Below are 72,089 nucleotides of genomic sequence, written 5' to 3'. Positions count from 1 at the left end.
GGAAATTTCAGAATTAAGGTGCCTTCATTTTCCAGGAATACTCACAGTTTACACATAAGATGTTAAAAAATGTCAACTAATTAATTTGTCTTTTATAAAATATTAGTAAAATGCTGTTTTATAGCAGTGGCTATTACAAAAATCAAAGATCAGAAATCCACCACAAAACTGTGTCATTTTACTTGTAATCAAGCATTAAAGACTCCATGAAATAAAACACCCAGACAATAATAAATCTCAAATTTTTCTTCACTAATTTATCTTTCTTTTTACCTGTTAGGTGATTAAGCTTGTTGCTGTTTGTGTTTTTCACAGTGTGTGTTGTATAGATCAGTTCACAGTTTCTTTTGTGGGTTATGTACCTAAATTTTGCAGAACCTAGGCCAATTAAATATAGATCATATCTAGGAAAATCTTCTTCCCTTTTTCTTTAATGCGTTCTTTATCCTTAAATTCAAGGAAACTGTCCTGGAAAAGTTGCAAGTATCAGTTAAATATTATTTGTATTGTGAGTAAATTTTAATTCTAAGTTCCACACTAAAGTAAAAAGAATGTCACTGCTAAACAGATAATCAACTACACCAGACTTAAGGAACAGAAAAAAAAATCCAAACTTGTCTTTTAATGCGAGATCCTTAGCAGCTTGTGTCGTAGCAACACAACAGTCAAAAAATAACCCAGTTCAGCAGAAAGCAGGCCCCAGCATGTCCGACTTCTGCTCCAGTCTGGGCCGATGAAACACTGGCTGGACATGAGGAAACACGATCAGCCATGAACGTGCATGCACGCACATGCACACCAACAGCAAACACGTGGTGATATGCACCAGGCTTTTGTGCTTTGGCATGCATGTATACAGACACACACAGCTCAGTGACAGACAATCTGGAAATTAAAACAGGAAGCAGCAATCTGAGCTGCACAAGGGCATCCATCAAAGCAACAGGATGACACACAAGATAATTAGAACAAATCCAAATAAACCAAACTGCACGCTGATCATATTAAGTCACTAAGCATAATTTTTAACTTTTCTTCACACTGACATTTATGTCTATTCCAAGCTGCAAAGGGTGTAGCTACCACCCAGCTTTGCATGTGAAATGCCACACTTTGCATGACAGTTGAGGCCAGCAGCATTTTTTGCATCTCTGGTCACGACAGGTAGAGACAAAACTCCAGTGGTTATTGTCCTTATGCTGCTCAAACTACTTTTTGCTTGCAGCTTAACTGTTTCTGTCTAACACTGTCCTTTTCAGTACTCACAACAGTATTGTATTTAATTATGAAACATCTTGAAGTTAAGACTGCTACAAAGACATGATATAAAGATAGGGCTTCTGTGTTTTTTTTTTAAACAATCAGCTCATCCAAACTCAGTTTAACATGTCCTAAATATACCAGATATACCACAAAGATCTGATAGGACTTCGCTAAATCTCTTACAGAAGATGAAATTAGAAATAGTAAGATAGTAAAATAATGCTGTATTATAATGTTAATGGTCACATCAGAGCAGTGGTGTCTCAGGTTGTGGTAGTGACAAAACTCGGGGTCTTGAAATAGTTTTCATAAATCACATTAAAACAAAAATGATTATGGTAAAGGATGTTTGTGATATGTTACAAGAGATAAAAACAGGACTTGCCCACTAAGCAGAGTGCAAGCTAGTGCTAGCTATGAGCAACATTTACAAGAGTCACCAAGTTTTTAGATAGGCAATAATTTCAAAAACATTTTTATATGCAGAATATGGACTTTCTTATCTAAACCTGTCCAGTCTAATTAGATATTATGAAAACTATCCATTTCTTCTCTAAACATGCAATGCAAAACTAAACAAAAAATAAAAATCATTCATGTCTGAAGGTGACACAGATTTCTGCCATGTGACCTCCCAACACAAAGGCCAGTGACTTTCTGTGTCACGTTTGAGTGTTCTCTAACTGCAAGGGTGGCTTTTCTCCAGATACTCTGGTTTGCTTCCACCATGCAAACCACATTAATACTGAGTTGATTGGCCACTCTAAACTCGCCATGTGCAACATGTTTGTCTGGGTTGTTTTTATCTTTGTTGCCCTTTGATAGGCTGATGATCTACCTGGGGTCTACCCCACCTTTCACCCCTTGGCTGCCGATGATAGGTTCCAGTCTTCGATCCAAACCCACCCTCAGGACCATAGAACAATATATCAGATATAAAAAAATTATTGGATATTTTGAAAACAAAAATCTGTTATCTTCATCCAGATATTGCAATTTAGGTTATTGTTTTCTTGCAACTTTATGGTAGCCTTAACATTAGACAATGACTTTGACCCTGGTTTTTAGAATCAACCCAAGACCAGATCAGTCCATATTGGACTCCAGTGACTTGGTTAGCAAAATATGTAATATATGTAATATTTATTATCTTTTATCTTGTAATATTATGTAATTGGTTTAACTTTTCACAAAATGCACCCTCATTTAAGCGAATAATACAAGTCACTATTTTCTGGAAGAGGTGACTTCACCTTGCATGAAAAGGAAGATGGAGCTAAGAGGTCACACATACTCCTCTAGAGGTCAACAACATTTCCTCATTTTTAACTCGACAGGACAATTTTGTGAAGCCGAACTGTATCTAAGCAGAAGCTAAATTTAAAGCAGCTTGTTAGCACAGCTTACTTCCTTTTTCCTGTACGACAAGAGGGAAAGCTCACTCAGCGGTGCAGCTGAAGCCTTGCTTGTCTGACTGAGATAAATGTAGGTCTTGATAGAAGCTGGAAGCCTCTCAGGGTCCTTCTGCTTGCCTTGCTTTTATTTTTATCTTTGCATTTCAACTGTTTTAGTCAAATGAAAACAGTTATCTCTCCATCCAAACAGTGTTTCAAGATATTAAGTGACAAAAATACATTCTTCCTATTACCCTTTCGGGTCTGCTCTTCAGTCCTCCATTGCTTGCTTCTGTCTTGTCAACTTCTTCACGCTTCAATTCCCACATGTGACCTTGTGACATGGATGGCTGACAGCAGCAGGTGAAAGATCATGACTCCCAAAGACAAAGACCTTCTGCCCTCCTCCCAAACTATGGTGCAATGCAGAGATTAGAAAACACATCTAATCACCAGAGATGATTTCAAAGGAATAACTTCAATACATCAGACAGTGGCAGCCTTACAACAAAAACTAAAGAAAATACTGGAGTCCTTTGACAGACATGTGTCACATGGAATTAGTAAACCTTTCATTTAATCCAGTGATGATTTTCGTATCAGTTCTGCATGTGGTTTTTTGCAGTCCCCAAAAAAGGATTGACCTGCTCCAAAATAGTCCACACATTTGCTAAACCTCCCATGGAAGCACAGTTGGGTTTCTTCTGCTTGCCGTATGTTTGAACTCCACATGCTTTCTGGAAATCCATCAGGCACAACAGAGATAAAAGACCTGGTGGAGTGAAAAAGGTATCTATACAATCATTGCACAAACATATAAAACGTCACTGTTTAAGGTAAGATCACTATGAACGCATTTGGCACACACATACACAACACCCGGTTGTTAACATAAATATCACCAGTTGTGGAGTGATTTCAGATCATCTTCAGGGGACAGAAACTTGATACAGTGTGGGACCAAATGCATCCTGTGGAGCCTTCCGTCTGAAAGCCGGCCAGTAAAAATATCCAACCGCAGACATGGGAGAAGTCTGCTGGACAGGTGCAACTCATCACAAAATGGGCCAACCCTTTGTTTTTTGTTTTTTTCAACCAGACAAAATAAAAATATCTACATAACCTATTTCAGGAAATACTCCTCATTATTCTGCTAGAAAAAAAAAATACATTCCTTGAGATGCATGTTTAATGTCTTTTAATAATATCTTTGCTACTTGTAACAGAATTCCAAATCTCAGAACCTAGACTGACATCATTAAAAAAAAAGTCCGTGAAGCCACCAGTATATAATCCTAAGGCCAAATGTAATCAGAAGATGGGTGAAGACAGTAAATCACTTAGGCCAAACTACTGACAGCACATAAGAATTGAGGTGGTCTGTTCTGGGATTATTTTACAGTGAGGGACATAAGGGGGTAAAGGTGGAAAGGTCGTCAAATCTCACATTGCATTCTTACACAATTTATAGTACAACAGCACTCATTAACAGCCGTGGCGAAGGCTTTGTTTTCAGGAAATTATAAATCCAGCCTCCATCTAGAGTTGATCACTCGGCATGGAGCTCTGCATCTGCAACCAGACTACCTTTTCTCCTTGTGTAGAGATTTTATCACAGTTGCACACATTTCCATGAGATATGAGGTGACCTCAGCATTTTATTTAAGAAGACTGAAGTTATTCAGCGTGGAAGTCCTCAGCCGGTGCTAAAACAAACTATGCTGTTCCTTCATCCATCTGCTGCTGCTTGATAATCAGGCAAAAGTCTGTCCAGAAGTAAAAAAAAAACTGGAACTCATTAGATCAACACCATTTTCAGAGAGACAGTACTCTTGAAAACGGATGTCTCGGTTATACAAGATAATTCTCAAAGAGGGTAAGTGTGACAGCTCAGCACTGTTCCTCATTAAAGCTGAACTCCTCGCTCTTTCCATTCATCCTACAGCACTTAACATTCACCCTCTCCTGAAGAGAAGCTGTCACCGCCCCACAGGTCACCCTACAACCTGTTCCACCATAAATCCCCCCATTATCTTTTATCAGCATTCATCTGGCAGCTTTTATCTGGGCTCTACCTGCCCTGCACACCTGTTTTAAAGATCAGATAACACGGGACTCATGTTCTCGCTTGTGCCCCAGGGTAATTCATTTAACACTCCACTCGAAAATGGTTTCTGCTCATTAAAGACAAGAACCGGTGTGTTATCACTCACAGGTTTTCTCTGAAAAAGTCTTTGGAGGAAGCTCATATCCTTGGCTCCCTGCAACCACGGGAAACCGGATGTCGTTCATTAACATTTAAAAAGGTGGTCCGAAGCCCGTCTTAAAACTCGCTGCTTCAGTTAGCGGCTTTTACGATGATACCTTGTTGCTTTTTTGATATAATTGTCGTAACGTTCTGCGCATGCGTAACAACTCTGTTAAAGTGAAGTTTTGCACTAAATTCATGGGTAGACGACTTCTGCTAATCGCATTGAGTGGGTTCCGAATAAATATATTTAATAAATTAATTTACAAAACTATGTAGGCCTACAATATAAATAGTTTATCTGGTCAGCTGAATTAGCTTGTTTGAAATAACATTGCAATAGCCTAAGATATTCACAAGCTCCATATAAAGACACAAAAATGATGTATATTAAGTAGGGAAAGCTACTGAAATAAGCAACTATTATAGTTGGTTTCGGTGCAGAGACTAAATATCCACCAAAAATTACACATTACATAAAAGCTAACTGATTTGCATATATTCAAAATATGTTAAAAAAAAACAACTAAATGATATAATTTACAGAGTGCCAAACTTAGGTCTACACACATCTCAGAAAGGTCTTTTGTCTCAACTTTCTAGTGGTTCTAAGAATCGACTGTCCTCCATATTTTAGATGTATCCCTGCTCCAACACAACAACGTAAAATGACTGTATTACCTGCTCAGGATTCAATCCAAGTTCTGCTAAAACCTTTTAATTACACATTTTTCAAAATCAGATGTGTGGCAACAGGGAAACACCCATGCTGATCAGCATCTGAAGGGTTTAGTTCTTTCCACAGATTTTCTTTATTGCAGAGGTCTGGTGAATGGATCAGAATCCGGAATCAGAATCAGAAAAGCTTTATTGCCAAGTACGTTTTTGGACATACAAGGAATTTGTTTTGGCGTAGTCGGTGCAATACAATACAAATTAAACAGTATAAACATATCTACAATATAATATAAATATATGTGCACAGTTTTAAGTGAGTGAGAGTAAATATAGAGCAGTATAAGATGCAAGAGCAATACAACAGTGCAGGTGATCATTGTGCAAGTAAAGCAGTGCAAGTAAAGCAGGAGTCCAAGCTGACTAGCCCAATGTCATGCTGGGAGACCTGTCCACTACTCATCTTCAGTGTTCTGGCTGGAGAAAGAAAGGTCTTGTCCAAGATTCTAGGTTATACAGCCCTTCAGTTCAGTGAGGTTGCCCCTCAGTTAATACTCCCAAAGCATAAAGTTTCCACCTCCATGCTTGAATGCAAAGATGTTGTTCTTTCGGTAATCATCATAATTTCTCTTTCCTGAAACATGTTTTAGTTAATGTTAAATACCTTGATTTTGTTTCTATCTGACCACAGCATCTTTTTTTAACCCTTCTCTAACTTATTTAGATTTTCACGAGCAAAGCTGAGAGGGACCTCTGCATCATGGACCCAACTGCCTTCAGATCAATAACCTCTTAAGCCCAAAGTGGTTTTGTGAAGTTTGAGCTCAAAATAACATGTGCAAATCTAACTAAATTTTTCTGAGAATTGACATACTCTATCTAAACAATCATTATGTTAATAATTGTGTTTTTCAAATGGGAGTGATAATTCCGGCCTTCCTTTGCTGCTGGTTGAGTAAAACCTGGGTGGATTGTGACAAAATCCATTTTTTGGAATCTGTGAGCTCTCTGCTTACAGCAGACATGCTGGTTGTGTGTTTAGAAGTCATGTGGTGAACAGCTGAGACTGAGTTTACATTATTTTGGGGAGTTTGTTTATTTTCTGACTCAACTGCCTTTAGTTTTAATTGTTTTTGGTGTTTGAAGAAATGGTTTATATCAGCTTTTAGCCACGATTCTACTATTTCTGTGGATACCACATATGTATATGTTTAACTAATGGAATTTGCAGTAAAGAAAGTAGAAGAAAACAAGAGTAAAATTCTGCCCCCAGTACTGGGGGCTAGGCTTAAACACCCTCCTCCTGTGTAGTTCTGGGTTTATCCCTTACCTTCCTAGGCCTTTGAGGAAGTGTCTTCAATTTAGCTCCAGACTGACACACTATGTTGGTTCTTATTTTAACCATTTCAAACATTATAATTTCTGTACAGTTTGTTTATAGTCTTCTTAAGATTCTTCAAACTTACTAAAAAGAGGATAAGAACTCATGTTAAACTTAAATTTTTTTCTTGCATATAAAACAAAATTACTGCTTACCATACCTTACTGGCCTAATAATTAGGATTTAAAGTTTTAACAGCTATTGACTTTAGTAAATATATGTATTTGCCTTCCCTCATTTTTATTAACGTTTATTTCTTTTAATCTACATGCACTGTATAAAACAAAATAGAAAATGTTTTTCTTATACGTCTGGCATTAAATCAGACTAAACATTTGCTTTTGGATTACTAAAGCAATTTATTTTCTCTAAATGCCTGAATAATGACAGAGATTTGTTAAGAACATTTTTCAAAAGCAACATAAAAAGCCAGATTACACTTTGTAAATTGTCTCAGGGAGAAATACCTTAATTTCTGGAGACATGTCCTTTGGTGTGATAAACTAAAAGTATTGTTTAGCCATAATAACCATTGATAAATTTAGACGAAAAGGGGCAAGTTTGCAAGTCTGAGAACACCATCTCAGCTATGAAACACATGGGTGGCAGCATCATGTTTTGTGGATGTTTTGCTCAAAGAGGGACTGGTGCACTTCACTACATAGATGGCATTATAAGGAAAGAACATTATGTGCAAATATTTGAGAAATATCACAATAAATCAGGCGGGAAATAAAATCTTGGACACAAATCAGTCTTCCAAATGGGCAATGACCCTAACCATACTGCCAAATTAGTTACAAAATGGCCTTAAGAATTAAACCTTCAATGATTTGTAGGCTGTTAAAATATACTTGCCTCAATTTTCATGGAAAATGTTTGTGTAGTTTGAGTTTGAAGAATAAGGAGAGAGAAATTAGGCATGCATCCTACTATGCTTCCATGAGTCTGAAGCATACGACTTGTCCTCTAAACTGAAAGTGTGTTAATTAATGCTGAGTATAGTGAATGCATATGTTATATGTAGCTAAACCACAAGAATAATATCTTCTGTATTTTTCTACCTGGGCCCTAGTTCCCTGTGTGTATGTGTTAGGTACAACTCTATAAAACCTGTTCATTATTGAGGGAGGTGGATGCAGGTGATATGAGGGCAATTAATGGAGGTATTTGCAATTACTTCCATAAAATGTGTGCATTAAAAGTGCTTTTATTTTGTCCTTTAGTCATGTTATCCACACATTTGTTCTATGTTAATTTCTTCAAACTACATTCATCTACTTAAAGTTGAAAATATTTAAATGAATATTTTTTGTGATATGTTTGACAGACATTGAAACATGGAAGTGACATTGAGAACTTTTTTTTTATCACAGCTCAAGGGTAAACATTGCTATTTTTCATTGTGATGTATTGGGTAGTTCTCATTTGGATTAGGACCAGTTAGTACATAGAACCCTATATATACACTTAAAACTGGGTTTTAAAAGTACAGAATCTTTCTTATTCTATGCATGATATATTGCAGTAAAAATTATTAGTGGAAATTGTAAGGGTTTCACTGTTCTTGCACTGAGCTTACCAGTTTTACATAACAGGCAGATGTTGCAAACAACGATGTATTTCATAAACAAATAAATGCACATCATAATTTTTATGTTTAATTTCCAAATTAAAATGGTCATATACATCATTCTTATTCCGTTAAAGAGCCAATAAAAACATGTAAAAATACTAGAGGTTGGCAACAGTTTTTATTCTTTCTTATAACTTGCCAAAAAGGAAGTGTATGCTGATTTGTGTATGTAAATATCTGCTTTCAACTGTGTGCGCTGAATGTTAATAAAACATAAAACTAACTTTAATTCCCCATTTAAAAAAAGTCAAGTGTCATTATATGTCTATAATGTGAAGGATATTGAGTCGGTGTAACCCAAGTTCAAGTTTCTTAAAATCTTAAAGTATTAAATAAGTGTCACATATTTCATCTGGTGAGTAATATCTTCGCTGCGGATGAGCTCACACCCTGAATCATTATGCCATGGAGAATTTGCTTTACATTGAAGTCCATGCCCTCAATAAAATATCACCTTTCTCACATCGAGATGACTTCACTGCCAACCGAAACCACTCAAATCCTCAGCGTTATAAAGGATTTTCCCCCTCGGGTAGCCGTTCGAAAGGCAAACAAAAGCAAAGCTGCCTGTTAGTCTTACTGTCCTCCCAACGTGTCAGTGTCTTGTTTTCAAGAAAAACAAAATCTGATAATAACTGTTTTTCTCAATACTTGTAGAAGCATGCCCAACCAGTTTCAGTCAAAAGGAAGAGCTGTAGTGCAGATACTCTACTGACACAGGAGTGTAATAAACTGTTTGGGTGGTAGGAAAAAATGCATTCAGTTAGTATATTCTGAAAAAAAAAAATACATGTTTTACTCTTCATTAATACCTGTCCAATTATGTTTGCTGTTTTTATTGTAGCCTCCAATGAAATGTTCAGTTTACATGTTTTGAAAGTGCAGGAGTATCATGTGACACTGAGCAGCACAAGGAAATGAAACATTGTTGTAAACAGCCATTTATCTCAAATGACTTGGACTGTGGGACTCAAAAGACTTCCTGCCCTCCAGATAGACATTTCCCACTTTTAACAGTGTCTGTTTAGTGCACACATTAGATTCAGACAGGGTTGTCAATCATTACCTGCAGCCTTGTGGGGATATGTTTTTATACCTGCACTATATGTTAAATATATATCTTTTTGTGGCAAACATCACCTAATTGAACAGGCTGTAAATGAAATACAATTTGCATTTAATTCTTTTTGTGTGGCCAAACCCTTGCTTCTGCTTTCATAATTAGAAACACAAATTATAAAACTGTATTTGTTTTACCAAAGATCCAACTAGAATATATGTATAATCTTTCAGATATGCTTAAGATATTTTATCTCTTACAACATCATGAGTTTGCCTTGGATTTTTAAATCTGATTGTGAAAAGTTTTGGGCTTGAATTGGACCTGTTTGCTTTTATTTAAAAAGTTCTCAAGACAGCCCTTGCAGTGAAATATTAATATATAAACAAAGTTAACAAAATTTAAGTGAATTTGTCCTTGTGCCATAACAGGCAATAAGTATGCCCTGCTAACATTTCTGATGAATTTTGATAAAAATCTGTTATCAATAGAACAAAAACAATGGAATTGAAAAAAACATAGATAGTCTTTATTTGAGACAAGTGTACAGAAAAAATGCTGTGATTATTGTTTGAATGTATTACAATTTCTTCGTATAGCGCCAAATCACAGCTGTTATACTAAGACACTTGGTCCAATTCACAGGTCCAATTCACATTTAGTTAAATATCTGATTCAGTTTAAATCCAATTCAAATCAGTCCAATTCATTACACTATTATGTAACTGTACAGTCAGATTCAGAATACAATTACATGCGGTTCAGTTTAATCCAAATTACACTGCCTGGCCAAAAAAAAAGCTGCCACCTGGATTTAACTAAGCAAATAGATACAAGAAAAAAACACCTAAGGAGATCGCAGAAACTACCAAAAATGGGTTAAGGACTGTTTAACGCATTATTAAACAGTCCTTTTAATAATGCGTTAGTGGGGACCCATCGTTTTCGAGGAAGAAATGTGGCTGGAAAAAAATCCTGAATGATTGTGATCGGTGATCACTTAAACGTTTGGTGAAATCAAATTGAAGAAAAACAACAGTAGAATTAGAGTGTTAGACTATTAGAGTGTGTGACCTTTTTATTTTTGTGGCAACTTTTTTTTGGCAAGACAGTGTATAATACAACACAATCAAGTAACTTTGTCTTGGATATAGACACGGCTAAGCATATATGCCCTGGGTCAAAAGTAGTTGCTATGAGAAAGAAACACAAAGAAGGTACACAAAACTAATGGCAGTAATAGCTTAGTCAATTGATTCATTCAAAAAAGAAACGCTGCTAAACATAGAAGCACCAGGTCAGGGTTTTTTTTAATGAAAAGATGTAATGGCAGGGTTAGTTCCACCATTGGGTTATTCCAGGAAAGAGAGACGTTCAAACAGAGAACCACTGTGCAAGAGTTGCGCTCAATGTGAAAGAAAAAAGCAAGTAAATAAAGTTAGTTGCAGCACTAGCCAATTCAGTCATCCAGGAAAAAGCTGCACAAGCTAGCAGTACTTTCTATGGAAAGAAAAACAAACTAGGTGCTCGATGTTAATGACAGCAGTAGATACAAATAATACATATATGGAGGAATCAGTACTTCCTCCACCAGCCTAAGTCTATAGCAGCATAACAACAGATGTAGGTCAGGATAATCTGCAGCATGTCAACTAGAGGGTTTATCAAAAAGAAAATCAAGTCCAAATTTAGTCTGATTTTGAAGTTTGCTTTGTGTGGTGACTCCGCTGACTTACGTAATGTTACATGCCGTGAGAGTGCTTTAGAGGGATCTTGTCAGTGGCAGACTCTGGGGAACACCGTTGATCTGTGTCATGCCATTTGAGATAAATTATACCTGGTGTTTATTGTGTTGAAGGCCAATGTGACAGATGAGATGTTAAAAATAGGCTCAGTGATTTAGTTCTCCTGCAGGCAATCTGTAACTTGAAAGAAAAATTATGGCATCCACAATAAAACGATTAGGGTTTTTGTGCCTGTTTTATGACACATGTCCACAATACAGGTTTAGTCAAATCTTGCAAACAAGATAAAACAGGAGAAAAAACAATACAGGTTTAAAACAGTTACTCTGTTCGTAGTACTTTGCTCTTATTAACCTTTGTCCTTCTCATTGAATGAGAAATTTGCAAATGGCTTTTATATTTGTTTAATTCACAGTTCCTTAACCTCATCATCTGTGAAGTACTAAAAGCTCCACATTGCTCTTTTCAGATCAGAGCGTCAACTTTAATAAAGAAAAGTGTAAGAGGGAGGCAAAAACTGTCAAGTCTGGTAGGATTAATAGACATGAGCAGATGAAGTTGTGGAGAAAGCAGGGCACGTCACAGGAAATGCCAAAGATGGTGTGTAATGCCATTTCAGATGACTACCCATTTACACCCACACTGTCAATGCTGATGTGGTGGGAGAATAGAGTGGCCTTTGGTGCTTATGGCACATGAGTGGGATGCTAAATATACAGAGAATGCTATAATGCTGCAGATAAATGTAATTATTTTGTCAATTCTCATAAAACAAAGGTTTTTAATGTCTTTTACATAGTTCCTTGGTAAAGCAAACCAGAAATATAAATCCTGTTTTCAGCAATGGAGATTTTGCTATTTGATATTGCGGAACTTTAATAATTATATATATTTTTGCATATGTTTTTATGCTGTACATGTCAGCAGGTATGTTTAGTTTTAATATACTGCCAAATAAAATAGAACAGGAATGATTATGTACAGTGGGGTTAATGAAAAAAAGCAAAAATAGAAAAACCACCAAGGGGGTAAATACTTTTTCACAATATAAGAGATTTCTGATCCTCCCGAATGCCTGCTCTCAGCCTCACCCTCATGGGTATTCACAGTCTGTGAAACATGAAGATAGACAGGGATTATCTGATCAGCACAGGAAGAATCCTATGTGAGTCTGTCATCATGCCCTCACGGAAGCTATTGGAAACATTTTTTGGTATCTGACCTTATCAAGAAAAACTCTATTCTTCCTAGCGCACCACTTGTGAAAAGCTTGGCATTATGAGAATGAGCAGGTGGTTGAAAGGTGCCAGCATATCAAGCAGATCTCACAGTACACATCAAAAATTAAATCAGATATTATTCAGAACAGCCTTTATCGGTATTTGATATACAGATTTCCTCCCTCAGGAAAGGAGCTGAGTGATTCCATTTGATGCAAAAGAGGTAATGAAAAAAAAAAGATTCCTGCCTTTTGGTGTGATGTAATAGGATCTTAGCGTGGGAGGAGCACGGACAAACCTGTAGGCACTTAATCCATTAGTGTCTGACCTTCAGGAGTGAATATTTTGACAAATCACTTTGTTCATAGAAGATAAAAGCACCAAGTATTAATGATTTTCTTCTGTTTTTTAATGGTTTGTGGGTTACACAAAAACTTAACGGTTGTCCAGACCTGATGAGGATGCACTGAAAGAACAATCCTGAAACGTTGTACCAGCTGTAAAGGAAATATAAAACAGAATCCACATTTCTTCTATTTATTCACTCACCTTGTGTCAATGACACCAGGAATGTTGTGAAATGCTACAGAAATTCAAAGTTTCGAGTTTTACAAATTACTATAACATTTTCAGGTGAAAAGTCTCTTTTTCTATATAACCTGATATCCAGTAGTTTTATTGTCCCATTGTTATAAATACAATATGAGACAGGGCTGGGAGTAACAGACATTAAAAAGGTAAAAACAAAAGAAAAACACAAATAACATACAGTCAGTCAGTCAGTATAAAAATTGTAGTTTACAAAAAAGCAACATTTTCAATTTGAATAACTCAATGTATAGCTAAACCTCAACAGGAGGAGCTGACAGCACCAGTTGCATACAGGTTTTGTAAATTTCGTTGCCATATTTTTTCAGATTTTGTAATTTAGTATAAAATCTTGTTTAATGGCATATTACAAGAAGTTGTCATGAAATATACAGGTAGGCATCTTCATTTGAAACCTGAACTTTGGACAGAATTTCAGAAAATCAATTGTGTGTTAGTTTAAACAAATGCATGGCAATTTCTTTTACTGATCTCAAATTACCCTCAAAACACTCAGTCTAGCACCTATCAAGGTTATATTTAGGACAGAAGCTACTCATACATCTGTACAGATAGTATAGAAGTAACGTAGAGGCCTACTGTGCTCCGTGTTTTCTCCACTTGTCAATCTTGTGTGCTCTGCAAGTCAGTTTCTCAGAAGCCTGATCCAAAGCTTCCTCTCGTCAGTTCTCGTCGTTATTCATTCTTCATCCTCTTTCCTGACAAGCACATAAGTCAGTGGAGGTAACAGCCCCATTCCCCTACCTAAACTCAGCACTCATACAATACATAATAGCAGTCGAGACCTTCTAAGCAGCACAAAGACAAGATAGGGGTGGTGGTGGTGGGTCATCTGCAGATAGGAAACTGCTTTGTTTTTCAATCTTAACCTAACAGTGTGATCCGTTGTTGTCTCGCTCACTTTTGACAAACACCATTTACAGTAATAATAATGCAAAAGGACTGTACGTCTCAAGCAACCATGGTTAAGAGGATTTCTTCATTTTTATTCACCAGGAGAAAACCTTTACCAACAAAATTTGAATAAAAAAGACGCCTGCTTTTAACTCTGGATCTTCATACAGGCTTCCCAGATAAAAGTTCATGCTGAAAAATTGTGGAATGAACTCAGACATCACCAGCAGGCTCCTGTCCATCCGCCCGCCATACTTTGCAGATAGCGGATGGATGGAACTAGGCTGTCCCTTTGCTAAAGTTAGCCACCCAATTAGTTCACACTCTAATTAGCTGTGAGAGCAGCAGAGGCATACCAGATTTCCCCGGTGTCCAAAATCCATTTCCCAGCCTGATTTGGGTAAATGAGGTCCTGACAGAGACATTGCAGCATATCCAAAAAGAAAAGAAAAAAAGATAGACATTTCTTATCACACAAAAATGTTTGCAGAATAACCCATCAGAGTTTTTTTTCACGGCTTTACCTTGGAAGCAGCGAATGGAAATGTTTTCTTTGTGGTAAGAACAAATGTTTTATGGATCTCTTTCATCATGCTTGAAGCATGAAAAATGAGACTTTATAATACTTTACAACAATGTGGTCAACAGAAAAAAAAAATCCCTTTCTTAAGCTTTAAGTCTTTACTCATAAGAAACACTGAAATGCAGCTTCCTGGCATGTGAAACCTTGATTTATTGAGCAAATATAGCATAGTGTCTATATTATACATGGATTATGTTCTCTGAGTTGAAGAAGGGCACAGTAGGTTTTTAAGGTAATAAACATTCAATCTTCTCCTTATTTTTCTGGGATGAAATGTCTTTTCACTTCTGGGTGGCCAGTTCCTCAGGAATCCATTTTTCTACATGTCTTTCTTTGCTTAAAGTCCTGATACCACTTTTCTGAAAAAGAATAAAGTTGTGTTGTGAGTTTCACTGCAATATGCGACTGCATATGTGCTGAAGTGTATACAAAGGTGAAGTTGCAAGATCAAGAATGTGGAAGGAGTACGAAACAATCAAGGCTCAGTGAAGGGAGTTCAGTTCTGGCAAAAGGTTTGGATCAGGTGCAGGAGGGACCCAAACAATGAAGAGCTCTGGGCTGGTGAGCAGATCAGTGTCAGATGTATCACTTATCAGGAACAGGCCCAAATGCCTCACTCGACAGACACTCTGGACACATTAGACGTTTATAAAAGGCACGAGTCATGAGAGGGTCAGCTTAATGCATTCCACTCTGCAATGGTACAAGGAAACTTCTGATATCATCCAAGGTTTTCGATCTGGATCAGCACTCCTGTCTCTGATTTCCTCTCTCATAGCCCACTGACCAGGTCACATTGTAAGAGAAAGTTTAAAAGACTGCATTCATACCCAAAGAATCCAACTAGCACGATACCATACCGGTAAAATGAGTCAACTTATTTTGTTTTCAGCAGCTGCTAAAATTGCATGCCATAAGTCACAATTTTTTCCACAATCTGGCCTGTTCTGGAAGTAAATATTTAAATTTCTCCACCTCAGACAACATTTTGTAAGAATCTGGTTTCAGAGAAAAGCACAGAGGAGACTTCACATTGTTATTTCTCTCTCAACAGTGAGGAGGTTCGCTGGCTTTAAATCAAAGCATGGGAGGTCTGACTGAGACATTAGAAATTCATGTACTCCTACTCCCCTGAAGGGACGAGATCGGGAATCCCACCCATTTACTGGAAAAAACAATGTCCCAAGGAAACTGATCCAGATATAAAGGGTGAAACTTTACATCTTTTTTTTAACAATTGGCTGATCTTAAAAAGCATGAGGTCAAGGAATTTATTAACTTCTGGATATTAGAAAATACCTATAGATACATAGATCAATAGAAAATAGCACAAGCAGAATGTGGCAGCATTTACTTCAACACATTGTTAGTTTTGTATTTGTATGGTTACTTTTAGCTGTAAAGTAAAAAAATGCAAGAACTGCCAGATTTTCAGTCAGATGAAAGTAATATATTTCCATCTGCTCTATTTTCTAAATTTCTTTCATTCACCTAATTATTGTTGCACATTTACTTCATTTGCAGCTACGATACAAATGTTGGATGGTAGGTGAAATTTTCATTGACTTCTAGTAGCATTTTTAAAGTAAAAGTAAGGGTGACCGCAAGATTCCACCACATTGAAAGCAAACATTTAGTCTCCTTCAAAAAGGAACAAAACAGAAAGTTCAAAATGATCCAGAACTTTCCCTGAGAGAAGGAAAAATAACACATCTTACAAATGGTTAGTTTTAAGAAAGAGTGACTTGAGTGGGACATGCAGACAAATTTAAGTGCCTTTAATTCCTTAATGGAAAACTCTGAATTGCAACATGTTAACCATTATGATGTAAACTACATCAAAATTTAAAAAGAAAAAGAAATTCAGAATTTCAAATTTTCTTTTGACTCTGCAATGCTAAAGCGCTTTATAAATTAACATAGCGTATCCGTCATAGTGCCTTGATAGACTAATTCATAATTAAAGTGCAAATTATTGTCACACAAGTGACTGTAGTTATTGATGCTGCTGTATTAGTGTTGTAACTCAGAAGCATAGCTGATAAAAATACAGATATAAATCTAAGTGAAACACAGTCTGAAGTGGAATGTATGACTTTGTCAGGCTAAAATGTGCAACCTTGGTACATTTGACATGCTCTTGAAGTTTAGCCCTCCTCTACTAAAGAATAAATGTAACACTACTTTTGGAACACCCACTTATGCTCAAGTTTTAACTGTCTTACTGTTGGATTAACGATATGTTGAGGCATTTGATGCTACTATCACTTCTACAATATTCCATCCACATTGTGCCAGTACCAGTACCTCTGATAGAAAAACAACTTTGCAGCATGATGCTGCCATCACAACATTTGACAGTTGGTACAGCGTTCTTTGGTTTGGAAGCCCCCTCTTGGATCCTCCAAAAATACTTTTCAACACTGTGGGGAGATAGTTAAGTCTTTATCTCATGTAACCATTTAAATGCTTTTTCTGGAAGCTTTTAAATCGTTCATGTTGGACCCTGCAAATTGCAAATCAGCCTTTAATGATTTATGCCAGGCTTCAGCCATGGTGATTCACCGTTTTGTTGTGTAAACTTGCCGCCCCTAGCCCTCATTAGGGCGACCAGATGTCCCAATTTGTGCAGGACTGTGCCACATTTTTCACTCCCGCATTTGACTGGGCCAAATTCTAATAAGTCAAAAAACTATTTGACCGGAGCTTTTCTGAAATTGTAAAGAAAGCAGAGCAGCAGTCATCATCCCAGAGTCACGTCAGTTGTCAATCAAAATACGCAGCAGCCCATGTCACAGAAAAGAAAATGCAGCTACAACAAAGACTGAAACGGTTATAACTGGGTGAGACCAGTGAAAGGTGATCTCTGAGGGATTTTTATGAAGTTTGCCAAAATTATTTTTTAATTTGACATGGAAAAACTCTAATAATGTCAAGCGACAAGGTAAAAGTGAGTCGCACAAGAAACGCACAGATGAGAAAGCCGCTTATTGATCTATGGGCTCATTTTTACTCAAACCCAGAGATGACTGCCAGACAGACAAGGTAACAGCAGCCGAGATACCAGTGTTAAACTTTAAAAGCTTGTAAAGTTTTTTTTTTAACTTGTGCTAATTCATTGTTTTGCAATAGCAGGCAAAGCAGAGATTGATGAATGTAATGTGAGATTTCTGTTAAATTAAAATTTATGACATCATCATAGTGTTGGAAATGTGTCCCACAATGTCCCTCATAAGCATCCTTGTTGTCCCACATTCGGTTTTCTGACTCAAGTATCAACCACAATTCCCCAACAACAGCAAACGGACAACCATAAATCTTGGGCCCATGTATACCCTGGGGAGTTCATAAATAGTCATGAGGGTAAAGGCCCTGCAGTAACTCCCTCATCCCCAAAAACCCCAGAGAACAGATTGTGATTGCTGGGTCATTATTCTTATCTACTCTAAGTGATGCTGCAAAGTTGATATGGTTGCATTATGATTTAACATCTCAGAAGCAGAAACCAAATATTCTTGTCTAACAAATACTAGTCTTTCTTGATAATTACCTGCATAACCAGCACAAACCACATACATATTCAAAAAGCAAGTGAATTGATATATTCATTCATAGCGTTATAAAGCAAAGTCATGGAGTTGAAAGGGTCAGGCAGTTGTTGCAAGTGTGCTTCTGTTGAGACCCTGCAACTGAATCTATTTTCTGAGGCAACAACAATGCCCCCTTTCTCCTCTCTGCCTCACGCTTGATTGGCCACTCTGAATGAGACTCCAAGCGAAATAATCCATACCCCTGAACCCCCACGCAGCATTCTCAACACACAGAAGCACACAGGAATTTACATGTTGACACTTAAATAGTTACACATGTTGAGGCTCATGAAACATGGGCACAGCCTCTTGCAGGATTCGCAGCTACGAGCCTATCTTTGCTAAATGTGTATTATGACAGCCACACAATTAAATATATAAAGCACACACAGGTAAGAAAATCAGCGAGTAATGTGTTTTATTCAAATAGAAACACCTGAGTGCACAAATATCGTTTGAGAGTTTGAAAAAACATGTTGAAAATTAGGAGTTCATAGGGCGCCCCCGTGTGGAACATATGAAAAAGTGCAGATATGATTCCTACATGATGAATTTTTATTATTTCGCAGTGACATCAAACTCTTCAAACTAAATTACTAAACACAGTATGGTAATATTTAGTATTAAATATTTTAACATCAAGTTAAAATGAAAAATTTCTCTTCAGAACCTATGATTTTAGAGAACTACCAGTATTAAGTAGTGTGAATATTCCAGAAAGCATTCACGTTCCTTCACTTTTTCCACATTTTGTGACTTTACAAACATATTATAAAACCACTTTAAGGTAATATATTTATGTATTTGTTAAACTACCAAAAGTATATGATAACAAGAAAATTATAACATATTTCTGATATTTTTGTTAGTTTATAAAAAATGTAAACATTGGAAAATAACAGCTACCTGAAGTCATGTAAAAAAAAAATAAAAAAAATTAGGACACCCTGCAACTTCTGTTTTTTCCAATATTTTCCAATATTAACAATAGTGAAAAAGTAACACTGAACCTCAGTGGCCAATAAAAGTACATACGAATATGAGTGTATAAATTCTATGAGTATGATAAGGTAGAGCCAGCTGGCCCATTAGGCCATATAGGCATTACTAAGGACCCTGTGGCCTCCAGGGGACGCCACAAACTTGGGAAAGAATTCAACTTCAATATAATCATATCAAAATAGTTATCACTATTAACTCCTAAAATGGAAAAGTTAATATAGAATTTAAATGTAAGGCAATGCCAAATTAATATTACTAGTGAAAATTTTGTAAACTACAGTTGTAGCAGAAGAGGCGAGGTAGTGGATTCATGGTTTATCACTGTAGTGGATGCAGTAAAAAAAGCACCACTAGAGGTCTTTAAAATGCCTTTTTTGTACATTGTTTTGTATATAGTTTTGTAAAGGTATTTTATATAGCCTTTGTATATAGTTATTGAATATTGTAAATGTAGCCAATGTACAGAGTAACTGTGTGGTTGTTTAAATTTGATGTTGATTGTTGTATTTATAATTTACAACTATTATTCTTATTATTTATTCACCTATTGGCAGGATTTCTATTTTGTGGTAAGGGTATTTATATTTTTTTTTCAGTTTTTTTTGTAGTTATTTGTAAGTAGGTGACATTATCTTATAAATTAAAGACAGTGGTAAAAACAATGTTATTCGATTTCTTTTGTAACCGTATGTTATGATGAAGGGGGGCATTTTATAAAATCTTGCCTTGGGCACCCCATTGGGTAGGGCTGGCTCTGTGGTAAGGGATTAAAGGGGTCTCAAAAAAATGTATTAGCCAAACCGACTGCAAGGAAAATTGTTTACAAGTGGAGAACATAAAAATAAAAAACTGCCAACATGCCCTGGACTACAAGTCCCTGCAAGTTAAACCCAAGAGCAGACCGCAAGATGCTAGAGATGCTTTATTGGTAAAGATTATGCGCACAAACAAGGAATTTCACTTCGGTTCTACTTTGTTTTCAATGTACAGATATTTTAAATATAAATACAGAGATTTAGAAATCTCCAAACCCCTAAAATGTCAACATGGAATCTACAACAGGTTCTTGCTACTGATGATATGAGAGTATATGCCTGAAGAATCAGTTGCACGTGTTTACCGTAAGTATTTATGGGAGGTGAGCAAAAAGTATAACTTGCTCTCTAAGAAAAAGAAGGCCAGAATACGGTTTGCCAGAAAAAATGTGGACAATACAGTGTAAAGGTTTTAGCCCTTCCCAACTTTCTTTGTGTTTTGCTTTTGAAGGAGTAAGATTTACCTGTAATCTATGAGAGTGATCTTTTGTCATAATCCTCAGCTTTTTGTGTTTTTATTCTCACTTAAATTTGTATTTACATTTCCATTCTGTTCTCATTAGCACACCTATACATATATATATATGTATATGTATATATACAGGGGTTGGACAATGAAACTGAAACACCTGTCATTTTAGTGTGGGAGGTTTCATGGCTAAATTGGACCAGCCTGGTAGCCAGTCTTCATTGATTGCACATTGCACCAGTAAGAGCAGAGTGTGAAGGTTCAATTAGCAGGGTAAGAGCACAGTTTTGCTCAAAATATTGAAATGCACACAACATTATGGGTGACATACCAGAGTTCAAAAGAGGACAAATTGTTGGTGCACGTCTTGCTGGTGCATCTGTGACCAAGACAGCAAGTCTTTGTGATGTATCAAGAGCCACGGTATCCAGGGTAATGTCAGCATACCACCAAGAAGGACGAACCACATCCAACAGGATTAACTGTGGACGCAAGAGGAAGCTGTCTGAAAGGGATGTTCGGGTGCTAACCCGGATTGTATCCAAAAAACATAAAACCACGGCTGCCCAAATCACGGCAGAATTAAATGTGCACCTCAACTCTCCTGTTTCCACCAGAACTGTCCGTCGGGAGCTCCACAGGGTCAATATACACGGCTGGGCTGCTATAGCCAAACCTTTGGTCACTCATGCCAATGCCAAACATCGGTTTCAATGGTGCAAGGAGCAAAAATCTTGGGCTGTGGACAATGTGAAACATGTATTGTTCTCTGATGAGTCCACCTTTACTGTTTTCCCCACATCTGGGAGAGTTACGGTGTGGAGAAGCCCCAAAGAAGCGTACCACCCAGACTGTTGCATGCCCAGAGTGAAGCATGGGGGTGGATCAGTGATGGTTTGGGCTGCCATATCATGGCATTCCCTTGGCCCAATACTTGTGCTAGATGGGCGCATCACTGCCAAGGTCTACCGAACCATTCTTGAGGACCATGTGCATCCAATGGTTCAAACATTGTATCCTGAAGGCGGTGCCGTGTATCAGGATGACAATGTACCAATACACACAGCAAGACTGGTGAAAGATTGGTTTGATGAACATGAAAGTGAAGTTGAACATCTCCCATGGCCTGCACAGTCACCAGATCTAAATATTATTGAGCCACTTTGGAGTGTTTTGGAGGAGCGAGTCAGGAAACATTTTCCTCCACCAGTATCACGTAGTGACCTGGCTACTATCCTGCAAGAAGAATGGCTTAAAATCCCTCTGACCCCTGTGCAGGACTTGTATATGTCATTCCCAAGACAAATTGACGCTGTATTGGCCGCAAAAGGAGGCCCTACACCATACTAATAAATTAATGTATTAATGTAATGAATCCATTCACAGAATGAATACTGGGGTACCTCAAGTGCAGTTATTGGCCTACTTCTTTTTGATTTGAGAGAGAGAGAGGTGGGCAGACCCTCTAAAAAGGGGAGGATTAAAGGTCCAATGCCTCACCCCCATTCTAGATCACTTTTACCCTGAGGGTTGAAACTTCTTGGTTGCTCATCCTTAACAACATCAGAAACAAGTAAGAACTGATTAACTTACTAACAATAATTCTACATTTTTCAATCTAACAGGTTCTAAACACAAACAAACATGCATAGAGATAGGCATGTCAGGTTTTTTTAGTAGATTTTTATTTGGAACATTGTTGTTATTACCATTTAAGTTTAGACCATCTAACAATTGCTAGTGTATAATATTTCACCGAAGTTTTATCAGGTCATGTATATCTTGTCTATTTGTAAGAGAGCTAAGATTTTATAAAACTTCCTAGAATATCTTAGTATTAAAACATTTCCCTTGTAAAAAAGAATAAACAAATAAGAAAATTTATGAAAAACATCTTATTTCTCAATTACTTATTCTTATTCAAACATTATCCCTTTTACTATCTGGTCATAAGGTGGGACCAAAACTTTTGTCACAAATAATCATTCCTTTGCATATTACTAAAGTTTAAATATCTGTATTTTGAACCACTTGGGGATTAGGAAGAGTTCCCCCTGACATTGGCCTCCTCAGAGCAAGTTGTCATGTTTTGATAAGAGGTTTGAGAAGTTGAGATCATCATGTAGACTCCTTATCTTTACAGCCATTCAAAGGGAAGGTTCTTCTGGGTCTTTAACATGACGTGGATTTTAACTTTTGCTGCAGTGTTTGTTTTTCCCGTTTGACATTTCATGCTTTGATCAAGGAAAATACCTGCGATTGAACAGCCTAAAAAATTTTCCCATATATATTATAAAATTTGGAAGATACACAAAAGGGTTTCTCGTTAAATTCTAAAAAGTGTGACAAGCATTTGTATTCAGTCACCCCGAATCAATATTTTGTGCAACATCTTTTGCTACAGCTGCAACTCTGTTGGGCTTTCTATTCCAGCTTTGCAAAACTAGAGACCCTTTTTCCTACTGAAAGGTGAACCTCCATCCCAGTCTGAAGTCTTTCACACCCTCTAATAGGGTTTCCTTTTTGGAGCCCTGTATTTATCTCCATCCACCTTTCCATTAATTTTGACCACCTTCCTCTTGCTTGTGAAAAAAAAAATGTATGCCCACAGCATAATGCTGCCAGCTCAAAAATGGTCTCTCATGCAATCGAAGCACCGTTGTCTGCATGTTTGTTGCGTCCCCTACATGAATTGTGGCAAATTGTAAATATTAATTCTGAGGTCTTTCTCTTAACCCGTCCATAAAAGCCAGATTTGTGTATTGCACTTGTAGTAGTTGTCCTGTCAACATGTTCTCCACCTGAGGTATGGATCGGTGCAGTTCCTCCAGAATTAACAAGGGCCTATTGACTTTCTAAATAACGTCCTCCTTGTCCAGCCTGTCAGTTTAGAAGGACGTCCATATGTTGGTGGATTTGCGTTTTTTCCGTACTCCTTTCATTTTTGGATCAGGACTGAACAGTGCTTTGTAAGAGCTTGGAATATTGCTTAAAAAGTGAGGAGGCTATAAACTTTCCCACATCTTTTTTCCTGACCTGCGTCGAGGGTCCGCTGACCTTAATGATGCTATTTGTTTACTAATGTTCTCTAACAAAGACCTCTGAATCCTTCAGATATCATATGTATTTAAAGTGAGAACAGAATTGCACACAGATGGGCTATTTACTGAATAGGTGACTTCTGAAGACTTTTGGGTTCAACAGATTTTAGTGGGGGCTATCAGAGTAAATAGGTGCTGTCACATAAAATGCAAATATTATATATTGACGTTTGTGACTGTAATGTGGCAAAAGGTGAAAGGTTCAAGGAGTATAAATGCTTTTGCAAGGCAATGTAAATCCATTGCACACTCAGCGCACCTCCAACAAAATCCTAAAGTAACTGGTTTGACTGTAATGCCTCTACAGTTCACAGGAATTATCTTCACAGTAGAGCAGAGGTCAACGCCACCCACAGGTAGCTTTTTGAGGACGGGGATAATCTTTCTCCTCAGACAGTAAAAGCAGTCAGGCAGAAAGGAGGTGCTACATAATCTCACGTCCAGCCTGCTGCTTATCTGAGCTTGCAGTGGTCTGCTCCGGGAGGGGCATTGCTTGGGCCCGATGCCCACAACTGGATTACAGTCCTTTTGCATGACAGTGAACAGAGACTTAGACAGGAATACACTGACACCTGTGGACAAATACATTGATTTTACAGGTGCACAAGGGAATGAGATTATTCAGGACTGCCTCTTTGCCTCACTCTGTAAGGGGATAAACTCCTCGCTAGGCAAGAGACTCAAAGGAAGCAGAAGCAGTGCTGCAACATTGAATTTCTTTCTCAGTATTTCAGCCAGTTGATTGCTTTTCCGTGAAGCTAAATTATTTATTTTATTTTCAGGTATCTGTTTTGTGAAATCTGATTGTACTATTGGTTGACTGAGACTTTCTGCATCAGGAGGATGGAGAAAGACTTGAAAGAAGAGGCAGATCAGAACGAAGATGTAGAGGCCCAAAAAGAGGCAAAGGAAGATTCAGAGCTTGAAATCAAGTTACCGTCACTGGACGACTCCAACTTTGACAGCCTGTTCCAGGACACGTCAGAGTTTGAGGTGGCAGCGGACCGTCTGGAGCAGGTCCTAAAGAGCATGGAGACGCTGCTGACGGATGTGGAGGATCTCAGGAGCCAGTGCAGCTATCAGGCATCAGAGCTGATGCAAGCAGCAGTGGAGATGAAGCAGCAACAGGAGGAACTGAAGGAGAACTATGCTGAGATGGCCCGGGAAATGCAGGAAATAGTGGACTCGGTGGAGGAACTGTTCAGCACCAAGAGCGCCTTTGACGCCAAGGAGAAGGAAATGCAGAAATTGAGCCGACAGCTTTAGGAGACCGGAAGAGATGATCTTTGTTTTCAGTTGTGGGATAAATGCACTGTGTGGGGTGGTGGTTTGGACTGTGTGAGATGCAATTTTGAGTTGCTGACAAATGAAGTAAAGCTTGTTTGATGTGAAGATTGTTATTTTTAGTCTGTATCTGACAACCACAAAGTGTGAAAAGCCACTGGTGATATATTTAAATTAATATGAATAAACTCTATAACTATAGTAATAAATAATAGATTTCTTGTCAACACCATAGTTCAAGTCTGTGTGTCACTGCAACTGCCTTATACTCAGATGTACATTTGATATTAAAATCCAGCTTTAGTCCAGGGTGTGTTGCATAAACATACTTTGTTTCAGTAAATAACATATACTGATAGTTGTGGAGATTTGGGATTGGAGTTTCATATTTTTTAGCCAGAAAGACACAAGAATGCTGCTGCCTTCTGCCTTTCCTTGATACATGTTTCAGACTGGATCCCTGTGGTTTCTTACTAAAATAAACCAACCGAAGCATAAAATAAATGTTTTCCTCCCAACGTCTCCACTGTTGTGACTTAATGGACTGTGTTTAGTGGTTATGAAATGTACGAAAGGGACAATCAGTGGTCAGAATGGCCTGTAAAAAAAAGTAGGGGAATAAATCAATGGGAGGCAATGGAAGGTTTTAGGCTATATTTTATTTGACACATTTTAGATTTTTGTTATCCATTGTCTAATAATTGGGGCCTGCCATAGCAATGCATGGCAGGCACCTATTGTTATTCACCTCTAAACTGGACTCTTTATTATTATAATTATTTATTTTTCTTCCGTCTCCATTAATGCGGCCCGAACCGCAGCGTGCACCCCCACAATATACAGGTCCTTCTCAAACAATTTGCATATTGTGATAAAGTTAATTATTTTCCATAATGTCATGATGAAAATTTAACATTCATATATTTTAGATTCATTGCACACTAACTGAAATATTTCAGGTCTTTTATTATCTTAATACGGATGATCTTGGTATACAGCTCATGAAAACCCACAATTCCTATCTCACAAAATTAGCATATTTCATCCGACCAATAAAAGAAAAGTGTTTTTAATACAAAAAACGTCAACCTTCAAATAATCATGTACAGTTATGCACTCAATACTTGGTCGGGAATCCTTTTGCAGAAATGACTGCTTCAATGTGGCGTGGCATGGAAGCAATCAGCCTGTGGCACTGCTGAGGTCTTATGGAGGCCCAGGATGCTTCAATAGCGGCCATTAGCTCATCCAGAGTGTTGGGTCTTGAGTCTCTCAACGTTCTCTTCACAATATCCCAAAGATTCTCTATGGGGTTCAGGTCAGAAGAGTTGGCAGGCCAATTGAGCACAGTGATACCATGGTCAGTAAACCATTTACCAGTGGTTTTGGCACTGTGAGCAGGTGCCAGGTCGTGCTGAAAAATAAAATCTTCATCTCCATAAAGCTTTTCAGCAGATGGAAGCATGAAGTGCTCCAAAATCTCCTAATAGCTAGCTGCATTGACCCTGCCCTTGATAAAACACAGTGGACCAACACCAGCAGCTGACACGGCACCCCAGACCATCACTGACTGTGGGTACTTGACACTGGACTTCTGGCATTTTGGCATTTCCTTCTCCCCAGTCTTCCTCCAGACTCTGGCACCTTGATTTCCGAATGACATGCAGAATTTGCTTTCATCCGAAAAAAGTACTTTGGACCACTGAGCAGCAGTCCAGTGCTGCTTCTCTGTAGCCCAGGTCAGGCTCTTCTGCCGCTGTTTCTGGTTCAAAAGTGGCTTGACCTGGGGAATGCGGCACCTGTAGCCCATTTCCTGCACACGCCTGTGCACGGTGGCTCTGGATGTTTCTACTCCAGACTCAGTCCACTGCTTCCGCAGGTCCCCCAAGGTCTGGAATCGGCCCTTCTCCACAATCTTCCTCAGGGTCCGGTCACCTCTTCTCATTGTGCAGCATTTTCTGCCACACTTTTTCCTTCCCACAGACTTCCCACTGAGGTGCCTTGATACAGCACTCTGGGAACAGCCTATTCGTTCAGAAATTTCTTTCTGTGTCTTACCGTCTTGCTTGAGGGTGTCAATAGTGGCCTTCTGGACAGCAGTCAGGTCGGCAGTCTTACCCATGATTGGGGTTTTGAGTGATGAACCAGGCTGGGAGTTTTAAAGGCCTCAGGAATCTTTTGCAGGTGTTTAGAGTTAACTCGTTGATTCAGATGATTAGGTTCATAGCTCGTTTAGAGACCCTTTTAATGATATACTAATTTTGTGAAATAGGAATTTTGGGTTTTCATGAGCTGTATGCCAAAATCATCTGTATTAAGACAATAAAAGACCTGAAATATTTCAGTTAGTGTGCAATGAATCTAAAATATATGAATGTTAAATTTTCATCATGACATTATGGAAAACAATGAACTTTATCACAATATGCTAATTTTTTGAGAAGGACCTGTATATATCAAAACGTCCGGCTCGGTCCCGGGAGGTGTGCTATTACTTTTATTGGCGTTTCGAGTTACCATGACGACGTAATTAACGAAAAACCACCCCCCAAAATCCCATAGGAATGAATGGAGTCAGGGGAGGAAGGAATCCTCAAAATTCACTGTTTTTGAAGCTCTGCTGTATCGCCATACTTTCACCTAGAAACACAGTTAAACTTTCAGCTTGTAGAGAAATCCGCCGGCTTTTCAGAAGTGAAAACGGTTTGTTGATAACTGATACGGTTTCTCTACAATTACACTCCAAGCGACACAAAGTTTGCGAGAAAATCCCACTCCTACAGTGGAGATGGCAATTAACTAGAGTTAAAGCAGGGTTTTCTTTCAGGAAAAAATTTATTTTTAACTCGCCGTCACGGCCACAAATGTCGCTTTAAAGTCACCATTTTCGGTCAGTTTTTAGGGCCGGGCCTCTGCTTTCACACAATATCTTTAAAATTGTTCTAGGTCTCACGGTTTTTTGTCAAATCCCCCTCAATCGCCAAGAGTCAGTAGAATTTTGTAGGCCTTCTCCCATGTATTTTCAATGAGTTTGACCAGTAATCTATCAATGACAACATTTCTTTCCATCCTCCTATTTTATATTGTGAATGACATAGAGCTATAAAAATCTCCATGATTGGGGACAAGGGATAGCTGTAGCCCACAATTGAAAAATTATTCAAATACCATGTATTACCGAGATATTAGACTTTGTTCGGGAGCATGTTCAGGCGTTTTTGTCTTTTTCTCCATTTTTCCTCTCTTTTCACCTAGCGTTGTGCCTTTATTATTATATTTTCAAAACAAACGTGTTAATATTCTCGATCCCCTGTCCGTTCTGAGAAAAATGGTCCAAGAATGACTTCGATAGTCAACACGGTTTCCGAGTTATGGCCAGTCGTTCGGGAGCATGCGCCTCCATGTTATAATGCCTAGACCAGGGGAGACACAGAGTGAGGTGTCAAGTTACACTGACGCTCTTTGCTGATTGGCTGATTCATTCCTCACTGTTCTATTTATAGCTCTGTGTATCTCCTAATGTATATGTCTGGATGTGATTCTGTCTTTCTTTCTGCCTCTCTGTGTCTCACACTGGGACACACACCCACACACACACACATACACCCACACACAGACACACACCCACACACACATCCATGGATTACTATCTTTGTGAGGAATTCCCTTTATTGTCTTTATGTCTATTGCTTAAACATGACCCTACCACTAACTCTTTTCCAGCGGGACACACACACACACACACACACACACACACACACACACACACACACACACACACACACACACACACACATACACACACACACACACATCCATCTATCTTTTTAAGGACTTTCATTGACTTCCATTGATTTTCATTCATTTCTATGGCTTAAACCTGACCCGACCCCTAACCCTTTGTCCATCTTCATAGGAGGCAACTACATGGCGGCCATTTTGTGCATGTACTGCTGTTTCAACACCCAGACAACTGTGATTAACCCTAAAGGGCAATTTCTTTCATCACCCTTCCATGCTTACTAATGATTTTTGAAAGCTGATAATAGCATACACAATAATTTCAGAAGAGCACCAAAACTTTCAAAAGAAAAGCCTCAACCTTCCATAATTATTATTGATATTTTAAAGCTGATAATAGCATACACAATGATTTTAAAATAGCAAGCAGGTTCTATATAACTAGTGGAAGTAACCCAGACCTGAAAGGACAACTATACTAGACTTTCAAAATAAGACAAAACAGGCTCTGCAAAATAAAAGCCTTTACATTTTAAACAATAGATCATTGCAGCACTGGGCTTCACACTAATGTTAGAGCTCACCCAGTGTTGGAAATTGGACTATGGTGGACATTTGAAATAATGCCTTCTGAAACTTTCAAAATAAAAGCCCACACCTTCCATAGTTACTATGGATTTTGTGAGCTGACAAGAGCATAGAAAATGATTTTTAAACAGCAAGCGGGTTCTATTTAACTGATGGAACTAACCCAGACCTGAAGGGACAACCATGCTGGACTTTCAAAATAACACAAAACATGCTCTACAAAATAAAAGTCTTTGCATTTTAAACAATAGATCATTTCCGGACTGGGCTTCACACTAATGTTGGATCTCACCCAGTGTTGGAAATAGGACTATGGTGGACCTTTGAAATAATGCCTTCTGAAACTTTAAAAATAAAAGCCTCAACCTTCCATAGTTACTATGGATTTTGTGAGCTGACAAGAGCATAGAAAATGATTTTTAAACAGCAAGCGGGTTCTATTTAACTAATGGAACTAACCCAGACCTGAAGGGACAACCATGCTGGACATTCAAAATAAGGCAAAACATGCTCTACAAAATAAAAGGCTTTACATTTTAAACAATAGATGATTGGAGGACTGGGCTTCACACTACTGTTGGAGCTCACCCAGTGTAGGAAATAGGACTATGGGGGTCCTTTGAAATAAGTCCTTCTGAAACTTTCAAAATAAAAGCCTCAACCTTCCATACTAACTAATGATTTTGTAAGCTTATAATAGCATACACAATGATTTTTAAATAGCAAACAGGTTCTATATAACTAATGGAACTAACCCAGACCTGAAAGTACAACCATGATGGACTTTTAAAATAAGACAAAACATGCTCTACAAAATAAAAGCCTTTACATTTTTAATTATAAATATTGCAGGACTGGGCATTACAGTAATATTGGAGCTCATCCAGTGTTAAAAATAGGACCATGTTGGCCATTTAAAATAAGGCTTACTGAAAATTTCAAAATAAAAGCCTCAGTCTTCCAGAGTTACTAGTAATATTTTAAGCTGATAATAGCATAGACAATAAAAAAATAGCAAGCTCCGGTCCAAGAAGCACGCACCAAGAGGCAGGCCCCGTTTAAATTTCTTCCGAAATTTTCTAGTTGCTGTTTAATCTGCAACAAATACATGTGCAACTATTAAATGTTAAGGGTAAGAATACTATTGGGCTCCTCTTCAACTGATCATTGAGTGTGTGGAACATTATATAGATTAAATATCTGCATTTCTGCCAAAAACAAAGATTAAAAAGCTGTAATAGAAAACGATCTTTGTAAAGTTTTCCAATGTCTCTATTCAGTGTTCTGAAAAAGTATTCAATTTTTTGTCACACTAAAATGTTTCAGATTCCACCTGAGTAAATACAAAATGCAGTTTTCAAATTATTTTAATTATTTAGGGAAAAAAGCTATCTAAACCAGCTCATCCACATGTAAAAGGTAATTTCCCCCTAAACCTCATAATCATCAAGCATTTTTCAATACCTAGCAATAAGTATTTTAGATAGATAGTTTTAATACAGCCACATCAGAGGACTATTTGCCATGAATGGTCTGTTTAAGGTTAAGCCAGCCACAGCATCTCAGTTGGATTTAACAGACTTTGACGAGTAAGATTATTTTCAGAGGTGAACTTACAGGTGTGATTCAGGCGATACTCCATCTGTATAATCCAAGTAGGCTTGAGCTCAAAGTCATGAAGTTAGGGTCCAACATTTTCCTCTAAGGTTATCTGCTAGAGAGCAGAATTCATGGCTCCATCAACTAAAGCAGGCTATTCAGGTCCTAAAGAGGTAAAGCAGCTCTAGTTCATTATATTACCACAGTCATGCTGTATGAAGTATTTTTTCTAAAATGCTGTTAATTATGTGTTAGATGTTGTCTCATTGGTTCACAGAAGTGGAAGATGAGATGAGTATCCTTTAAAGTCAGTAGTGGAACTCCTGGAACTCTCCCATGGAGACCATTTTTGCAGTCTCTTTCTTATTGTTGAATCATGAACACTGACCTTAACTCAGGCAAATGATGCTTACACTGCTATAGATGTTGTTTTGGCTTTTTATGCGGCCTCTCAGATGAGTTGCCAATGCAAATCTTGGAAAAATTTTGGTAGATCGGTTACTCCTAGGTTTACCACTATTCCATGTTCTCTTCATCTAATGACAAAGGCTCTCAGTATGATTTGCCAAAGTCCCAAAGACTTAGAAATGGCTGCGTAACTCGTCTCTCAATGATAGTTGCTGACTCTGAGTTTCTTCCTCATCTGCTTTAATATTTCTGTATATTGTTGTATGATCTGCTTTTTTTCCCAAATCCTTTTGCCTACATGTTCTGGCCAGACAGATACTATTTAAGTGATTTCTTGCTTCCACAAGTCAGGCAGTGAATGAGATGTAGCTCATGAAATGAAACTAAAGAATATGGTTAATCTCAGTTAATTCATTAGTTAGGCGCAATTATATTTTCACATATGGCAAAGTTGGTTTGTATTACTGTTTCCCTTAATAAATTAAATCATTTGAAATCTGCATTTTATGTGTACTCTGGTTATCTTTGATTTTTTAAAATGTATGTCTAAAGGATCTTAAACTTATAAGATATATGCAACCCTGCATGTAAGGTTGCAAATACATTTGCACCCTTATTCGGATGTGATGTATATAAATACATTTAAGAACAAAAGCTAAAAAAACTTTTTTTTCTGGAAAAAGATAAGCTATGTCTTCTTGTATGGTTGAAACTTGACACATTCTGGGCTGTGGTTTTGGCAAGCAGACCAGATGAGAAGATAAAAATCAGTGGATCCGTGCCTTCTTTCATCTTGTAGATCCTCATTCTCCTGTGGTGCTGATCTACCAGCTGGAGATTCCCTTGAAGAAGGTGAGATAGCTTTAACTTTAAACACTTTTTCACCTATATTTTGCATATATTGCATTCATTCAACATCGCCAAACAAATCACTCCTAGAGGTAGATGAAAATTAGGGTAGACTAGTTGTTACAAAAGATATGTGAATGCTTTGAATGTAAGTCTTTGTGTTGAAATTTGAGTTATTTAGCAGCTATTCTTATTGGTAGTTTATGCAAGGCTTTTGGTGAACATGAACATCCTGCAAGTCCTTGGCATCCTACAGCTGGTTGTTCCTGCTTTTACAGTAAGTCTCATTTTTGGCATGCCCTAATAAAATCCAGCTAAATGCATGTTTGAGCCAATAAAAGGTTCTTTATACAGTTTACGATAAACTGAAAAAATAAACCTACCATAAACACACAGCAAAACCTCTTTTAAACAAGTAGTAAGAGTTGCTTTTTCATGTTCTGTATATTTGTCTACCATCATAAAGTATTTCAGATAGGATTGCATGATAAAAACGTGATTTAAGTTGGGTTTCTTTTTATTTTCAAAATGATACTGCTAGTTATCTCCATGTGGTTAGCAGTTTATCTGCATATTGTCTCTAATTTTGTCAGGAAAAGAAATGTGTGGTTCAATAAAGCACTTCTTTCAGAAAACTGGGTTTTTATGTGCAGCCAGTGTTAACGTTAGTCACAGGCTAGAATCCATCCATCCATCCATCCATCCATCCATCCATCCATCCATCCATCCGCAGAGTAAAGCCACGTTGACACAGGCACAACGTGAACGATCCCACTCAGAAAGGCCACATTCAGATACTGTTTAATTGTTTCAAACCAAAGCAACAAGCTGTTTGATATCAAGGGAAACAAATCATTATTCAGTCAATTGGCCTACTTTTTGTGCATTTTAAATTTCACCTTTTAAACCTTTATTCTGACCTGTTCACATTTACACTAAATTCTATAATCAATACTAATTTCTGCAGACAAGGTTTTGTTTTCCTCAAATCGTCATAGTCCAGAATTTCTAGGACAAGGAGACAATTACACAACAAAAAAGTAATATTTAAATTTAACTAAAAATGGCTTTACTGTCGTCACAGAAGTGATTGTGATTATATGCCAAGGACTGAGTTTGCATATTCATTATGCAACACACAAGGGTTAGTGTGTGGCTTCAAGTTCCAGCTTCTATTTTAGTCTTATTGTGCTCTCACACTGTGGCTTGTTGGCTTGTGGTGGCTAGAATTTAGTGTGAGGGAAGCAGCATGTGTTCCAGAGGCAGCACAAGGAAATCTGTAACTGCACTTCCATTTTTTGATTTAGTTATTTATTTTTTCGAAGCTGACACAGCCTGTAAATGACTACTGGGGAGAGTTTGGGGCCTATGGGCCCTGCAGCCGTACCTGTGGCACCGGAGTGGCAATGAGAACCAGGAGATGTATTACTTCAAGGTAGGACATTTACAAACTCACAGTTACACATAGACAATATAATATAATATAATATAATATAATATAATATAATATAATATCTCTCATGCAGGACAGATGGAGGCCACAACTGTGTAGGATCCTCCAAATCGTTCCTCACCTGTAATACACATGTAATTACATTAAGGCCTTTAAAAAAACATATGCACACAGGAATAAAAAGCTAAATATTTAGACATGCAGTGTTTTCATTTTTGTTATGACAGGCTTGCCCAGTTGGATCAAGAGATTTCAGGGAGGAGCAGTGCTCTGAATTTGACAGAATGGACTTTCAAGGAAAACGTCACACATGGGTCCCTTATTATGGAGGTATAGTCTGACTCTTCAAACTTATTTCCGTAATCAAGAAAAAAGAGCTGTCACGTTCTGAGGTTGTTATGGACCAAAATGCAGACAAGAACTGGGCAGCGGCATGTTCAGAGAAGATCAGTTTTAATAAGGCTTGTAGTCAGCACTTACAATTCCACTGGGAGAAAAACTCCATAAGCACAAATGCAGGAGAACACGAGGAGCTCGAGGAGAGACAGGACATTACACAAGGAACCATCAGGGAATGATGAGCACAACCAGGTATATAAGCAGGGAGAAGAGGAGAATGGTCCAATGAAAGGAAGGCTAAGGTGATCAGAGGAATAGTGGAAACAGGTGCGAGGACCGGCTGTAGAGACTGAGGGAATGAGTGGTTAATATGACAACAGAGCAGAGGGAATGCAGGGACACGAGGAACTAAACTAGACTGAAAGCATAAACAAACTAGAAACCAGGAAGGGGGAGACTGGGTAAGAAGGGCAATAAATACAGAACTAGCAGGGGGAAGCAGAGAATGTGAAGACCTAAGATAATAGATAACCTAAACAAAAACAATAAGTGGAAACTAAACCTAGCCGGAACAAATAATTAAATACAACGAACTGCCAGAAAGGAACTGAAACATGAGGGACTAACACAGAGAACTATACTAGAATAAATAAACTGAGGACGACAAAATAAATATACAGAACTAATACGGGAGGAAACTCTACTACAAGCAACGCTGGGGAGAACAACTAATTTAAAGGGAAACAAACCTCAGAGTAAATAATAACTGAAGGGGATCTAAGGACAAGGGGAGGAACTTCTAAGGGACAAGAGTGAAGGAAAGTTAGAACACAGAAAAACAAAAGGACATAAAGAAACAGTGAGTGGCTAGACCTAAAGAAGAAGAAGAAGAAGGCAGAAAGAATAAATGACAGAAACTATAACCAAACTAAGAATCACAACATAAGGAAAAAAGTATTCACAACAAAACCCAAAACAAAGCCAAAACTGACAGATCCTGACAAGAACAAGTTTCAGATAAACTTCTCTGTTCTAAAACTCACAGGAGGGATTAATATTTCCTAAATGTTCTATTGAATAAAAGTTACATTAACATAATAAGGACTAACATAGTGGGGTTGGCAGGGTTACATCTTTTTTTAAAACACTATCTGAATTCCACTTCTCAATTCTTGGTTTAAAACTTGTCAAATTACGCGGTATTCCAGGAATAAGAAGCAGAAATCATGTGACTCAGGGTGTTGTTGATTATTCCTTTAATATTTCAGCTTCCAATCCATGTGAGCTAAACTGTGTACCAAAGGGACAAAACTTCTTTTACCGCCACAGGCCCACTGTGATAGATGGGACTCCTTGCTATGTGGGGCGCACTGATATTTGTGTGGATGGTGTCTGTCGGGTAAGTTTTGAAGCCAAGTAAACTCTACTTCTAATTTTAAAAAGCAACCTTTTGGGGTCTCTCCACTAACGAATCCACCATATTTTGACAACTGGTGATTTTTTCTGTGTTGACAAACTTGTTTTTCTAAAACTGAATGTAATATTTAAATCTGAAACCTTATTTTTCCATCTTGAAGACTTCACAACTAAAGTTATTGCCTATACTGTTGTTATGTTGTTTTTTCCCAGTTATTGGTCCATGGAGAGTTTATGGGTTTGGATAACGACACAATCTCTGTCCACTCTTCTGCTTCCGTCGCTGTTTCCTCCCATCCAAGAGACACACGCATTTACAGCTACAGGGCTGGAGTCTATGGAGAGTGCTCTGCTGCCTGCGACGGAGGCATGCAGTACCGCATCGTGGAGTGTTTGGCTCAGGACCCGTCAAACCTCCATGTGGTGGAAGAGTCTTACTGCATTTCCCAGCGCCTGCAGAGGCCACAGAGTCAGCAGGCTTGCAACATGCACCCATGTGCTGCTGCAGAGTACAGCGTCTCCAGCTTCAGCGTGGTTTGTATCTTACACTGCCTTTTATGAGAATCATATGATTTACAGTTAGCATAGCATTAAAGTTAATGCTATGCTATTTTTACTTTGTGTTGAAAGTCTTTGACTTTATTTCATTTATAGGGCCTTGGAAAAGTGTTCATACCCTTTTAAACAAATGGAAATTGGAAAAATGTCGCGTGCATTCAAGCCCCTTGAGTGTATTCTTTGAACTTAGAACCAACTTTTGCTGCAAGTACAGCTGCGAGTTTTCTAAAGTATTTATCTACAAACTTTGCCTATTTAAAACTTCTTTTGTAACTCTGGCATTTTGTTCCTTGTTGTTGTCCTTCTGGAAGGTCAACCTCCACCCCGGTTTTAGTCTTTTGTAGCCTCTAACAGGTTTTCTTCCAGGATTGCCCTGCTCTGACCAGCTTCCCTGTCCCTGCAGAAAAAAGAACATTCCCTCTTCATGATTCTGCCACCACTATGCTTCACCATGGCTGTGATGTATAGTTTCGGCTTATTTCCCTTCATACAGTTTTGAATGTAAGCCAGAAATTTTAGTTTTGATGTCATCTGACCAGAACACCTTTTTTCATGTTTGCTGTGTTCCATCGGTTGAGGCAAACTGCAAATGGTTAATTGTAGGATTTTTCTTTCAAAAAACTAACTTTTCTTACCATTCTTCATAAAAGCCAGACTGGTTGAGTGCATAATTAGTTGTCTCACCTAAGCTGTGGACAGCCATGGAAAACAGACCTCTAAGGTATTTATAGATTAGCTGTATTTATACTAAAATTAAATTACACTAATGCAGTAACTTCTTAATTTTATTTAAGAGTATCACAGTAAAGAGGAATGAAAAGATTTTTAGTTTGTAAAAAATATACAAGTTATCTATAAATGTACTGCCACTTCACAATTGTATGCTACTTTGTTTTAGTCTATCATGCAAAAATATCAATAAAATAAGTTTGTGGTTTTAACATGAACATTTAGAAAGGTTAAAGGGATATTAGTGCATTTGCAAGGCACTGTAATTGACAACCCTAATGTGGTAGTGAATAAACGTGGTTATAATAGGATTACATGGACTGGCGATTTGAGTCTGTGATTACCTTTGATTGTCAGTGTTCAGTGACCTGTGGTGAAGGGCAGCAGAGCAGAGAGGTGGTCTGTGTGGGAGCAAGAGGGGAACACCTGCCTGACAATGCTTGCAGAGGACTGGCCCGACCTGCTTCAGTTCAGACCTGCCGCAGACCTGCCTGTCACACACACGTTTCCTGGCATGTGACTGAGTTTGGACTTGTAAGTTTGGAAAAAACGTCTTTTTAAATGCATTCGGATCATTTTTCATCAGTATGAATGTTTCAACAGTAGCAACTCTTCTTAAATCTGCAGTGCTCTAGAAGCTGTGGAGGTGGTGTGAGAGAGAGGAAGGTTGGGTGTCTTGATACAGATCTGAATCCCTTCCATGAGGAACAATGTGGATTGGATAGCAGACCCATTTCTGTTGAGACATGCAATTCGCAGCCCTGTCATAGAGCTCAAAGTGAGCAAAATATTCACTGTGGATGTGTTTTGGTTTGAATAATTGTGCTGTTCAGCCATTTTAGCCTTCTTTCTCTCTAGCGGTTCCAAGCATTCAGGACACAGGGGCAGGTAGAAGCACCATAAGGTTTGTGCCCTATGTTCCAGAGGAACATTCAGGTTTGTTAAATTGTATTTCCTTTGATGTCCTTTTCTTGCCTGCATGCACTAAAATATCGCTATGTTCAGCCAAAATTACAGGAAAAAACGTACATCAAGTCAGGCATCAGTTCTCTGTGAAAAACAAATAGAAATTTCCTTCTTTTTACTTCCTCACTGGTCATATCAGAGCTAGGTTGAATCTCTACTCCAGGTCCACAAAACACATTTGGATCGGTTGTACAATCTCCCATGAACCCTCGAGCACCCTTTAGAGGGTATAGAGCTGGTCCAGTGTTCCTCTGCTGGGATGAAAACCACATTGCTCCTCCTGAAGCCAAGGTTCGACTATCGGCTGGACTCTTCTCTCCACACCATGGCATAGGCCTTCCAAGCAAGTGTCCACCACCGGGTTCGGGGATTGCCACAGCGACAGGCAACACAGACAACAGAGGCAGAGAACATGGTCCACTCAGAATCTGTCTTCAAACTCCCCCAGTATCCGGGAAAAGACCTCCTGGAGGTGGGAATTGAATATGTCCATGACAGAGGACTCCACCAGAGCTCCCCAGCAGACCCTTACTATACCCTTGGGCCAGCCAAGTTTGTCTGGCATCCTCCTCTTCCAGTGGATCCAACCCACCACCAGGTGGTGATCAGTGGACAGATCAGCCCCTCTCTTCACCTGAGTGCTCAAGACATGCGGCTGAAGGTCCGAGGACATGACTACAAACTTGATCTTCGGCCTAAGGCGTCCTCCCTTTCACACCAGGTGTTGTTTCCCACATGGGCTTTGAATTCCCTCAGCAGAATGATTCGGTCATCGAAATGGGCACCATCCAGCACCCCTGACAGGGACGCAAAGAAGGCCTGGTTACTCCGCAGTGCTGCTACACTAACCCTGCAGGTGGTGGGTCCAAATGCAGGGGGAACCAATTTTCTTTAAATTACATTTCATGTCAATTATAGCTCACTTACATTCAAGTCAAACGATTAAGGCAATATGTCATTCAACTCATAGCACATTATTGGCCTTTAAAAAGAACCAGTTTTGCTTCAGCAGAAGTCCTGACTCAATGTGTAGCAATGGGTTATGCGATAGTTACGTAATGTCTAATCCAGTAATTTGTAAGAATGGTTGGGACCACCTGCTGTCCTGAAGGCCTTAAGCAGCAGCTTAGTTTGTTTATGTCCTGGGCAAGCTGGGTCACAATGATATTCTAAAAACTATGGTTAATATCTTGCAGCAATAATTTAATTCTTTTGTTATATTAAATTAGTTTTACCTTTCCACCTTTACTCCAACTTGACAGCTTTATTAAGTAAACTTGTTTGTTTATTTTTAATGCTGATTATTTTCTTTGGCTTTAGAAACAGAAACATTCACTGACATTGGTATCCTACCCTCCTGTGTTAGGTTCTCCCTGTGTGCAGTCATTATATGGATGCTGTCCTGATGGCCATACACCTGCAACTGGACCCAGGAACCAAGGCTGCACACAAGATGACTGCGTTCGCAGCAGGTAATGTGCTCCCTGGATTCTGTATTTTAAACTTTGACCTATAGTAAGTTATTTTGTACAAGTTAAATGTGTCCTATAATGGAAAATCTTTCTCATTCTCAGATATGGCTGTTGTTTAGATGGAGTGACATCAGCTCGAGGGTTTGGAATGGCTGGATGTCCTGAGTACCAGGCACCTGGGGTAGGACTCAAATTTGGTGAATGTGCTTAGACCTTAAAATTTTAACTTTTCTGTATTGGTGTGAGGTTGTTAATGGTATACTTGCTTAAAGGTCACTTTACCAGACTTTAGTATGTCAGGCCTAGTGTTAGTACACTGCCACCTACTTGTCAGCCAGTGTAAGTTCACCATGAATGTCTTCAAGTACAGATAATAAAATAACAGTAACCTTAATTAACAGGAAAAGACTAATTTATATAGGTACAATTTCAAATTATTATTTTATGTTGAGGTTACATTTCTGTTTATCTTGCATTCAATAAAGTGGAAATCATGCATCACTGGCTGTATTTTTAGTGACATTCCTAACTGATTCTGCTGTAAAAACACAAAACCTTTGTGTTTTACTGTAACTTGCTTTGGTTAAGCCAAAGCAGTGTTTTTTGGAGATAATTTTGTCAGTTACAGTTAAAATTGTTTAGCTTTGTAAGGCTGAAGTACAGTACATGACACAACAATCAACTGGTAGGGTGACGGAGCTAACATAAGCCCCATGAGAATGATAACACTGACATTGCCTATTAATGTCTTAAGTAAGGAGTAGGAAATGTTAGATTTAGTGAAGCTGCAGCTGAGGATGGTGAGGTAGATAAGGATGCTGGAGTAGCAGAAGATTTGACAACTAAATGATCTCACGGTAAAAAACAATAAAATATGAGGATGCTTAAAAAGAACATGTGGGAGTTTCTGTTTTCAATATTTGTACTGACATACTGTTTTTACAAAAGGAGAGTTCAGTGGTGACCTTCTTTTTGTTGAGTGCTATGAACAACATTTATTTCTTGAAGATTGCGGTTAATGGAGACATATCATGCAAAATTCCCTTTTTTAGTCTTTAAATACATTTTGTTGTGTACTTGGAGTCTGTAGGAGTGCAAAAAAGTTGAATCTAGTCTCTCCAGGTGTTGTGGAGATATCTTTACATTGTGTTTGAGTCATATTTTTCAGTCTGTTCAGTTTCTCTATCATCTGTTACGTATTTCCAACTTTTACATCACAGTATTTGCTGCAGAACAGCCAAATAAGGTCATGGATTTACGGCTGATTAATTTCAGATATCGGCCAAATGTTATTTCTCGCTGCGATTTTGTAGTTCAAGCTCAAGTATGCCTATGCTGAAAGAGGATAGGTTCGGTTCGGTTGTTGAATGTATTAAGTTACACAATTCTTTGCACCATCCCCCAGCATCAGTACCTCTTCTGTGTCTGGTTTAAAATTATGTTTTCATGGAAATGTTCCCACATCAGTGTAGTTTGTTGCATCTAACGTTTATGATCAATTCAGCTGAATTTATTTAATTTGCTGACAGGTTTATGACGGTAACTCCATTCATTCCACCTCTTCTGTTGCTGGTGTCCCCCATCCAAGAGAGACGCTCACATACATCTACAGGGCCGGAGTCTACGGGGAGTGCTCAGCCACCTGCGATGGAGGTGTGCAGTACCGCAGCGTGGAGTGTTTGGTCCAGGATCCATCGAACCCCAGAGTGGTGGACGAGTCTTACTGCGTCGACCAGCGTCTGCAGAGGCCGCTGAGTCAGCAGGCTTGTAACATGCACCCATGTGCTGCTGCAGAGTACAGTGTCTCTAGCTTCAGCGTGGTTCGTATATTACCCCATACTATGGTTTAACTATCACACTGATTGAGACACCATCACCTTAAACTAGATTGACATAAAGCTGAGACATGAGGCAATATGGTTTGAGTCACTTGGTTCAGACTAGAACACTGTTTGCTCATTTCCTTTAAAAGGTTTTTAATTTTTTTCAGCTAAGAAAATGTTATATTTTCAATTAAAAATGCCATATTTTCAATTAAATGTAGATTTCTCATGTCATAAGAATAATCATCGAGAAAAATATTTACAAGCCTTATGCTGCAACCCTTGACTAATTTGGTGACAAAAGATTAATGGATTTGAGTTATGAGGATGTGTTCCTCCCTTTGTCAGTGTTCAGTGACCTGTGGTGAAGGGCAGCAGACGAGAGATGTGGTCTGTGTGGGAGCGAGAGGAGAACACCTCCGTGACCACGCTTGCAGAGGACTTGCCCGACCTGCTTCTGTTCAGACCTGCCGCAGACCTGCCTGTCATGTGCACATCACTTGGCATGTGACAGAACTCGGACTTGTAAGCAAGAGCAAAAATGTCATCGCTACTTTTATTGCTGCTGTTATCTCCACCTTGTTATCCTATGCCTCTTGTCCCTGCAGTGTACTAGAAGCTGTGGAGGTGGAGTGAGAGAGAGGATGATTGGCTGCTTTGATACAGATCTCAACCCATACCCAGAGGACCGATGCGGAGCAGTTAGTAGACCTCTTTCCGTAGAGTCATGCAACACCCAACCCTGTCCAGGAGTGCAAAGTGAGAAAAACATCTTCTGATATCTATGTTTTGAAATGAATTCTTTTACTAATTTGTGTATGTATTTTCTTAGTGGTTCCAAGTGTTCAAAATCCAGGGGCTGAAGAAAGCCCCAGAAGATTTGTGCCATATGTTCCAGGAGGTCCTTCAGGTGTGTCAACTATACTATATGTCTTAGGAAAATGTTATTCCCCTTCTTAGCATGAAATTATTCCCTGTGGAAAGGTATAAGCATCACCAGGAAAACAATGTGCACGCTATCTTCCATTGGATTCAACAAAGCCACTGCCATTTTTGGCCTACTTTGTTGTGAAAATTCAGATTAATAGTATATTGCACAAATATCCAAATATTCAAATATATAAAATCATGAAATACAGATCAAAACAAATAGTCCACTGCACTTTTAACAGATTTAAAACAAGTAGCTACCTTAATACTGTGTTAGATCTTATTCTTTTTTGCTTTAGTTTCAAGGCCAGGCACACACAGTGAGCGGGATCCCTACCCTCCTGTGTATGGTCCTCATTGTGCGCAGTCGTTATATGGCTGCTGTCCTGATGGTCATACCTCTGCAACTGGATCCAGGTACCAGGGCTGCCCACAACATGACTGTGCTCAGAGCAGGTAACCTGTTTTCGTCTATGTTTGAAACCAGTGAATGACATTCAGTGAAATGACCAGTTTCTAACAAACAAATGCTTATAGGTATAGCTGTTGTCTGGACGGAGTGACTCCAGCTCAAGGAGTTGGAAGGGCTGGATGTCCTGAGTTTCAAACAACTGAGGTAGGAAGCAAATTGGTGCCCTACATTAACACAATGAGAGGAAACAATAAATCAACAACAATCTCCACCATTTTTTACAGCTGTTTTGCTCCTCCTATTTATTTCTGCAATGGATGCTCTCGATACACGCACCTGATGTCATGGGTGAGGTGTAAGGGCAGACAGTAGAAAGGCTGAGCCAAGAAAACAAGTTTGAGAATGGCTTGTAGGTCTTAGTAAACAGCACGTTGTATGAGTGACTTTGGATAGATTTAGACTTCTATTCTGAAGCCTTTTCATCCGGTCTGAAGGAGTTTTTACTTGAGGAATACACCTCTGACAGAAGAAGCATTTCTACTGCCAGGAATTCAACCTTATATAGGTAGATCTAAAAAAATGTAAATATCATGACAAAGTGCAGTATTTATTGTCACTGATTTTAGAAAGTGAAATTAAAGTATTATATAGATTCATTCCACACAAAGTGATTTATTTCAATCCTTTATTTCTTGTAATTTTGATAATTATAGCTTACATATCATGAAAACCTTCCTTTTCACGGAGTGCTGTATTCAATTGTTGATCAGTGGTCCAAAGTCCTATACTTAAATGAAAGTAACGTTTCCATTTAATTTGAAATCAAAGTTCCAGAGTGTGGAGAAATAGTGGAGAGGCACAAAATCTGTGTTGTATGAAGTCCATTGTGAAGTCAGTGGGGACATGGGGTGCCATGTCATCTGCTGGTGTTGGTCCACTGTGTTTTCTGAGGTCCACAGTCAACGCAACCATCTAAAAAGAAACATTAGAGCATTGCATTTTTTCTGCTGCTAACAAGCTTTTTGAAGATGCTGATTTCATTTTCTAGTAGGACTTGGCACCTGCTCACACTGTCAACGGTACTAAAAGCTGTTTCAGTGATTATGGTGTTACTGCACTTGACTGGCCAGCAAACTGGCCTGACCTGAACACCATAGAGAATCTATGGGGTATTGTCAAGATGAGGGACACCAAACCCAAAAATGCAGATGACCTGAAGGTCACTATCAAAGCAAGCCTGGGCTTACATTACACCTCAGCAGGACCACAGGTTGATCATGCCATGCCACGTTGATATAGTAATTCCTGCAAATGGAGGCCCAGCCAAGTGCTGAGTGCATAAAAATTTACATACTTTTCAAAAACCTGACATTCATGTTTTAAAATATCCGTTTTTTATCGATTTTATGCAATATTCAAATTTTCAAAGACTGTGAATTTTGGATTTCATTGTTTGTAAGGCATAATCTGAAAAATTACATGAAATAAGGAGTTGAAAGTCTTTACTCTATGTGTAATGAATCTAAATATTATATGTTTCACTTTGTGAAATCAGTGACAAAAAATATTGAACTTTTTCTAGTGTTTTTCAAAAGGTACTTGTATATTTGAACCAGAATGTTGCTCTGATGATCCATGAGCCACAGTGGATGGTAACATGGGCACAAAGACAAAAACAAGAAGTGATAACGATAATGATTGTCTTCAAAACTTAAACTGGCATGAATCTATTGACATTCCATTTTGATATTTTTCATTTGAGGGATTTCCGAGCATGTTTGCCACTCGTATATGTTGTTCATTCTTTTTTTTTTTTCTCTGAACAGCTGCGTCTATCTCGCCCTGTTGATCCATCCAGTGGTAACGTGTGCCTCCTGCCCCGGGATGAGGGTCCTTGTGATACTTGGATGGTTCGGTTCACCTATGATTACAGCACAGGCAAGTGCAAGGAGTTCTGGTATGGAGGCTGCCATGGTAATGGCAATAACTTCACGTCAATGGAAGCGTGCAGGAGAGAGTGCAACGGTGTTGCAAGGGAACCTGCACCTGCCAGGGGGACGTCGAGAAGATTGGCACTTGGTAGCATTGCAAGAGCAAGGGCTCAGCACTCACGTCTTCAGCATACAGGATAAAAAAAGGATTGTATGATAAAATGTATTCCATAATCCACAAATTAGTTTAAACTCATTACAAGAGACTGCAAATCAATGTTTTTCTAAGCAATATCATGATTTTGTTGTTCAGAGGCTTGATAACAATTTTTGAAAACATGCCTTCTTTAGGGTTAAGCTTTGTTGTACAATAATGATGTTCATTCAAAATAGTAACTGAAAAGCTTGTTAGAGTTCTACAAACTATGTTGTCGCTCTATATATTTTGTATCTTCAATATTTTTGGTGTTTTTTCCCTTCAGTTTTACATCTGTCTGTACTAATATTGGAATATATGTGGATGAACAGGATTTAGTTTATTTGTCACCTGAAAAACTCATACTGCCTGTCAAATCAACTTAACCCTCTATCATAATAAGTAATTTGTTTCTTCTTTTGCAAATCTCTTTGTGATGTCCATTTTTAGCATTTAATCATTCAGACAAATATTAAAACAGTGTTATTAGGTCCAATCAATAAAGTGTTTATTTAGTCATCTTGCAATTGTTGTTATTTATCTGTGTTCATGTGCTTATGCAATGTCTGTAATTGTGAGATTTTTATAAAGGGGCTAAGCACATGCATTTAAGACAATAACCTATGATTTAAATAGTTGTTGCACACAACTTTTGGTAAGGGCACTTGTAAAATTTAACTTTCATTGTTTTGTTCTTCTATTCAATCTTTAGACCTATTAAAATAAAAAGAGTAATTTCAGTACTAGATTATGAGTCAGTAATAATATTAGCAATACACAATATTAAAGCAAAACCTTTCCAATTCATAAGTCTCAACTACATGATGTCGGTACTACATAGCCCACTACATTTGCTGCTTCTCAGCTATTTAGGACATATACTAATACTTTTTGTAATTAACTTTTTTTTGTTTTTGTTTTTACACATCAGAACGTATTTGGCGTAACTAGTTTGCAGTAACTACAAAAACTAGTAGTATAACCTTTCCTTCCGTTTTAGTTTGCACTTTTATTTTGAAACCAAATCTTTATTTTGAAGATGTTTTATGTGACAACCGGAAGCAGGTTATTAATTAAATTAAATAAAATGGGTATTACTGGAAAAATGTTTTACTGGATTAAAGATTTTTTATCAAATAGAACAATACAAGTAAGAATTGGTCAAGAATTGTCAGGTAAATATATAATAGATAATGGTACTCCTCAAGGAAGTATTATAAGTCCGTTATTGTTTTCTATAATGATAAATGATGTATTTAAAAATATTGGTAAGGAAGTCGGTTGCTCACTATTTGCAGATGATGGAGCTATATGGAAAAGGGGTCGTAATATCAAACTTATTGAAAAGAAAATACAGGATGAGATTATTAGAATAGAACAATGGGCAAATCAATGGGGATTTAAGTTCTCAGTGGAAAAAACAAAAGTAATGGTGTTTACACAGAAAAGAAAAAGAGAAAATATAGAACTAAAATTATACAATCAAGTTTTAGAACAAGTAAAAAATATAACATTTTTAGGTATATGGTTTGATGAAAAAATTATATGGAAAGTACATATAGAAAGAATCATAGATAAATGCAAAACAATATTAAACATTATGAGATGTATGGCTGGTATTGATTGGGGAGCAGATCGAACATCATTAAAAAGAATTTATACAGGATTAATTAGATCAAATATTGATTATGGAAGTATAATTTATGGTTCAGCAGCAAACACTCATCTTATAAAATTAGACAATATACAACATCAAGCTTTAAGAATTTGTACAGGAGCAATCAGAACCAGTCCAATAGCAGCACTTCAGGTAGAGATGGGAGAGATGCCATTAGATCTAAGAAGGAAACAGTTAGCTATAAATTACTGGATAAACTTACAAAGCAATAATCCGGATCATTCCACACGTGATATTTTAAAACCATGCTGGGAAAAAGAAAAAAAACAAGTTAATAGTTTTGGTTGGATTATCAATAATATAGCAGAAGAATTTCAAATATATGAAAAAGAAATAAGTTCAATGTTGCCTTTGCCAGTAGTGCCACCGTGGCTGTTACCAGAAGCAGTGGTGGATATGGCATTGATGGAAAAGAAAAAGGATACGAAATGTAGTTTAGATTCAAGTGTAATACAAGAATGTATAAACAATTATTATCATTATGTCCAGATTTACACAGACGCATCAAAAACAGATGAAAAAATAGGAGTAGCATTTGTAATACCAGAATTTAAATAAAAGTAGGAAAAAGAATTACAGATGGGTTATCAGTATATTCAGGAGAATTATTAGCCATATTGTTAGCAGTGCAGTGGGTGGAGGATATAAAACCATTAAAAACAATAATTTGTTCCGACTCAAGTTCAGCATTATTAAGTTTAAAACATAATCATTCAGAGGGTAGACCAGACATTTTGTTGGAAATAAAACATACTTTATTTAGAATACAAAGAATGGGATTAATATTAGTGTTTTTATGGGTACCAGCACATGTAGGAGTTGGAGGGAATGAGAAGGCGGACAGGATAGCAAAGAAGGCAACACAAAACAACATTAGCTTTATAATAAATATTAGTAGGTCAGAGGCAAGAAATATAATTAAACAGAGAATCAGGAAAGAGTGGCAAAAAAGATGGGATGAAAAAAGGAAAGGAAGATGGTTTTACAGAATCAACAAGGTAGTAGGAGAAGTAAGAACAGGAAGGAGTAGAAAAGAGGAAATATTAATTACAAGATTAAGAATAGGACATAAAGGACTTAATTCTACATTGTTCAAGATAAAGAAACATAATACAGGAAAATGTGATCATTGTGGAGAGGAGGAAACAATAGAACATGTAAAATTGAAGTGTCAGAAATATGAACAAGAAAGAACAATTTTAAGGAGAGAATTTGTTGGTATTAAAGAAAATTTTATTTTGAGAGATACTTTGCAAAGAAGTTTAGGTAGCAAGCATATTCAAATTATAATTAGATTTTTCAAAAGCACTAAATTAATAAATAGAATTTGATTGTTGTAATAGTAAATAAGATTTAAAACCATGAAGAACCACACTCCATACCAGTCGATGGCGGTAATGCACATCATAACGTTATTTGCCAACTGCCAAAAAATAACACAAAAGAAGAAGAACCGGAAGCAGGTAACGTCAGTTCCTTCAAGTGCTTTTTCTAGAATCACTCGGTGAACTGAAAAGTAGATTAAAACGAATCGCTTTTCTGTTTTTCTTCGACTGCAAACCCAGAAAGTCTGTAGTGAGTGAAGAAATGGTAAGTGTTGTTTGTGTTGAGGTTTGAAAAATAAGAATTTATCATGACAAGTGACATTAATAGTTATTCTCCTATTGCTAAGCTAGCAAGCTGCGAGGCTAACTGATGCTACTGATTTTAAGCTTTCAACTATACTTTTTTGTTGCAGGATTTACTTAGGTTTACAATTGGACTCTTTTTTTTTTTACTCATTATGTCACATTGCATGTGTTGGCTTAGTGTTTGCGTAGTTTTACATTAGAGTCATGGCGTTTTGTCTTTAACCAAAAATGGTCTACACTCCTAATGTTTGCAAATGAGAAGCCATCCACATACTTGTTGGCATTAGAAGAAAATGAAGGTTAAAATGTGTTTGAAATATAACACGTGTGGTATTTTGCTACATTAAACTTGTACTTTTCAGTCGCACACAATTTTGCTCGTCCAGCCGACCAAGAGACCAGAGGGCCGCACATATGCGGACTACGAGTCAGTAAATGAATGCATGGAAGGTATGCTTTTTTCCTGTCTTTGTGAGATCAGTTATTGATATGAACATGGTAATAAAATTATGCTTAATTCGTAAACTATTAGGTATTGCGAATAAACTGTAGCAACATGCAGTTTTTTTGCACACACATTATTACTCAAACCCCTGTAGGGCAGAATAATTGAGCAGAAAAATCAATTTATGGTCAAAGAAACAGGGATATCATCTTATTAAGCATGGTCTATGAATCCATTGTCAACATCAGCTTGATGTACTAAGCATATTTGTAGAAATTCATACTAATCGTTACGGTGCTTGCTGCTGTGAGACCAAATTATGAAAGTCTGTCATTAAATTAAAAATGTGAACGTTGACGGTCTACCTTTTAGTCGATGGAGAACTAACGTGACCAGTGCCCATAGAGCCATCAAAGTATGAACGTTATTGCAGTTATTTACATGGAATTGGGTAAGTCTGTGTAGCATGTTTGCAATAAAAAAGTGACAGCTGTGCAACATAGAATCCCTTCGGTATAAGTGGATTATATTATATGGTGGATTGTGGCTGCAGCTGTTGGGGGGTGTCATGGGGGATGGTTGCAGGACTGTCCATTTGTCTTTCAAAGCGGCAGTAGAACTCGTTCAGGTTGTTGGCGAGGCGTCGGTCGTTGATGGAGTGGGGGGCTTTCGGCTTGTAGTTGGTGATTTGCTTGAGCCCTTTCCAGACAGACGCAGAGTCGATGGCTGAGAACTGGTTTTGGAGCTCAGAGTACAGTCATTTGGCCTCTTTCACTGCCTTGCCAAACTTGTACTTTGCCTCTCTGTATATGTCTTTGTCCCCACTCCTGAAGGCCTCTTCCTTATCCAGTCTTTGCTTGCTGGCATGCCACATCCATTGGATTGCCTCCTGAGTTTACCGAAAGCAGAAAATTCCTCAAATTATATCACACAAAGGTTTTTGTGTTTTTACATTTACGGCACAAATAGAAATCCTGAGGTGATGTAATGGCCAAGCACTGGTTGGTAGACACTGAAAGTTTTAGTGAAATGTTTCTGTTGTAATGTACCTTCAATAAACTGCAAGGTGCTGCTCCTTTCAGATATTTTCTTTGGGTTTGACAGACCTATACAAAAGCCTCACCATTATGTTTTTACCAATGATTTTGGTTTGCTGGAACATGACATAGTTAAAAGTAATGAAAATGAGCTCTTAAAGTTGAAAATGTTTGCCAGTAGGAAGAAATGTAAAATCTAGGGCAACCTGTGAATGTACCCGAAGTTTAATCTGTACTTGTTAGCTGAAAACATAAATGTGTGGCAGAAAAATAAAAATTCTAACATGTCATCCTCTAATTGAATTGTTACAGTGAGTTTATTTTTGTATTTAGGACCAAATTTTTATTTTTGGATCTGATCTTATCACACGTGTGTGCAGATTTATGCAACATGCAACCTGTCTGCTTTGTACCCTGCTTACTACACCGACACGTAACTGGTGTAGACTCTTGGTTTAATTTTGATTTAAATAAATCAGTGCCATATAGAAACATTTACTTCAACTCACTCACTTCATACAGAAAATTACTCTGTTTTTGTGTAGGTATGCAAATTTAATGACAAAGGTGTAGTTTGTTAGATATTTAATAATTAACCAGCTTATGAATACAATGAGTTAAAGAATTGGCCTTGTCCTCATTGCATCCTCTGTGGGGCTAAAACAATTAATGGTGATTAATTGATTATTGAAATGATTGTCAACTAATTTAATAATCGAATATTTGTTAACTGGAGTATACACACTCTGAATCCAGCCATTTGCTGAAAAAACAACGCACTCACAGCATAAATTAGGCCAGAATTGTACAAAAAAATATATAAATTTTGCATTTAAGATTCTTTGTCTGTAAATATGCTCTATCCAGAACTCGTCAAGTGGCATAGATTAGCTTCACATGTTTAAGTCCTAAAAGAAATCTCCTATTAAGCACCATTGGCTATCTGATTATTATTCGGTTAACTGAAAAAATAGTCCACAGATTAATCAATAGTTGCAGCCCTAATCCATGGTATGTTAGTTTATTTAGCACTGCTAGTGTTTTAAATTTAAAAGTACTAAAGTAAAACTGAGCATTAAAGTTTTTTTTCTTGTTTGTTTAATGACTAAGCATCTAAGGCAACTGAATGCTGTTAAACTCATAACCTTGAAAATCCTTAAGGATTTTTCTGGAAAAATTAAATCTATTCATGACTTTGTTTCTTTCTAACACCCACTGGAAAAAAGGAGAAACATTAAAATATCCCCATCTGAAAGGTTATACCTTACACACTTTTTTTTTTTTTCAAATCAGACCTGTCCTGATGTCTATCAATACTGAGTAAATTAAAACCTGCTCTTGAAGATGTTGATGACAATGTGTCCCTGAATATATATGGTTTATCAAATTGTATTTGGTGAAATTGTTTGTTTGTAATAACACATGTTATTAAATATGTATATGAATCATGCAGTATTCCTCTACAACCTGTCTTGTCTTCCAGGTGTTTGCAAAATGTATGAAGAGCATCTGAAGAGGATGAATCCAAACAGTCCATCCATTACTTACGACATTAGTCAGCTGTTTGACTTCATTGATGACCTGGCAGACTTGAGCTGTCTTGTGTAAGGATGGATTATTATAAAAACAGGCTGTGAATTTCCTGTGGGGGTGTTGATTGCTCTTATTCATTTTGTTTTTTGATGCAGGTACAGAGCTGACACACAGACATACCAACCTTACAACAAAGACTGGATTAAAGAGAAGATATATGTCCTGCTGCGACGTCAGGCTCAGCAAGCGGCAAAGTAAAAGCATGTTTGGCTTGTTGTCGTTCTACACGCACCTGAAAGGATTTAGTACTGCTCCTTTATTGTAGAGCCTTTCCGGTATGTGTACAATGACAACTCTCTCAGGCTGGCATACACATATTAAATTGTGTATGCATCAAAAATGTGATGGAATGAAAAAAACGTGGGCCTTTTTCTAATAAAAATTTGTTATGCCTAGGATCATGTAATTTGGAAATTACATGCATTTCCAATTTGTTACAAGCTGAGAATTGGGGTAGGGGCTGCACGGAACATACTTCTGCAGTGCCTGTCTTCAGAAATGTTTTATAATATGCTTAAATTGTTTGTTTCGAGATTCACTGCTAGTTTTAGATGCAGCTGATTTAGGTTTGAGTGAAGTGAAAACATAAGATAAGTCTTTGTCATTTCATTTTTTTTTGTTTTTATTGCCATACAATCGGTCATAATGGTGGAAGTTTTTTTTTTTACTTTTATTTTATGTAAATGCAACTTTTTTTTTTATATGTGTTTGTTATCTTTGAGTTAAACAAAATAAACTATTGTTTTCTGACTTGTGTCCATTGTTGAATATACATTTGTGCCACAAATCATTTTATGCAAAATTATCCTGTGATGGAAGTGGAATTAAATGATGTATAAATTGCTAGTGTTGCTTGATAGTGTATGACCTTTCACAATTTGTTAACCAGTAGATTTGTCACTTTTACATTTAAATAAAGATATCAAGTTTTAATTTAGTGACTTATAACTCTGCTTCTGATCTGTAAGGGAAAACATGGCTCAAATCAAGATTTTACTTTTTGGATGGCTATACATTTCATGGGAGAAAAAATAGAGTGCTCAGTGTTTGTTTTGTCAGAATGTTACTACTGTCCTACTACTGTCTCTTTAAATGTGGCGGGCTGCCCTGTTGTTGCAGTGTCGGAAACCCCGTACTGCTTGTGAAAGGACCCAAGATGGCTGAAAATTCAAGGGGGGTACTTAGCAGTTATCTGAGCAAGACGTCTGAAATGAATGGCAAATAACAGTATAATGTCAAGCGCTATCTTGAATTAATTATTCTGCTCCACTTTGGTAGACTATACAATTTTTGGGGATGTCTAAGTATTACAAATGAGAGAGCGGTCTCTCCGCGGCCCCGTGCCAGAACATGGCGGAATACTTGGGAAAGAGACACCAGCTAATGCTAGTTAGCTGGCGTAATATTTAAAGAAAGGCGGGGACGCTGTCCTTGGATTTAAGCAGTGCTTGTTGTCCGCGGGTAAAAAAAACCCAATGTTGTCGGTGATCAACAGCGGTGAGTTTGCTTCAGACATTAGCTTTATAGTGAATATGTAGAGCGTAGGCAGAGAGCGAACTAGCTAGCTCGTTAGCTAACGTTACCCGCAGGCGTACAAACTGTACTGAAAGGAAAGCAGTACGTTTATTTGGCAGGGTTTATTTTGAATGCCGCTGTCTCAGCTATTGGTGTAGACCTGGCCGTGTCTTTCCATTGTTTTTGTAGGTACTGGGAGAAAACACCAGTGTCCTTCGCTCAGTTAATTATACTGTCGTTACCTTGCCACAATGGTTTCTGTGCTGTTTCTGCCTGGCGCATTGCCTGTATCTCTAGTGAGATAATTTTCGAGGCAGCTTGGCAAAACTGAACAAATAAACTTGTAAATGCACAATCCATCGGGGGAGCCTACGTTTTTTTCACTCTCAGACGATTTTCAAAGTAAAGATCAACCCCCTCTTAAATTTGTTTTTAGTACTTCATAAGTGGACAGGTGTTAGAGGTAAAACTGAAGTTGTGTTACTAAGTGAGGTCACCCCCCTGTAAGACCCAAAGACTTTCAGGGAAGGGAATACCGGTTACAATCACTTGCAAGGATGACGGACACTCGTAGGAGAGTCAAAGTCTATACCCTCAATGAGGACAGACAGTGGGATGACCGTGGGACCGGGCACGTCTCCTCATGCTATGTGGAGCGCTTAAAAGGCACTTCTCTCCTGGTTCGAGCAGAGAGTGATGGTAAGTGGAAAAACTACCAATGTATAGTTAAGTCTTCGTAAACACATGTAGCTGCACATGAAATACTTCATTCATTTTAAGATTCTTAAGTGACATATTATCTGCATATAATTTCTTATACAAATGTTTACTTTGTACATATTTGTTATTGCTATTCATATGTTAGTGTAGTTTTTTATTTCTGCTCCTGCAACTTTGAAATGTTCCATTTTGGGATTAAAGTACACTGATTCTTTTTGATAAGAACTTTGCTCCAAAGGTTTTTCATTTTGTTGCACATACTCTTAAGGGTCATCTTTGTTTTATCTGGCAGGCTCTCTACTGTTGGAGTCCAAAATCAACCCGAACACAGCCTACCAGAAACAGCAGGTTAGTACATGGCACAGTGCTCATTTGAAAAATGGATGTTCTTTTCTGATGTGCCTAGGTTGTAAATGTGGTTTGTTTTTTCTTTTGAAAAGGATACATTGATAGTATGGTCAGAGGCTGAGAATTATGATCTGGCACTCAGCTTTCAGGAGAAGGCTGGCTGTGATGAAATCTGGGAGAAAATATGTCAGGTAACTATTTTTTGTGTGTTTGGCTCTTCCATCCGTCTATTTAATGGAAATGCATTAGTCAATCGGGCAAAAATTGAAATCAGCCAGTCTTTCCTTCGATTGGCTCTCATTGATGTTTGGCAGAGCAAATGCTGAAAAATATAAATTGTTGATACACAATAAATCATTAATATATCATCATCACAATATTAGTGTGCGGAATATTCATATCACACTTTTTGGAGTTGTTGGTCAATATATTGTAGGTGTAAGTGTTATTAACTTGCATTTTATATGTTAATATAATGTTTTGCCAGTTGGACAGCAGATGCTCACAGTGGGCACAAATGACAAAATGCTATTGGTCGCAGAGAGTAGTAAGCACAGATAAGAAAGAGGCAAGAAGAAAAAAAGACATATATCACAACTGATGTTGTCATCGCAATATTTGCCAGCGCTATTGGCATCGCAAGATTTTCTGTTATCTTGCAGCCTTAATTGTTTCCCTTGTTGAATAAATGCATCAAAACCAAGAACTCCCACCATTCAAAGAACATGTAGTTTAATGCACTTTTGGTCAGTTTTACAAGAATCTGAAAGGTCAGAGACATATGGTTTATTGCATAAATGGACGCAAGTGCATAATCTTGTTATTCCCCCACTTAGTCTTTGTTTCAAAACTACTACATTTATCAAATATCTTTTTTTTGATTGGTTAATATTCCTTTTAAAAAAATGTCATTAGTTATCTGAATCTTAAAGTCAGAACTCTAAAAACCCGGAAATCAGGATCTGTAAGGAATAGCCTGGTTGATGCATATCTAGTGTTCAGTGTAATATGCTATTTATGTAGCTCTACTATCTGTTGCTTATCTGTCTGTCTCATCTTTAAGGTGCAAGGAAAGGACCCTTCTGTGGATATCACGCAAGAAGTTGTGGACGAGTCTGAGGAGGAGCGCTTCGATGACATGTCTTCCCCAGGTTTGGAGTTGCCACCATGTGAGTTAAACCGCCTGGAGGACCTTGCTGAGATGGTGGCCTCCTCGCTCCCATCACCACTGCGCCGTGAGAAACTGGCATTGGCAGTGGAGAATGAAGGCTATATTCGCAAGCTTCTGGAACTGTTTCGTGTGTGCGAGGACTTGGAGAACAGAGAAGGATTGCACCATCTGTATGAAATAATAAAAGGCATCTTCCTGCTGAATCGCACTGCACTCTTTGAGGTGATGTTCTCTGATGAGTGCATCATGGACGTCATCGGCTGTCTGGAATTCGATCCAGCACTGCCACAGCCACGACGGCATCGAGAGTTTCTTACTAAGACAGCGCGTTTTAAGGAGGTGATCCCCATCTCTGATCCTGATCTGCGTCAGAAAATACACCAGACATATCGCGTGCAGTATATTCAGGATATGGTGCTGCCCACGCCTTCTGTATTTGAGGAAAACATGCTGTCCACCCTGCACTCCTTCATCTTCTTCAATAAGGTGGAGATAGTGGGCATGCTACAGGTGAGAAACCAATGCTGTGTAATACAAATCATATAGAATATACACAACATTTGCTGCCACTTATTGTTCTTTACCCAATGTGAAGTTGTCTGAGAGTTTATGGCCATATGACCTGTGTTGTTGCACTGTGTCAACTCACCAGTGTTTATGTATTGCTGTCTCCATAGAGATAGAGAAGTGTTGTGTAAATCAGTTTGCCTTTGCTTGAAGCAAACTGAAAAGCACATAAACACTAACGCTGTTGACTTGAGCTCACTGTGCATATGGCCTTCTGAAACTAAATTAAAATCAAGTATGAAAACATTTTTATGTATTTAAACAGCTTAAAGACATTGCTTAGTGTTACTGTGTTTTTGGTAAAAACTCATTGTATCAATACCAGATTATTTTATGGTAAATTACATATTTTCATAAAGTAAAAGAACAATTTGAATATTCAACTTTAGATATATTTAAATTTGTAAGTTAGTGTCATATATACTGTGTTTTATTACACCACACAATCACAATTAATGAGCTGTTGTTACATGTTGGAGAGTCTCAAGACAAAGTGATGTTCTGATCAGATTATCTAGTTGATAATCTATTCATAATCTCTTCCATTCCAATGTCAGGATGATGAGAAGTTCCTGACGGACCTCTTTGCACAGCTAACAGATGAGGCTACTGTTGATGACAAAAGACAAGAACTGGTATGCAAAAAAAATAATTAGTGATTATCTATCAGCTTTAATGTGAATAAGACAGAATTTTTTTTTTTCTTTCATCGTCCAAAGAGCAATGTTTATGTATTTGTTTCAGGTAAACTTTTTAAAGGAGTTCTGTGCATTTTCACAAACATTACAACCTCAAAACAGAGACGCCTTTTTCAAGACTTTGTCAAACATGGGCATTTTACCTGCACTAGAGGTCATACTGGTGAGTAATATAACACAACACAATTTCCTAATGTAAAAACTAAATGTGTCAAGAATAGAAAATAAAGTATTTAGACCAAAAATAATCATTAAACAGATTTTAATCAGTGAATGCAGCTGTCTCACTATATAAAGTTTATAAGTTTATGAAGCTCAAAGAAAAAAACATAAAATTGATGAGTTTTGCAAAAACATAAGGCAGAAATGGACAGGATCTGGACTATATCATGATCTCTTTGTTTCAAGAGATTAACATGTTATAATCCCCCAAAATCTAACATTGTTGTATCTTCAACCTGGTACTGGATTATAGTTAAGAGTGTTGATCGCAGATGCTTAGCTATTTAGACATACCCCCAGTGTGATTGTAAGTAAAAATTGGACAAAGTCCGACATTGGCAAATAAAATCTTAAATGAGAAAGAAATGGTCTCCTAAATAATCCGATGTGGATAAAGTTTACATGATTTGAATGAAAACAAGTATTTTAAAAGTAGCTCACATTCAGCGGCAAAACATTTAAAATGTACTTTCTAATTTAATGTTTTTTTTAAATAGACTATGAATGTCTTGATGCAACCTCTTGTAGAGACCGTAAATATACTGTTTTCTGCCACCATATAATAAAACTGCCTTGTCTAAGTACACACTAATGAAGGCTAATCAGTATTGCTTCCCCAGATTATAGTTTTTATTATTAATGAGCCTATATTGGTAAATGTTGTTACATGAGTTATATTACAGCGTGTTCACCTCACCAACACTGTAAAATACTTTAAACTATTTTAATAAATGAAACTTGATCTTTCCTGTTATGTCCACATTTAATCCCCATGTGACATTTGACAGGAAAAAACTTGACATTTTTGAAGAAAAGAATGTTTTTTTTCTTTACATTTGTGCTGCAAAACTTGTCTTAAAATGTGATCAATTCAGTGCAATGTTTCTCTGCAGAGTTGCTGCAGTAGCTAAGATGTAGTAAACAAAACACTGACACTCGAGTTCTCACTTTTACGTCACTGTATGGTTCAGCGAAGGCGTACTCGTTTACTCTTTAAAAAGGGTTGCTAAAGCAAAAGTATTTTTTCTGTTTATTTACTTTTTTATATTTTCCCATTAGTGTAAGCAGTTGCTTTAAGGATTAGAAGCTCAAATACAAAGCCAAATACTCTTTGATTGAACAAATGGCTACTTTTCTGCCATTCCAGATTGTACAACTTAATGTTTGTTTCTTTAGTTAACCCTTTTTTTTTAGCAAACCAATTTCAGTGATAGCTGAGGGTTGGTGCAACATGTTTCGTCGTGGCTAGAAAGCACTCAGAGTAACATCTACGTTCATGTATTTGACCTTTGCTTGTATGGTGTTATTGTGGAGGACTGTAGTACAGGAAGATTGTTTATGTTCTCAGAATAAAGAGTTTGTCTCAGTTTATCTATAAACACATTTCACCGGTCAAGTTTATAAATGCTGTTTTAGGCTGGCAGTTGTATGTTTTCTGTTTTTCTCTGTTTGGTAGAGTAAATGCTACGCTGGGTCCTTCTTTTCAAACATGGCTCACAACATTTTGGTTTTGGTGATCTCCATGACTAATCCCTATGCAGCAAAGTTTAGGAATGTCTGTGGTTAAAGCATAGAGAATAGGAGGAAAGTGAGTGTTTGACTCTAAGCTCCAATAATGGCATATTTGATCTATTTTGACCCTCATAATAATTACTACTAGCAGATCAAGTAATAAGTACAAGCAAAATCACAGTGTAGGAAATTTACAAATCAAATATCTAGTAGATCTAAAGCATATACCCACTTACTGAAGTGGATTTAGTTATTTTGGTTAAAACTGAAATTGCATGTGTTTTTGAAGTACTATTTTTATTTGTTGGAATACTTTTGCTGTTAACTGAAAAATACTTATTTGCCAAACAGGGAATGGATGACGTTCAGGTGCGTGGGGCAGCCACAGATATCTTCTCATATCTAGTGGAGTACAACCCCTCCATGGTACGAGAATTTGTCATGCAGGAGTCTCAGCAAAATGATGATGTGAGTCTATATGAAATGACATCCTGAAACAAAATGAAATTATGGCACTTTCTCACAGATGGCAATGAACTAATTCTTTTTTTTTTGGTTCTTCAGGATATTCTTCTCATCAACCTGATCATTGAACACATGATCTGTGATACTGACCCAGAGCTTGGTGGAGCAGTGCAGCTAATGGGTTTGCTACGGACTTTATTGGATCCCGAAAACATGTTGGCCACCGCAAACGTGAGCTTGAACACTGCTCTTAGATCAGTGATATTAGTTAGATATCAGTTTAGGTGTGGGTAAATATGTAGTTTATCATTATCATTATATGGAGAGAAAAAAAAACACAATTGTTGTGATAACTGTTATTTATCGTCACAACTAAGCTATAAAGCAAGAGGTTTACGTATCCCAAAAAAATCACAGTATCCAGTATTGCTATGATTTGATAATATGATTGAATACAACTGTCATGTGGTGCTTAGAGGGGCAGTTGCAGTGGTTTACCAAAATAACCAACTTGATGAGGGCTGAGTTTTATATTTAGAGTAGTATTGGTGTTTGGGGCTCTGACTGGAAAACATAATAAAAATCATAAAAACACTGTGATGAATTTTAAAATACTTTTATCACTTGCTGTTATTGCAATAAATACCACAAAATGTCATGATTCAAATTTTTAGTCTATATAGACCATCTCAACATCAGCTTGTATTCGTACTCGTCATCTTCCGCTTATCCGGGACCTGGTCGCGGGGGCAGCAGACTCAGCAGAGACACCCTGACGCCCCTCTCCCCAGACACCTCCTGGTGGGACGTGCCTGGAACACCTCCCGAGGAAGGCGTCCAGGAGGCATCCGGTATAGATGCCCGAGCCACCTCAACCGGCTCCTCTCGATGTGGAGGAGCAGCGGCTCTACTCCGAGCCCCTCCCAGATGGCCGAGCTCCTCACCTTATCTCTAAGGGAGAGCCCGGCCACCCTACGGAGGAAGTTCATTTCAGCCGCTTGTATCCGGGATCTCGTTCTTTCGGTCATGACCCAAAGTTCATGGCCATAGGTGAGGGTAGGAACGTAGACCAACAGGTAAATTGAGAGCTTTGCTTTTCGGCTCAGCTCTCTCTTCACCACAACGGACCGGCACAGCGCCCCCATTACTGTGGCAGCCGCACCGATCCGTCTGTCGATCTCCCACTCCATTATTCCCTCACTCGTGAACAAGACCCCGAGATACTTGAACTTTTCCACTTGAGGCAGGAACTCTCCTCCAACCTGAAGAGGACAAGCCACCCTTTTCTGGTCGAGAACCATGGCCTCTGACTTGGAGGTGCTGCTCTTCATCCCAGCCGCTTCACACTCGGCTACGAACTGCCCCAGCGCATGCTGTAGGTCTTGGCTGGAGGGGGCCAGCAGGACCACGTCATCTGCAAAAAGAAGAGACAAAATCCCCTGGTCCCCAAACCAGACCCCCTCCGACCCTTGGCTGCGTCTAGAAATCCTGTCCATAAAAGTTATGAACAGGACCGGCGACAAAGGGCAGCCCTGCCGGAGTCCAACATGCACCGGGAACAGGTCCGACTTAGTGCCGACAATACTGACCAAACTCCTGCTCCGCTTGTACAGAGACCAGATGGCCCCTAATAAAGGGCCCCCGATTCCATACTCCTGGAGCACCCCCCACAGGGCACCACGATGGACACGTTCAATTGCTTTCTCCATGTCCACAAAGCACATGTGGACCGGTTGGGCAAACTTCCATGAACCCTCAAGTACCCTGTAGAGGGTATAGAGCTGGTCCAGTGTTCCACGGCCGGGACGAAAACCACCCTGCTCCTCCTGAAGCCGAGGTTCGACTATCGGCCGGACTCTCCTCTCCAATACCCTGGCGTAGGCCTTACCAGGGAGGCTGAGAAGTGTGATCCCCCTTTAGTTGGAACACACCCTCCGGTCACCCTTCTTATGAAGGGGGACCACCACCCCAGTCTGCCAGTCCAGACGCACTGTCCCTGTCATGGTCTGTGTCCCTGACAGCCCCACAACATCCAAAGATTTGAGGTACTCAGGGCGGATCTCATCCACCCCCGAAGACCTGCCACCGTGGAGCTTTTTAACCACCTCGATGACTTCAGCCTGGGTGATGAAAGAGTCCAACCCCGAGTCCCCAGCCTCTGTTTCCACCAGGGAATGCGTGATGGCAGGATTGAGGAGATCCTCGAGTACTCCGTCCACCGCCCGATAATGTCCTCAGTCGAGGTCAGCAGCCTCCCGCCCCCACTATAAACAGTGTTGGCGAAGCACTGCTTCCCCCTCCTGAGGCGCCGGACGGTTTGCCAGAATCGCTTCGAGGCCAACCGGTAGTCCTTCTCCATGACCTCACCGAACTCTTCCCAGGCCCGGGTTTTTGCCTCTGTCACAGCCCGGGCCACGGCACGCTTGGCCTCATGGTACCCGTCAGTCCCACAGCCGATAGGACTCCTTCCTCAGCTTGACAGTGTCCCTTACTGCTGGTGTCCACCACCGGGTTCTGGGATTGCCGCCGCGACAGGCACCGCAGACCTTGCGGCCGCAGCTACGGGCAGCAGCATTGACAATAGATGCGTAGAACATGGTCCACTCGGACTCTATGTCTCCAACATCCCCCACAATCTGGTCAAAACTCTCCCGGAGGTGGGAGTTGAATACATCCCTGGCCAAGGGGTCCGCCAGACATTCCCAGCAGACCCTCACGATGCACTTGGGCCTGCCAAGTCTGTCTGGCTTTCTCCTCCAGTGGATCCAACTCACCACCAGGTGGTGATCAGTGGACAGCTCAGCCCCTCTCTTCACCCGAGTGTCCAAAACATGCGGCCAAAGGTCTGATGATACGACAACAAAGTCGAGCATTGACCTCCTGCCTAGGGTATCCTGGTGCCAAGTGCACTGATGGACACCCTTATGTTTGAACATGGTGTTCATTATGGACAGTCCGTGACTAGCACAGAAGTCCAATAACAAAGCACCACTTGGATTCAAATCGGGGAGGCCATTCCTCCCGATCTACTAGTCCTCATGAAGGATTCTTGAACCGCTCTTTGTCTGACCTGTCACCTAGAGACTGTTTGCCATTGGAGACCCTACCAGGCGCATTAGCATTAACATAGCCTCTAGGATCATTCGAGCACTCAAACCCCTCTACCACGTTAAGGTGGCGGTTCAAGGAGGGGAACATCAGCTTTTAGTAACAGTTATTTCACTCCAAGCCCTGAGAAGATTTTTTAAATATTTTTTTGTCTTGATAAGGATTTTTAATGAATGGGAAAATGACATCAATTAATTAAATTGACAACAGACTCTGTGAGCATTTAGAGAATGAAAGCACATATATTGATTACCTTTTCCTCTAATTTTAAGTTGCCTTTGGTAATGGAGGATATGACTTCTGCTTTGCCACCATACCTGCTATTTTGGATACATTGTTACATGCCAGACACATATTTGCTTCCAAGTATTCTTGTAGGATTGAGTTCTGCAAATAATACTCCAAGCTGTGCCTTAATGCCAAATTGCACACCTGTTAGAGTTTAGCTTATTATATGTTTCTTTACCAGTATTCTGTGTAACAGAAACGTTTCAACATGGCTTATGAAACTATTTTTACAGTTTGCAGTCATTTCAACATTGACATGACAATGGGATTCCTGCTGACCCACAAACTGTGGGTCGGTTACTATGTTCAATGTCCTTGTTCTTGCAGCCTTCTGCTTAATCTGCAATTGTAACATTAATATTCAAGTCACAATAAACCCTGCAAGCAGAAATTGTGTCTTACAGCCAGAACTCAATTTATCAAACTAACTTGTATTCAACTGTTGTAAATGACCTGAAGTAGACAGACTTTAAAAACCTTCACCTTCATTTGGGCATAGCACATCAAATTAATTTAATTCTGCTGCAACTCTTCTTTTTTTATCCCCAGAAAACAGAAAAGACTGAGTTCCTGAGCTTTTTCTACAAGCATTGTATGCATGTCCTCTCAGCTCCACTGTTGGCCAACACAACAGAAGAAAAACCTAGTAAAGGTACTGAATATTTTTTTAGATGTGGCCAATGTGCATTGTTATTTAAAATATTAGTTTGTTATTCAGTTGTCTACATGTTCTGTCCTCTGTAGATGATTTTCAGACCGCCCAATTGCTTGCCCTGATTTTGGAGCTGCTAACATTTTGTGTTGAGCATCACACGTATCACATCAAGAACTACATCATCAACAAAGATATTTTAAGGAGGGTACTGGTTCTCACTGCCTCTCAGCACGCCTTCCTGGCACTATGTAAGTCCCATATATTCTCAGCAACAATATTTTGCTTATTGCCTGGTAACCTATATACAATAGTATTGAATATTCATACTGATTTCAGTGCTTCCCCAACCATTATCCATTGACATGTAGCATATTATTAAACGTCTTTAAGTGTTCACACATTACCAGTGTACCATGGCAGGAGAGGAACTATATTGCTTCCAACTTATGGCGGAAGAACATGCCTATTTATTTCTTGATGTACTGCTGCGCCTTACAGACGCACACACGAAGAGCAAGGAGGGGGAGAACATGGAGGAACGTCAGTGTTCCTCTGTTAGTTTTATTGGAGGTTCAGGGTAGACCCCCCTTCCTCCGACAGTCAAGTTAATTTATTCAAATTCTAAATAATGGTCGAGAGCGCAGAGCAGGGAGGAAAAGAGGAATCAACTGTGGTGTTTTATGCCCTTGTATGGAAGCTTGTATGGACCAAAGCTAATTTACCTGGCGCTGTTAACCCGTGCTTCAGGCCTGCACTGGAAAGACTGAATTTTTTAATACACAGAGAAGCAAAGATTAGGCGCTGTTTCAGGATCAAACCTAAATGCATCAGTTTTAAAACATATCTGTAGTATCTGTTTAAATTAAAGATGAAAGTTGCATTTTAATGGAAGTTTGTGACCTATGCAGGACTGTTGTTTATGTTATTTCTGTTGTGGGGCAGTAGTATTTTTCTTAGTTGGGAAACCTACTTCTTGTAAAGAAAACTGCAGTAAGTGTGGTGGGATAAATGTTGAAAAAGTATTTTAGACCTTTTCAGTCCAGTGCCATTTCCTTTATCTTGACCATGTGGATCAACAAACACCCCTGCAGACAGACTTTGTAATGCATAGGATGTGGGGAGAATCCAGTGCTGAGAATGACCAATGTGTATTTTTATTTTTTTGCACTTTTCTAGTATACCACAAGATGTCCTGCTATTATTTATGAATTCTTTTAGTCTCTTTCTGTTATAAATTCTCACCACATCTAAGCTATTTTATAGTCATGGTCAGGGGGAGTATTTCTGTTTATAGTACCACATAAATAATGCTATAAAGATCCCTCTTTGATTGGATAACCTGTTCATAATCTAAAAAAACATTACTGAGCAACTAAAAGAGTGATAAATATTTGCTGACTTGCAGATGTTTAATGTTGCACTGGCACTTATTGATTCATTAATTGAGAGGCGGGTGTTTATAAAAGTGTAAAAAAAATTACGAGGCGAGGTTTTGTTGTGGTCAATAATTTATTATAAATTGTCACTGAATTGCAAGGCATCATTCCTTGCTTTTGTACTACTCCAACGTATCACATCAAATCGCATCATGCTTTAACGAAATGCAAGTATCTCAACTGAATTGTGGGTAAGGGGTGAATTGTATTTACCAGGTGTTACTTGCTCATGTATTGTTAATGTATTGGATCATTTGTAGGACTTTAAGATTATCAATTTGAACACAAAGTCAAGACATCAACCCTTATGGCCAGCACACACTGGGAATGACCTGTATCTGTTCTTTTCACTCCAAGACAACACAGATTTCTGGACCTCAGCTGTAGGTAGTTTTTAACGGTTTAAACGGTTCCAGAAAGAATTTCTGGCGGCTCTTGGTGTGGGTTGCTGTTATTACGTTTTTTTTTTAGAAATGTATTTGTTAATGTGTGTGAAAGGCTTATGTGTTTTGCCCTTACATTTTAATGCAAGTTTGGAGCTCTGAATTAGATGTATGTTTCTTCATTCATAGGTGCCCTGCGCTTCATGAGGAGGATTGTTGGCTTAAAGGACGAGTTCTACAATCGGTACATCATGAGAAACTTCCTCTTTGAGCCCGTCATTAAAGCTTTTCGCAACAACGGCTCGCGCTACAATCTGCTAAACTCAGCCATCATTGAGATGTTTGAATATGTCCGTGTGGTGAGTATTCTCCCCTGACAAGTTCTTAAAACAAAATTATAATAAATCAAAAACAGTGGTTCTAAATTGTTTTTATAGTTGTTGAAAATTGTGTTGTAAGTAAAGACAGTATCACCTAATTTAGAGATTGTTTACTTTTCGTATGGAGTTTGGTTTGTTATAGCTTTTTTATGAATAATTTTTTTGTGTCTCTTCTGTTGCATGTCTTTTTCTAACTAACCAGCTTCCATTGAATGTAACTTCTTTGAAAAGCAGCCTAATCCTCAAGTGTTTAGGGATGTTTTAATGGCTTGTCACAACAGACTTTTAACCAAGAAAATGTACTTTTCTTCAGTTTGCTTTTTACAATGCATGGCTTACATGTTCATGCAGACAAGTTAAATATGTACAATTATGGGCGCGGCGCTGGTGGTGTAGGGGTTAAGCACAGGACCATGTGCAGAGGCTACAGTCCTCAGTGTGGCTCTCCCGGGTTCTCAGAATCTTAAAGAAACGTGTTTCTTTATGGCAATAAAAGTTGTGACATTGCCCAATTATCCAAGTGATGCTATGACCAGTTGGTCCAACAAATATGAGCCATCACTGTATTTTGTGCTTATCAAACATAAATCTTGCAGTCTGTCAGTTCTTAGGTTCTTGCTTTTCTTCTTTGTACATCTTTTCATATCTTTTTCTGTTTGGTCTCTTGTTTCAGTCTCATTCCTTTTTTCCTTCCATACCTTGTTATATTGGTGAATAATTATGCGTTTATTTTGCCTCCTATTCCTCTTAGGAGGACATCAAGTCTCTGACAGCTCACATTGTGGAGAACTACTGGAAGTCTCTGGAGGATGTAGACTACGTTCAGACATTCAAAGGTCTAAAGCTGCGATATGAACAGCAGCGAGAGAGGCAGGACAACCCCAAACTGGATAGGTGAGAAAATCAAGGATTGTGTCAATCAATCAATGTTATTACTTGTACTCCAACCAAAATGATTAGGACCACTAGTTTTTATCTGTCTGGAAGAACGAATGTGTAAAGAAGGTTCCCTGTTGGATTATTCAGTATGGATTTGACTAGATCTTCCCTGAAACTAACCACTCTTCAAGATGTGTAAAAGTTATAAGTACATGCTTTGCTTTTGATTCTTCTTATTTTCTTTATACTTTTGGCCTCACGTTTAATTGAATGCATCGGGTCCACTGATGGATAAGATTGTTTTCATGTTTTAAGGGAAATATGAAAGGGAAATTGAAGATCAGAAATGAACGACAATGGTGCAAACTGTGACTCATTCATAATTCCTAGTTAAGAGCATGTTCAAATGACGTTTTATTACCTTTTTATGTGATTTATATTTATCTTTGTGGTTGACACTGCAACTAAAAGGTCATGATGGAGGGTGTTTGGTCATGTAATAATATAATAAAAAACAAATCTTTGTACACTTTTTTTTAAACAGTTTTGGTCACTGAACAAATTTTTTCCATCTTTTCTCAACAGTATGCGCTCCATCTTGCGGAACCACCGCTTCCGTCGCGACGCACGAACATTAGAAGATGAAGAGGAGATGTGGTTTAACACAGATGAAGATGACCTTGAGGATGGCGAGGCAGTTGTTCCGCCCTCTGACAAGATGAAGAGCGAAGAAGACCTCATGGAACCAATTAGTAAATTCATGGAGAGAAAGAAATGTAAGTATCAAAAATTTCCTTGGTAGTAAGCTTGTAAATAATTGTATACTGTAGAAATTACAGGACCGGATATTATAAATGAGGACTACTTACATGTATGCAGGATTTTATGTTATACCTGTTTTAGGCCTGCAGCTCATGACTGTTTTAATCAACAGTTTTCTTGATCATTCAACTAGTCACAATTCATTTTAATCCATCTATGATTTTTTGTGTTCTCAGCAGTTATAATTCATTTTATATTTACTGCAGGTTTGCAGGTCATTTTATTGTCAAATGAATTGACTAAATTAAAATAAAGGTTTTTGAATGAAGAATTTGAAAGTAAATTTTTTATCAGTCAAATTCAAACTCTAGTCCTAAACAGGATTATCGTTTTCTTTAAACCACAGTTTGAGAGTTTTTGAATCTTGGTTATATTTTTGGGAAGAAAAATGATCTTAGATTGGTTTAAGCCTGGAAGCTGCAAAATGACACAAGTTCAATCTGATTATTCTTCACTGAAAACTCTTTGGTTTCACAAACTGAATAAAAGATTCCCCAAGCTTTTTTAACTTACACTTTTTAAGTGTGAAATCATTCAGTTGAGGTTTGACCAGTTAATGTTTTTTAGTTTTGAACTAGAGTTAACCAAAGGTTAGGTAAAGAAAGGTCAGTAAAAAATATTCCACACATTAATTACATGGGCTGGTATTGGATTCTCTGAGGTACAGTTTCACTGTATTAAAAGCAGTTTTTTATTTTAAACAGTTTGGTTTTAAATCTTTATTTAAAACAGCTTCCCAATTCTAGCTTTAAAGCAGAGTTACCTTCATAAGACTGGATGGTGCCCCTTTTGTCTCCACAACTTCACTCTCCAGGTTTTCTGCGACCAGAAATGTTTCCAAACTGCCCAATTTACCTATTCCCCAAGTATGAGGAAAAACATAGTGGGCTTCTGTCAGCCAGCTGACTGGAAGTGCGCAGCAACGGGTAGGGAAGAGGGACTGCTGCCTGAATGTTTGCTCTATACAGCAGGAGGGAACTTCTTTCTCTGGCCATCTTATTAAAAAATGCCTGAGAAAGCATGGTATGACATACAATTTTTAGCAGTTTTAAAACCTTTGTATATTTTGGTACTGGTAAGGCAGCCAATGTCTTCTAGGGTTAAACAGATCTTACAGTCTCTCAGATAAAACATAATGTAAGTAGCGGTCCTGTTTTGTGAGAATAACTTCTTCTCACATTATCATCTTAACCCACAGTGAAAGACACAGAGGATAAAGAAGTATTGGGGAAGTCGAGCTTGTCAGGCAGGCAGAATCCGAGCTTTAAGCTTTCCTTCTCCGGATCCACTAAGACCAGCCTGGCCAGTCCTCCTTCATCAGCATCACTGAACCCAGGATCTCCCGGATCACCCGGGTCTCCTGGCTCAGGGGCACGGAGCTCGCCCCCGACTACAGCTGTAACCACAAAGGTATCTGTTTAAAAAAAAAAAAAAAGGAATAAACACGTCTAAAAAAAAAAAAAAACTATTGACACAATATCTGTCCTGTTTTGAAAACCAGAGAGTCAATAAAACTTGTAAAAACTTGTACTTAACTATGCCTAAGCTGTTAGTTTTCACACCACACCTGCTTTCTATTGCATGCAGTTGTCATCCCAGGCTGTGTGTCGTTGGACTACTTTGCATTTTTTACAGGCTTTATTTAGACGGTAAAGATTAATGTGACATGCACACAAAAAAAAAAAAATACACATGCCTTTTTTGACAAATTGCTGTTCCTTGAAGCAGAATTTCTGAGATTAAACATGCTGCCAAAATGGGGGGTTTTCATTGACGTCACTGAAGTCGCCGCCTCACGTCCGGTCTGCCATCTTAGGTGTCTGTTTCGCTTCACGCTTTTTACAACATTGCAACATTGCATACTTTTTTGACCACGGATAGATATGTCCTGATAAGGCCATGTACCTCAAGAAAATTGCAGTCATCAACAAGGTGGATCCATATGTCCACAACATTTAATTTCCCTTTGGGATTAATAGTGTATTTTTGAATTGAATTGAATGTACTGCCTGTTGGTTTGTTTAGCGCAAATCCGAACGATTGGCCGCACAACTATTTTTTCATAGCCACAACATAAGCAAAAATCCATAATAAGTTCAATATTGGCTTTTTTTGGATATTTACATAACAGTTATATTAGTAGGTAATATATTTACAGTATAACAGTCAAGGGAAATCAGCTTACATGTAGCTGGTCAAGGTGTAAGAGCGCTGCTTACTGAAGTAGGTCACCGCGCTGAGTGCTGCCACCCAGCTCAGAATCAACTGATCTGCTCACGGCCTTGGCAGAATACTTTCCAGAATATTATTACAATACATGTAGACGGACATTATTTATTTACATGTCTCAAAATGTGCATTGCACCCTCAGGCGTGAGTGAGGTTCAAGCCGTCCAAATCCGCCCTGGATATCCGATTTAGCCGATGTAGTTGGCATTGTGTATTCAGTGTTTTTGTTTTCTCACACTGATTTTCTATCACGGCTGGCAGACGATTGACTGAACGTTGGTCTTGATCGCCACGCGCAGCACAACTCACAATTAAGCAAGTTTTTCCCATCGATAAATAAATGGTTCGGAGTTTTGCTTCACTGATCACGCTAAAACAACGAAAACAGACTGCAGCTGCCACCCAAGATGGCGATCGCGAAGTGCGGTCATGTGACCGCGACGTTATGTGAAAACCCCCCATTGAAGATCTGGACAAATTAGTGGCAGCTTTGTAAGCAGACACCTTTTAAACAGTGGTGTAATGGCTGCTGTAGTAAAGCTATATCTAATAAAATCCTAACTGAACTTTCCTATAAACTGCTCACAGAAATCTGACTTATGTTATTTTGCCTGTCTGCTGCAGGGAGGTTTAGTGGGACTGGTAGACTATCCAGATGATGATGAAGAGGAAGAAGAAGAAGAGGACGACGGAGAAAGTAAAGAGGATACTTTGCCTCCCACAAAGAAATCCAAACTGAGCTCGTAAAGAATCACTGTTGCAGTTTATGGTCCGCTCAGACAGGCTCGGAATATAGACTCTTTACAGGAATGATCAAACTTGTAGACAAATTGAATGAATGAAAAGCCACCCCTCGCTGTGAGTGGGTGGCCCAATGAGGAGCAGACTGCTGATGGATATAACGCCTCCTCAGACTCACCCAGTTCATAGAAGTGCCAATCAGGAGACCAGGAGTGGACGTGAAGGTTTTGGTGGATAATGGATCTCCTACGAGAGAGCCTTGTTGTTGTTTGGTGATTTCTCAACTGGAGGAAAAGACCACATACTAATACAAATGTACACACAGAGCTTATGTGCTCGGACCATTACCCACTGCCCCCTCCCCTTGCCCCCCCCCTCACTCAGGGAAGGACATCACAGCGACCCAGATGGGTCAGCCAATTTAGACCCACAACCACCTGATGCACCCCATTCCCTCCCTAGAGTTCCCTTCCTCACCGTTTCTTTCTGCTTCCTTTTTTTCCTGCCCTTGTTTCCTTCTCTGTGTCGGTTGCTTTTTTGTTCCCTTTTAAGTTAGTTTATAGGACCAGATGAGAGGCAGCATGAGGCAAACGGCTGCCATGGTTGTCATTTGATGTCATCGTTGTTGCTCCTCAGTGGACGTTCTTTCTCTGAAGAGAAAAAAAAAAAGCCAGCAGTTTTTTTTCATTATTTTCCTTTTGTTCTCTATTTGTCTCTTTCACCTGTTTTTTTTTTTTTTTTTGTAAATGACAACAAAAAAAGACCTGCCTTTAAATGTTCAGGACGTTTTCAGTCACACTTGAACAGGTTTTTAAAGACCTCTGTAGGTGAGCTAGTTTTACCCTTTTTTTGCCCTTTGAAACTGCAGATTTTTTGGAGAATTTGTAATCCCATCTTGATTAAAGATTCAGTGGAATTCTAGATGTGATGATTTTTGTCATATCTTCTCTTTTTTTTTTTTTTCTTTTACGAGTGTACACTTAGTTGTTCGGAAAATTTGGGACCATTAAAAATGATCTTTCCTGTAAGATGTACCCTATCTTTGTCCCGAAAACTCTTGTTTCTTTGTATCTAAGGTCTGATCTTTTTACTGATGTTTTCCCAGAAGAACAAGACAAACAAAAAAGTAGAGTGCAAAGACAACGGAAGATTTGTTTTGACCCATTAACCTTTTATTTATGTTTTTTGAAATTTAATATTAGGTTTCAAACTGCTTGTTTAGCTTGTTCGGCAATTTCAACTGTCATCCAGCAACCATTTCTGGGGTTACTGGATGCTGATGTTATTATAATCCACCAGGTGGCGCTTTAGTTACATAGCGTAGCTGATAGTTTGTTCATTTTCACTTGCGTCAGCAATGGTGAAGATACAGCTGCTTTTTTGTCACCATTATGAAACCTAAACTATTACTGTATTCTACATACACAGAGTTGATGGGTTATTGAGTTTTTTGGTTTGATACAAAGAGTTAAAAAGCTTTGATTTGTTAAATTTCCACATCCTAACGTGGAGCCAGAAAAGGAACTACAACCAAAATGGAAACTAGTTTGAGTATTTAGATATTTTATTTTTGTTGTCAGTTTCTGAGTAAATTGTTAAACAGTTATAAACTTGGTAAGTAATGCAGCACTTGTTGCTTTACACTGCCTGTCAGCTGGTTGAACAAAGGCTGCTACACTTTTCCCTCACTAAGAAAGGTGAGTTCTGCTGTTTTTAAATATTTGCAGTTTTAAAAGTCCTGGTGTGGAAACAAACTGTTTTAAAACTTTGGATGGGCAGCTCTGGTTGACATGTCTGTTAGGCAGCCAAGTGTCCTGTCTACCTGAGCAGAGAGCCTGACTCATTAATTAGCCAATGTCAGCTTATTATACATTTTACTGTATAAAAAAGCACACGATAAGCACTTGAAAACTACTAATAAATTTACTGCAATTTTATATTTTTGCTGAACTTTATCAAAATAAGTATTGAGAACTAATAGTTTTTCTTTTTAGCAGAAGTTTGTCTTAAAAGCCACAAGTTGATGTTACACATCTTCATTTCATTTTTTTTGTAAGTATGAAACTGGCATTTTTGCATAAGGTTGTAAGATGACAGAGTTGTCACAGCAGCACTGGCTGAATAAGAAAACAAAACGCAGTAGACAAACAGCCAACTGGTATGTGTAGGGGGAAAACAACAAAGCAGATGCACTAGAAGTATTGGTAAAACAAATTTTACATACAAAGGTATAACATGGGAAATCCATTTATGTTCAGTCATACTACTACATACAACATAATCATACATCTGGTAAAAAAAAACTTGATGTCATAGTTAATATCAGTGGTGTCAAAACTTTTTTGCCACATGGACCAAAATTGTCTGGCCGAAAGTGCTAACGGGCACAAAAATGCGTTTTATTTTGCTAATAAGAAACACAAGAATATTTTGTAAATCATTTTGTTTTACCCATTCAACAATAAACTAAACATTCAATATTTTAGTGAAACAAAATAGTTTTATTTTTCTGTGAAAGGGATCTGCAAATAATTGTAGATCCAAAATCTTAAAAAGGTTTTGTAGGTCTGCTTTATTAAAAGAAAAGCAAACAGTTTCTAAATCTTTAGGGGGCGGTGAGTGGTTTTAATTTTCTTTGAAGAAAAGTATTTTTAGCAACATTTGGGTCAGTGTTCTTTAAAAACACTTGCTATATTTAACCAAGTTTGATAAATCAGTGAAATGCATTTAAGTTTTGGTGCACCGAGGTCTGCTTTTGAGTAAGTCACTGGATCTTTGTTTTTTATACTATAAAATTAAAAAGGATTCAAAAAACCATTATTATTAAAAGATGAATATTTTGTTGTATCTAAGATTTTCAATTTTTTTGAAGATTTAAATTTTCAGTAAAATCTTTGCTCTAATTAAAAAAAAAATCCTCTTCATCTGCATCAACAGCATGTGCCTGTGGGCCAAATATATACCTGTCTTGAATTGCAGTCAGGGTCAGCAAATGGCCTCCGGGCTGCAACCCTGGTTTACACGATTACATTTTGTCTATTTGAAACATTGATGCAACATGTGCATGATTAGCTGCAGTTTTGCAGCTAATTGCAGTTTTCTTTACAAACATGTCTGGGGAAACTGATCTTTATAATTGTTTTAGTACAGTTAGGTTTGTAAGTGTGGATAATTAGTCTAACCTTGA

General features: G+C 38.3%; 3 protein-coding genes across 3 annotated transcripts; all 3 read left to right on the top strand.

Annotated features, from left to right (window-relative positions):
• Positions 1-32,110: 32,110 nt before the first annotated feature.
• Positions 32,111-45,119, top strand: paplnb (papilin b, proteoglycan-like sulfated glycoprotein). The gene is made up of 19 exons (XM_047388480.1): positions 32,111-32,157; positions 32,355-32,431; positions 33,480-33,589; positions 33,681-33,741; positions 33,835-33,937; positions 35,215-35,345; positions 35,576-35,896; positions 37,007-37,183; positions 37,277-37,427; positions 37,508-37,585; positions 38,982-39,087; positions 39,190-39,268; positions 40,617-40,907; positions 41,259-41,435; positions 41,519-41,669; positions 41,743-41,820; positions 42,140-42,296; positions 42,378-42,456; positions 44,079-45,119. Exons 2-19 carry the CDS (start codon positions 32,378-32,380, stop codon positions 44,382-44,384), a joined length of 2,610 nt encoding a protein of 869 aa, XP_047244436.1. The 5' UTR covers positions 32,111-32,157; positions 32,355-32,377; the 3' UTR covers positions 44,385-45,119.
• A 2,379-nt stretch (positions 45,120-47,498) lies between these two features.
• On the top strand, positions 47,499-51,513 carry erh (ERH mRNA splicing and mitosis factor). The gene is made up of 4 exons (XM_047388077.1): positions 47,499-47,647; positions 48,051-48,138; positions 50,654-50,774; positions 50,859-51,513. The coding sequence occupies exons 1-4, from the start codon at positions 47,645-47,647 to the stop codon at positions 50,959-50,961; spliced, it is 315 nt and encodes a 104-aa protein (XP_047244033.1). The 5' UTR covers positions 47,499-47,644; the 3' UTR covers positions 50,962-51,513.
• Positions 51,514-51,653: 140 nt separating this feature from the next.
• Positions 51,654-69,936, top strand: smek1 (SMEK homolog 1, suppressor of mek1 (Dictyostelium)). The gene is made up of 15 exons (XM_047388076.1): positions 51,654-52,977; positions 53,291-53,346; positions 53,439-53,537; positions 54,410-55,027; positions 55,642-55,719; positions 55,829-55,945; positions 57,868-57,984; positions 58,081-58,212; positions 61,927-62,029; positions 62,122-62,280; positions 64,041-64,210; positions 64,983-65,125; positions 65,696-65,886; positions 67,131-67,342; positions 68,786-69,936. Exons 1-15 carry the CDS (start codon positions 52,836-52,838, stop codon positions 68,906-68,908), a joined length of 2,460 nt encoding a protein of 819 aa, XP_047244032.1. The 5' UTR covers positions 51,654-52,835; the 3' UTR covers positions 68,909-69,936.
• The last annotated feature ends 2,153 nt before the right edge of the window (positions 69,937-72,089 follow it).

Source organism: Girardinichthys multiradiatus, chromosome 15 (genome assembly GCF_021462225.1).
Source record: "Girardinichthys multiradiatus isolate DD_20200921_A chromosome 15, DD_fGirMul_XY1, whole genome shotgun sequence".
Classification (NCBI taxonomy): Eukaryota; Metazoa; Chordata; class Actinopteri; order Cyprinodontiformes; family Goodeidae; genus Girardinichthys; species Girardinichthys multiradiatus.
Note: the sequence above shows the minus strand (reverse complement) of the source record. Positions and strands in the feature narration are given on the sequence as shown.

Coding starts and splice junctions, on each gene's coding strand:
- paplnb (XM_047388480.1), top strand. CDS start 32,378: ATGAACATCCTGCAAGTCCTTGGCATCCTACAGCTGGTTGTTCCTGCT. Junction 33,938..35,214: donor ATGGGTCCCTTATTATGGAG/GTATAGTCTGAC, acceptor TTAATATTTCAG/CTTCCAATCCATGTGAGCTA. Junction 41,436..41,518: donor ATGTGACAGAACTCGGACTT/GTAAGCAAGAGC, acceptor TTGTCCCTGCAG/TGTACTAGAAGCTGTGGAGG.
- erh (XM_047388077.1), top strand. Junction 48,139..50,653: donor AGTAAATGAATGCATGGAAG/GTATGCTTTTTT, acceptor CTTGTCTTCCAG/GTGTTTGCAAAATGTATGAA. Junction 50,775..50,858: donor GCAGACTTGAGCTGTCTTGT/GTAAGGATGGAT, acceptor TTTTTGATGCAG/GTACAGAGCTGACACACAGA.
- smek1 (XM_047388076.1), top strand. CDS start 52,836: ATGACGGACACTCGTAGGAGAGTCAAAGTCTATACCCTCAATGAGGAC. Junction 55,946..57,867: donor CTGCACTAGAGGTCATACTG/GTGAGTAATATA, acceptor TTTGCCAAACAG/GGAATGGATGACGTTCAGGT. Junction 67,343..68,785: donor CTACAGCTGTAACCACAAAG/GTATCTGTTTAA, acceptor TGTCTGCTGCAG/GGAGGTTTAGTGGGACTGGT.